Genomic DNA, 56670 nt, shown 5'->3' on the forward strand with positions numbered 1-56670 from the left:
AATTAGGTTTATTGGGGATTCATATTCATAATCTTTTTTAATTTATTTTTTATGAGGTTATCCCAAACTCATGACTCAGATCACGAGTTTGACGGGTTAACTTAGTTGACTCGAGTTTTCTTTTCTTTTTTTAATTGAATTTTTCCTCGATTTTATTCTTCAACATTAAGTTGATTGGAAATCAGGCTTTGTGATTTTTTTCGATATGCTTTCTATGAGATTATTTTCATCTCAAAACAAGTTAACCCTCGTTGACTCAAATTGTTTTTGTGTCCTTTTCTTAATTGATTTTTTTTCAATTTCATCTCTCAACACTGTGTTGATTAAGAATTAAGTTTCATAATTTGTTTCAATTTATTTTTTATTAGGTTATCATAATCTCATGATCTGATTTGTGAATTTAGCAAATTAACCCCAGTTTAATTGATTTTTTTAATTAGATTTATTGGAATTTGAGATTTTTAATTTGTTTTGACTTTTTTATGGGTTATCATGATTCAATATGTTGTTGTCTCAATATTTATTAAGAAAATCTCATCTTAAATATTTATTTTAAGTCAAACTAAGTTTTTACCAGTCATCCAGGTTATTTTCAAACCCGTTAAGGCAACCAAGTCACATTAAATCAATTTCCAAACAGTTTAAAATTTTCCTTTTTACTAGAAATTTTTTTAGCAAAACCTAACCTTTTTATATATTAAAGAATCTTTGATCCAATCCATAATATAGCACGTACCAATGATCTAGTAATTATTAATCATTCATCTTGTAGGGAAAAAAAATAGAGATTTAAATTTGGAGCAAGCAAATTAAAATTCCAATTATGACTATGTCTTCCTGGAAATCATGTGCCACCATATAAAGACATATAGAATAAAGTCTCAGGAAGTACAAGAGACAAAGACAAGCTAGGCCATATTTCAAGTACAAGATATAGTATTAACCATTCTACATTGATCCTAGTTACTAATTGTAACTTGAAATTTTAAAAGTTTTCAAGTCTTGAACTTGTATGAAAAACAAGGTAAATTTCTTTTTTTTTTCATCTAGATTAATTCAATAATCCTTAAATTCCTTTTTAATATCATGCTTGGGGTCAATTTATATCATCATTAATTCTACGAAACTTCATTAAAGTTTCCCTTTAAAATTAACATTCTTAGTATTCAACCTGCAAAAAAACTCTTCTTAATTTAGCACATATGATTTGGTCCAACTGTCTTGGACATTCAACCGATATAATTCAAGGATAGTCTCATGGCTACTCCCATCACATAAATTATCTTATCTCAATTTAGAACATAAGATTTGGTCCAACTATCATAAACAATTAACCGACACAATTCAAGAATAGCCTCATGGCTACTCCCATCACACAAATTATTATCTATCCTTTAATTTAAACATAAAGTATACACAATGAAATTAAAAATTATTGATTAACTGTACTTTAACGAATTTATTCATATGATAAAATACTAGCAATTTGATTACATGACATAATAGGTAATTTTAGTTTATATTTACATATTCATTACCTAAAGTTAAAGACTAAAATAAACAAGTAGAACTACTACTCAGGTCGAGTTTATAAAGATCCTAAAATAAACATATACCGTTGCAAATACACATCATAATTACAAATATTAAGGATTAAATAATACTTCTAAAATTCTATCCTTAAACTTTATTCTAACTAAAATACAATCTTTCTTCTAACAATTAACTTATTTAGGCTTTGCCATCTACAAGAATGACATGCAAATCTAGTTACAACAAGGTACTAATGATCTCAGCCATTCATATAAGAATGTTAATACAATCTCCATGACACTTTCGCTTGCCTTTTCATATCTTTTTATTTCAATAATAAACATACAAATATACATTTAAGGAATTTATAGTTACATAATTTTATAACATTCTAAAAGTGGCATAAAATGTCAAGCACCTTTTTGAAACTTGTAGACGCTCAACTTTTCTCGACTGCTGCCCAACTTATGTAGTCTCCCTTGCATTAATAGGGTCAAAGTTATCATAACTAAGGAATTCATTATAAAAATTTTCTTTTTCTTATTCAATCCACATCTTTAACTCAATTAGAGGAAATTCACATCGTTATGCACATCATGAGAAGTTCAAACTTTGCACCTATTCAAAACACACTCATCCATTTCCATGCAATATATAACCTTAACTTAGACACATAAACCAACAAATAACCCTTGACTTTCCTATATCTATAACCTCTCTACAGTGTTGTATCTCCTATTTTTTGTCATCTTGTATAAGACTACTAAAATGACTTTCTTTACTCTATTTTTTAGGCTGTTTATTTCAACCTTCTTTTGCACCCTAATTTGACCATATAACAACTCATATTCATTCTATCTTCATTTTTAAAATATGTTGTTTAAACATTTGTATTTTATTAACACAACTCATTAGGAAAACAATCACGATACATATTGTTACCTATTTTTTACCCCATAAAAAATCAAGAAAAAATAAATACAAAATACAAAAGGATGCACATGAAGAAAGCCTAGAAGATTGCCTAAGTTAGTGATGAAGGACTAAAATGACAAGTGAAAAAGTTGAAGGACCAATATGTAAAAAATTAACAAAATTAGCAACCCAATCCTGATTGACAAAAGACCATTCGATGAAAATATTTTTATTTGGGGAAAATAAATATAATTTGGATGAGGAAGAATTCAATGAGGATTTTTAAAGGCTTAATCAATTTTATTGAAGACTTGATTGCAAGGAAAATCAATTTTTTGGAGTCAATTTGAGTTTTAATTAAAAGAAATTAAAGTTTGGGGGATTGAAATTAGACTTTGAAAAGTTTAATTAGTCAAATCAGGGGTTTAATGGTAAAAAAATAATTAAAGTTTGATGGGCATTAGGATTTTGATTGAAGAAATTCAAATCCAAAAACCAAATCATAAAAGGCGCAAAACTTCAAGGGCTGAAATTAACCAAATCATGGGTCAAATTGAAGAAAATTAAAAGTTTGATGGTCAATTAAGGGTCCAAATACATACATCGAAAACCAAGGACCAAGATCAAAATGGTGCTAAACTTTAAGGCTGATGATTAAGTTTGATAGGAGTGAAATTCCATGAAACTAAAAGTCTGGAAGACAATTAAGGGTACAGTTAAAAGCAATTAAAAGAACAAAGAATAAAATGAAATCTATCAGATCTCAAATTAAAGACCTTAATTTCTAGGTATTTAACCCAAACGATGTGTCGTTTAGCCTTTGTTCATCTTTTTCCTTAACAGTTCACAATAGTTAGGTTAACATCTTCCAAAAGCTTGTTGTGGAGTTCTAAACCATCATATGGCATGTGGTTTTTTTCAATGGAAGAGGAACATCCTCTCTACAACCATATTTCCATGAAATTAAACGTTTACATCTCAATTCTTCCATAGAAATCTCCAACATCTTATCCCAAATCAGCCATCATTCAATTTTCATATTCTGAGCTGACCGAGTTGGCACCTTCAAACGGGTAATATGGAGCTACAAACCTCCAAATTGAATAAGGTTAGATCCAAACAAAAGATGAGCACCCCCTTTACCAACTTTAGGTGGCCTTCAATGATGATGACATCAGAATTGCTCTAACGAAGCCTTGAAAGTGGTCAACCCAATTAGCCTGACTGAGATACCCATTTACACACAAACACCCATCTTTTTCATGTGTTCACACTTAGAAATTCCTAAAGGGTTCTTATTAAAGGTTGAAAACACTTCTCTCAAGATCAAAGAGTTGAAACACTTCATATTAACCACCATGTTTGATCAAAACCACCTAAATCCAAAATCATCTATCCTATGATAAAACCAACCTAGTTTTGGTTTGTTAGAACCCTGACAAACTCATCTAGAAGCTCTGAATCAACCTATAAAAGGAGAGATAATTTGACAAAAAAAGGGATAAAAAAGGAGAGGGAAGAAATTTGGTTAAGCTTTAAGGGATTTAATACTGAGTTCAAGAGCTCAAAAAAGGTTCAAAGGTTTAGCCTTGTTAGGTTTAGAGATAAGAAGAAAGAAAAGCAGCAGCAAAAATCTACTCTCATTGAAGATTTCAAGCTTGGAATGTATACTTTTGTAAACTTTAAAAGTGGAGTCCATAAGACTTGTTGGATTCAAAATTTCTATTTACTTTATAATGCAATTATTTTTTTAATTTATTGATGTGAAGATTAGTGTCTTGGTATGTTAAGCTTGCATTTAGTTGGATTGAAAACTGCTAAATATAGTAGCAAGGTGTTTAATATTTTTTTGGTTTGTTAAAGCATTTTTCAAGGCTCTTAAGTTTTGTTTTAATCATATGGAGTGTTAAAATATCAATTTTGAACCTCATATTGGTTAATCATGATTATTGTTTTGATTTGGAAATTTTGAAAAATGAAACTTAATGGATGTTTATGATGAATTGATATTTTTGTTAGTTTCTTTTTATTCAACTATGCTTGATATTGATAATGTAATTTATGAGGACCAAAAGCAGTAGGTTTAGAGGCCTAAAAGTCCATTTCTAGTTTGGCAGCTTGTTCTTCAATTTTGTATTTATGTCGGGTAATTTTCTTCGTGTTTTTAAGAAAAAACATTGTCTTAGCCTATAATTTGGATCAATTTTAGTCCATTTATTTGCAGTAAACCATTTGGGAAACTTGATTGGTTAGTAATCTAGGATTTATTTGCATCATAACAAGTTTTTAGGGGTTTTAATCCTAGGGTTACGATTTAGAAACATCTATATTAACCCATAAAACTGCCACAATTACTCATTTATGATGCATATTCTGTACAATATATAATGGACCTCAATGTATGTCTATGGCTGCATAATTTTGTCAAAAAACCATAGTAAAAGGTTGTATCAGTTTAGTTCCTATAAGTAAGAATTGAAGTTTGATTCTCAATTATTAACAAATAATCATCTTCTAACTCCTAACTAGTCATGTGAAATACAATTCCACATTAGACGTCTAGGAGCAAATGTTTGGTTGTTCTATCTATGTAATATTGTTTAATATAATTAGATGTATGTATGGGTCAAAGGTGTTTCAGAGTATAATAGCGGTTTCTTTTCAAAGTGTTTTTCACTGGAAAATATATCAAAATAAATTATATATATGTATTAAAAATTATTTTTGATATCAGTATATCAAAGCAATTCAAAAACATTAAAAAATAATAATTTTAAGCGAAAACAATTCAAATTTTGGCCAACCCCCGTTTGAAACACTATACTAAACAAGGGCTTTATCTAGGTTTCAATAATCGTATTATCAAGTAAACGGGTCTTTTGATTAAAAAGATTAACACATGATGATTATTCTCTTTGCATAACTCAATCAATTATCAACAAATTTAGTGATTGTAAAGGAGTCGTGATGTTTAGTTAAATGAGGATGTTTTTGTTAGGTTTCCTAAAAAAACATATACATAGCAAAAACAATAAATTTAAAATTTTTCAGGAGTCTCAATGATCTTGTTAAATAAATCTAAAGTTGTTTAGGGTTTATGCAAAGATTACCTAAAAATTAGATGTTCTTTTCATCTTTGAATATTTGCTTAAAGGCTAGGTTGTCCCAAACCACAAGTCGTTTAAGTATATGGTCTCTAATAGCAATCCACATGAGCCACCCGTAAGAAATCTCCTAAACCCTTTTAGTAGAAAAGGATTGTTATACCTTAAAGTGCTAACTCTTTTTTTTTTTTTGTTTTTAGGTGTTTACATATTGTATTTTTCTCACCTTTCTCCTAAGAGATATAGCATTCTATTTATAGGGAAGCATAAAAACTCTATAAATAGAAAAAAATCAATTTTCTTCTTAAATAATATTAATCAATCAAGTCCCTACTTGATTTTTCTAGGTCTAGAATTGTAATCTCTTGTATTAATTACATTCTAGTTCTCAATTTTTAAAATTAATTTACAATCAAATGACACTTGATTATCATCTCATTTTAATTTTTGAAAAATGGTTCTTATATGTGTGACCCATTAGGTTCCTTAATAAGTTGGCCCAAATATAAATCATAATCTTAAATAAAATAGGATTAAACAAATTAATGTATTATCAATTCAACAATTGATTAATTTATATTTGAAGATCAAGTATAATATCTATCAATTTGTCATGATCTTTTCAATATTAGAAAAGTCAATAGTGGTTTAACTTAACATTTTAGTGATTAATTTCTCATTGTAATTATTATCCCTTGATCATAAATGTTCTAATTTAAACATTATAATATAGAGTGTGTCTACTTTGTTAAATCATTTTAATTCTCAACATTATAGTCATTGATTCTTTAAATAAAATTTTGAAACTCTTTTCAAAACTCATTACATTCCACTTGGCTAAGGATTTCACAATTAATGTTATTTGAGAACAGATAAAATATTTTTTTTCTAATTTATCTAGGATGATGGATCCTCTCTTGATTACTCAAATATCTTTATACCCAATATTTGTTTATTTGTTATCCTTGATTAAGACAACATGTGGTCAGGATAAAGCATAATACTTTTTTTTATAAGATAACTTAGTGATTTCAAGTCTAAAGATCACTTATACAATTATCACGAGTATTTCCATAGACATAAGTGATCTTTCCATATGGAATATTTTTTATGGATCTATTTAGTATACATGTCATCTGACAAGCACATACATATTAGTTTTAGGTATCCCTCATATCTTAGTTCATAAGAGGAGTTACTTTCTTTCATAAATGACTGAATATAACATGTATTGGTTTTAATAGATCTAATTAATATTTAGTCTTAATAGAACGTTGACCATGAATATTTAGGAATAATGTTTTGATGCAATAAGAATTTCATAATTATAACAACTTTATAATTTTCTTTGCAAAGTATTTTTATCTTATGAATCTTATACTTACTCTAGATTCATTAATTAAATATAAAAAAAAGTTAATAATAAAAAAAATCATTTTGTATAAATAAAATCAATGTTATATATACTACATAACATATTCACTAAGAGTTCTAATACTTGAAGCAGATCTATCTAACTTGATTTTTGTTTTGGATCGAACCTCCTGAACTTGAGTACCATCTTCTGCCATTTTCTACGCCTACAGCTGTATTCATGTATGGCCAAATTAATAATCAATCAAAATTGTTATTCTTAATCGGCGGGGCCTTCGAAATTTTGAGTAAACAAAACCGAGCCCGATTCCTACAGAAAAATCTAACAAATAGCACTGTATCTTCTTCTAAGCCAGAACCTTCTAGATTGACTTGATTGCAAGTGGATTTAATTCCGAGGTTAGGTTCTTACGAGTTTTTTTTTTTTTTTTTTTTAATTTTGATGTGGATTTTTTGTTTTTAACCAAACTGGAAAGATGGGCTTAATTTTCGTGTTTGTGATAAGAGGATGCCACTTGAATATCGAATCCAAAAGAAAGCTCCTGTTAGGAGAGGGTGGTTTTGAGTTCTGTGTCTTAACTATGCAGCCATGGAAGTTTTTCTTGTTTTCAAAAAGAAGACAGAAAAGCCAGACCCTACGGTCATCATCTCCAGCTTATTTATGCCTGGCTTCCCAGTTCCCAAAACTGAAAAATCGTAAATGTATATTAAACAAACAAGCTGCTGTTCTTTAAACCCTTCGAAAAGTCCAAGTCAATGAGTGTTTTGCTACCTGATCAGTGCCAACACACTCCACTTTCTTTTCCTGTCGTTGGTTAGAATGCTGTAACCATTGATTACTGAAACTAACAGTCTGTTTCTATTATATAATTATCATAATCCAATACAAACAACACTGTCCAGGCATACATAATAGCAATGATTAGCGTGACATTTACCTAATAAAGAATCCAATCACACTAATAATGCCTCTAACTGCTGATTTCCTATTCCTCCCTAAAAAAGATACCTTCTGATTTAAACAGATGTCACCTCAACATAGTACGATTCAGTCGGTACTGACCCACCATCTTCTGTGTTTGATTTATATATAATGATGTATGGAATACATAAGTTAAACTAAAAGCAGTTAAGAGCAATGTCAAGCTGAGTGCAAAGCATAGCTCGTGAGAGCTGAAGCATATTGGAGACATCAAGATCTACATGTCACCACTGTCAGAATGCCAAGATTCAGGAGATGTGGTATCAGAGGTTGGGATTCTATACCACTTTCCAAAGCAACCTAGATGATTACAGTTGGAAACTACTAACTTAACTAACCTAGACGGATCTTCAAATTCAAGTTTGCCAACCCTAATCTAGACTGATCATGTGAAATTATCAACTTCTTTGCCACAAAATCTTGTGATGCCTCCCACCTACCTGAACCTACCAGACCACTGATGTTTCCCTTCCCAAGTAGGGAGAGATAGCTGTCTCACTCACAAATCACAGGTCATAAAAAGTGGCTTCTGGATGGACTCTCTTGGAGAACACACTTCCAACCCCTTTGATGATCTGTAAACAAGACAGGCTAGGAGCTGAAGATGGATATTGTTTGCTCTCATTCTGGCGTAAGCCCGAGGCAAAGAACTGTCTTTCAATGTTTTCTTTTTTCTTTTTCTCTTTCCTCTCTCAGTATTTTCACCATCTATCGGTTAATAGATTGACTGAATCCAGATAGAACTATGATATCAACAAATTCTTGGCAAAAGAATGATCAATAACCAATGGCTAAAATAAATTCCAAACACATCAATACGCTATCATTGTAAGCATGCTAATAATAAAGATGTTCCTGTTCCAACATGTTTATAGTTTATTCGGTTATTCAATAATCAATTTCTAGATAAATCAGAAAACATTGGAAATATTGTAAACCAAAGAAAGCAATATACGTAAACTCTTTTGTCTAAGATCTGTAAAAGAATCCAGAAAATACAAGTGAAAAATATTATCAAAGTAGACTGTTGTAGAAGAAACACATGCAAGTGGAGCTAGGTCAACTACCTATCAAGTAAAACCAAAATCAGGGGAACGAGAGAGAACTAAACACAATATGGCATGCATGATTTCATTTGCACTCTAGAAATCAGCGCATAGCATAAATTGATATAACCATACTCCCAGTAAGAAATCACCGGGCACCTGAATAAACGGCCCTATAGCTAGAAAATGTTGATTTATTTAACTTTTACTAGAACGGCAGATGTTAATGTTTACTAGAACTGCAATAAAAGCATTGGACAAAAGAAATTTTAAATTCTACTGAATCTAAAACATAGAAAAAGATTCTATTACATGTAGTAGAGGTAAGATCAAACTTCATACAATTAAGAATACAAAACATGGTATTTTCCTCGCCCTCCTATCCGCCAGCTGAATCATACACCTCTTACAGTTCAAGGGCATCAGATACAAATGGAATAAAATGAAAAGGCCAAGAATAGAAACAAAACAATAATGAAAATCTGCAATTTGTGGATCAAGAGTGAAAACCATGTTTTATGAACTGAGTCCCCTGTTTGATGTGTGGATTTGTCGCGCTGGCATTTCTGCTTTGCAAACCACTACAACCTCAGCAAAGACGGAGAAGAAGAGCTTCAATCAGTCATGGTGTAAGCATGCCACTTAATTAAACTCAGCAGCAATATCAATGCAAGATGAGATAAGAAAAGCACAATTTGCAGTGTGAAATTATCAAAACCCGCCTTAGAAGTAACTCCTCAATCTTATCACAGCCAAACAGCCCCCCTCCTCTCAACATGATACTGAAGATGATTCTCAAACTTACCCAACATAAAGGTCATGTTGTGTTTCATGTTAGGTGATTCAGGTTTTCACATAGTCTATGCCATTGCGCTTCCTTTTGTTAGACTTTGAAAAGAAGCAAATTTGAGCCCAACTCTTTTTCTGCTTTACAGGTTGGGCTTTGATGTCCCTCTTTTCAACAAGTTCGGCCATGTATTGCACAACAGCCTGAGACAACACAGATCAGATAGAGAAGACGAGCTTCAATCAGTCATAGTGTAAGCAAATTAGGCCTTTAAATAGAGATCGGATCCTATGTAACAACCAAATGCAAGAGTAGACATACCTGGGCACCTTTTTCAGCTATATGTCTTGGTGGTACTTCCAAAGGATTTTGTTCTACACGTAAGATACGAAGTCGTGTTAGCATCCTAAAAGAGCCTGGAAGGACACGTATCTGGTTATTGCTAATATCCAGCTCTTCAAGATTCTCAAGGTTCCCGATAGACCTTGGTAGCGATTGCATATCAGCAAAATTGCTTCCTATATTCATCTTGATGAGTGAGATAGCAAAACACAAGCTCTCAGGCACTGACTCAAGCTCATTGAAACTTACATCAAGCTCCTTCAAGCTTAATAGAGATGACATTGTTGTAGGCAACTGTTTGATGTTATTGTACCGAACAGATAGAACCTCCAAAGTCTCTATCTTTCCAACAGCTTCTGGCAGTGCCTTGAGTCTGTTATAGTCTGCACGAAGCTCCTTTAGTGACAAACATTTGCCAATAGTATATGGGATTTCTTCAATATCATTGGTCTCCACATTTAAATTTTTCAGACTAACAAGTGAACCTATCGTATCAGGGAGCGAAGAGAGCCGATTTGAGCTCAGATCAAGCTCCTGAAGTCGTACCAATCTGCCAAAAGTAGCAGGCAGGGACGATAACTGGTTACCCCTAACATCCAGAACAACCAAACTAAGAAGATCCCCAATAGATCCTGGGAGTTCACCAATTCTATTGGCATGCAAATCCAACTTCGTCAATGATGACAAACCTCCAATAGTGTCTGGCAACGCCACAATCCTATTATCAGACAAGTCTAGCGTAACCAAACTCGACAGCTTGCCTATCGAATCCGGTAGCCAATCTACTTGATCCATCAACTTGTTTTGGAGATTAAGCTCCCGTGTTCCTTTTTTAGCAGAAACTTCAATTAAACTCGCAAGCTTAATTAGACTCAACTTCTCACCATCTTGACCTACACAATTAGCAATACAAAATCAACCTTTACATCACAAACATTACGCACCTAGAAATTATCTACCAAAAAAAAAAAAAAAGCAATTCAAACAAAACTACCTGTTCGCAATTACTAGTTGGAAACTAAAATAAGCATAACCCGTTAAAGAATGAACACACAACTTCAAGAAATCAAAGCTTACTTGAACTGATTGAACTAGCTTTTAAAGTAGAGTCCGCAATATGCGGCGTAGAAGAGACACCAATACCATCCGAATAAAACGAAGATTTCGTTTTCTTCACATAACTATCATCCCTAGTAAACAATTCAGCACTCCTCGTCGGCTCTTTCTCTGCATAATACAATCCAGACGATGTAGCCATGGATGATCTATCAATGGAAAAAGAACCCGCAGCAGCGCTCCCTTTAAAAGAACTGCTGCCCCCATTCGTATAATTCGAAGAAAAGTCAAACCCAGAAACAGAAGTGGGAGAAGAAGAAGAAGGCGAAGAAAGACATTTGGAAGCTCTTTGAATAAATTCATCGAACAGGTTATGAACATTTTCAAGATCAAGCAATTTTAATGCCTCCCTCTTTTGGTCTCTGCTTTGAAAAAACGTCAACTGCTTTTGCATTTCTTGCAAGATCATGAACAACTCTTGAGGAAAATCAGGGCTCTTTGTCTGCTTCGAAATCGCTTCCAGTTTCGCTTGTTCTTCTTTGTCGACATTCCGAATCAGTGTCTTTGAAGCTTCTACTTCTTCGATCCCTGGTCTTGTCGGTAAAGATCTATGAATTCTCATAATTCCCTCCACCGCCTGATCAACAGATTTCACATTTGTCATTTCCATTGATGCCGAAAACAAGAAATTAGAGGGGAAAGAATTGTGGATTTTTGGAGAAGAAAAGAGGGGATGGAGGGAGAAGGGTAGTTTAGGTAATTTGGAAAGGGTGGAGTTTTATGCGTCGTCTTGTTAGAAATCCAGCTATGTCCATGCCCTGTGTACTCTGCTGGTTTTGGGGTTTGGCGGATTCTGGTTTTATATATATATTTGCGATTTTGAAAATTATTATTGAAGTTTCTTTTTAATTTATTTATTTGTTTATTTATTGAATACTGATAACGTGAAATTTATTGGATGAGACTTGTTTGGAACCGATGATTTTGATCTGTGGTACTTTGTCCAGAGGATGTTTATGGATATAGCAGATATAACTGAAGCCTATAATTTTATTTTACCAAACTTTTAATATTTTATAAATTATACACTTAATTAATTCAATTATTTGTGGATATTTAGATAAATATATTAGCTGGACTTAGTTATTTGTGGATATTATAGATATACATCAATAAAGTTTATATTGTAAATTTTTATAGATTTGTATTTATAAAGGAACTTATCTTACATTAAATAAATCTTTAAAAATCATGCTAGCAAGAACTTTGAACCTGTTTGGAGGTGGAATTGCGATTTTTTTTAAGTGTTTTTTATTTAAAATGTATCAAAATAATATTTTTTTTATTTTTTAAAAATTATTTTTAATATTAACATATCAAAATGATCTAAAAACACCAAAAAAAATTAGTTCGAAGAAAATAAAAAAAATAAAAAAATTCAAATTTTTTTAAAAATATTTTTAAAATGCAAAAACAAATAGGATCTTTAAATCAAAAACGTTCCTAAATAAATAAAAATGAATATTTAATTTATAAAATATCAAATATAAAAACAAATAAAATATAGGATATGTGAGTTGGGTTAGGTTTATGAGTTTTAAAAACTGTAATATTTATTTATTAGTTTTTTTAATTTACTATTATTGTAATATTTATATTATCAATCTTTTCAAATTAAAACAAAAAATCAAATAATATAAATATTAAAGATGGCCGATATTTTTGTAACACTCATCTCTGCTTTTTGTTTGTCTTATTCTATTTGTTTTATCCCTTATTTTCCCCATATTTCATGCTAGTACATTTCTCATCAAAAATATATCTTCCAATTAGATTTTACATAACACAAGTTAGGTAGTTGGATTTTATCATTAAAGGTTTCTATTTACTTTTAGGCAAGCTATACATGCCTATTTTGTATTTATTCGAGTTTATTATGATGAGGTTGGGAAGAAAAAAGAAGAGCAATTTAATTTAAATTATTTCTGAAAGAATTGAATGTTTAAATGGATTTTGTTGAATTTATCTTGTTGCTTATCAAGGTTGTATATTGATAAATTTTAAAAAAAATATAGTTAGGCATGGTTAGGTGGATTTAAATACATGTTTGGTAAAAATTATGGTTGATGTTTATATGTAACAAAAAACATATATAAAATATTTGGTTAGTTGTATTTAGAAGTGTGATTGCGGTTGCTTTTCAAAGTGTTTTTTTCTTGGAAATGCATCAAAATAATTTTTTTTATTTTTAAAAAATTATTTTTGATATCAATCAATACATCAAATTAATTTTGAAAACACAAAAAATATTAATTTGAATTAAAGAAAAAATAAAAAAAAATTCAAAAATTTTTAAAAGTGCTTTTGAAACGCAAAAACAAACAGCATTAGTTAAAGACATGTAAAAACTGCTTCATAAAAACCGCATTTCAAACTTAATTTTTAGTGGGTCCTGTAATATAAAACATAGTTCAGTATGGTATCAAATATCTTACTGTTTTTTTTTGCACAGTAAACACAAAATTTAAAATTAAACAAACACACCTTGCAAAGTAATTGAATTCATAATGGTTATATAAAATTCAAATTACAATATCACAATATTTAAAACTCTGTATTAACAATTCCTTGATAACAAAGTTGGTGAATTATTACTTTAGATAGTAGTAATTCAATTCATAGCAATTGATCTTTCATGATTATATATAATATATAGGTGAGTGTGGTTGATTTTTAAAAAAATTATTTTAAATTTTAATATATTAAAATAATTTAAAAATAAAAAATTTTAAAATTAAGTTTTTGTTTTACCCCAGAACAAAGCTATTTTTATTAGAACATTCAAGAAAGTGCTTCTATTTTGAGGAGCAACACGACAGTTATAAGTTCAACTTCAATCTAAAAGGAGAAACTGTGCCTCGTTTGGAGCTATAATAAATGACCTTACAGGTGAGGATGGGGTAAAAAGGAAAGGGTCGAAAAGGTAAAAAGGAGGGGCCGTCGTTGACCTTACCAAAAGGAGAAGGTGTGCGGTGGAGTGCAGTGTCCACGTGTCCACCGAGTAATGGTGGACACGTGCGTTCTTCTTTCATTATTTCTCAAATACTAAAAAAATAAAAACCTCTTCCTCTTCCTAACTCACTAGTCACTGTTTAGCGAACGTTGTCAAGAATATTTTTTTTAACCCGAGAATATGTAAACTTAAATAGTAAAACTACACAGTTCCATAATATTATAGTATAATTAAAATAAAAATAGAATAAATAATAAAAAATTTAAACACCTTAAAATATATTAAAAAAAACTAAAAATAATAGGATAAAAGGTTAACCAATTTAGTATAAGTCAAGTCTAATTATATTAATTTTTAAAATTTTAATTTAATTTTACATGGTAAATATAATTTTACAAGTCATGATTTTACAAATTAATTTATAATTTTATTTATAAAAAAAAAAGTGCCCAACTGTAGCGCAGGCATTCCTCCAATGCTACTCACACCATAACCCTTTATGCAAGGCCATTGAACCCTCTGTCGAGTAAATACAAAGCCTGGACTAGGATTGGGTTGCATTTCAAACATATTCATAAGCTTGTATGATTTAGGTTGCGTTAGGAAATACGGTGTAAATTATATTTTTAAAAATTTTAATTTATTTATTTAAATTGAATTTTTTTTATGTTTTTAAATTATTTTTGGTCCTGTTTGTTTTGCTGGAAAGTAGTTTCTTTTTGAAAGTATTTTTTGATATTTGGTAATGTAGTGGAAAAGTTGTTGGAAAACACTTTCCAGTGTTTAGTTATGTTATGGAAAATGAGCTGCAAAATAACTTATTAATATTTTATTTTTTCTCAAGTTTATTAAAATAATGAGGAACAAATCTTACAAATTAAAAACTTGAATGAGAATGAAATTGAAAAAAATATAATTTCATAAATTATCTCAAATAAAATAAATAATAATCAATATATTAGAGATCAAATCTAAAAAATTAAAAAAAAATGAAAGATGAAGAAATTAAAAATAATAATAATCAACATTTCATAAATTATTTTAAATAAAATAAGTAACAATAAAAAGAATGAGGATCAAATTTGATAGATAAAAAATTTTAATAAAAAAATGATAAAGAAAAAGCAAATAGCAATTATAAAAATAAGGACCAAAGTTAATATAAAAATAAAATTTTAAGAGATGAAATTGTAAAATAAATATTCAAAACAAAATATATATTGCAATCAAAAGTTTGAGGATCAAATTTGATATAATCATCAAATAATGACATTTCTAAATTTTTCACAACTTCCGGAAAGTGTTTTCCGTCCAAATTTTTCAAGAAAACACTCTCCTGAAAACTAAGCCAAATTTTCCTTTTACTGGAAAGTGTTTTCCGTTGATCAACTTTCCTAATGACAAACAAACACAGGAAAGTTTAGAAAGTGATTTTCCGGAAACCACTTTCTGAAAAATAAACACAGCTAAAAATGGAAACACTTTCCTGAAAATCAAACCAAATTTTTCTTTGACTTAAAAGTGTTTTTCGTTGACCGAAAAGTGTTTTCTGTATACCAACTTTTCTAATAGCAAACAAACACGAGAAAGTTTGGAAAATAGTTTCTCGGAAACTATTTTCCGAGAAACAAACATGGCCTTGATGTTCTGATGTCAAAAATAATTTATTTTTTTTAATTATTTAAATATATTTTTTAAATAAAAAATACTTTTAACTGTTATAGCTATAACAAATACGGCTATAAATTGGATTTGCACTTCCAAACTCACTTGACCTGCTTCATCTAATCAAATATGGTGAGACTCAATCAAATCAATTTCTAGGATTACTTTTTTTATCCATTCATTGGAATGATCAATGTTGTCTTATAAACTAATTTGTAATAAACATTTTAAAATGAGCTATAATATGTTTTTTTTTTTTTTCATTTTTCCGAGTCCAATAATCCCATCATGTATATATTGATAAACTACAACACACAAAAAACATATAGCTTAATAATGTATATTATTGAGCTTCAAAAAAAAGAAATCAAATTTTAATGATTTTGATTTTCTTAAAACTGCTCCACATCGTGTAATCCAAAATCTAACAAAGTCTTTTAATAAACCATGAAAAGAAAAACTTATAAACCACATGCATTCATGCAAAATTTTGTCTTCGGATATAAAAAATTTTAACAATCAAATTTTAAAAAATATTATTTACACTCGAATCAGTAACGAACTATTCTTGTCTTCGGATAGAAAATAATAATACTATTAGCAAACTTGTGTATCAATTACACAACCAAAACAAGTTGTTTTTTATGGCTTTTTATTGAAGATGAATCTCTAATCCAATAAAAACAAATTCACTGTTTTTATTTTTATTTTTATTTTTATTTTTATTTTTCGGGTTTTCATAAATTATGAGATACAACATCACGTGATAAATTATGAGATACAACCTCACGTGATATGCTTCTTATCTGTCCATGTGAAGTTTGATGACACGGTGGGCGACGATGATGACTGCCGCATCATATGATTCTTGAGGAATGTGGATGCTTCCTCCTGGGCAGTTTGTCACCCAACCTTTCTTTTTTAAAATAAATAAATAAATAAATAAATAAATCTTATTCTTATCTTCTTCCATGTCACTCTCTACCTTGTCTTGTTTTCAAAGTGTCTTAAACATTTTGAGTTCTAATTAGTCAATGGCAAAGGCACGCCGGCCTTTGATTTTTCTTTTTGTTTTTACCGTGAAGCTGCGTTCGTGTGTAGCGAGAATAAATCTAGTTATTTAATCTAAGTTATATACTAGTTGTATAATTGAACAGGGAAAAAAAATGTGAACGCGAAAAAAAAAACATAGGTTTCAGGGAATTGTTTTTTATTCCAGAAATAAAGTTGTTTGAAATAAAAAATCCTCAATTAAGATAATTTTTTCTATTAATATATATTTTTTGTTAATCTTAGCAGACAGAATTTTTATTTAACCCATAAAGATAATTGTTTGGAATTTTTTTTCAATCAAGATAATTTTTTTATTAATGTATACTTTTTAACAAAAATCATTATTGTTGTTAAAATTACCTACAAAATTTTAAAAAATTATCAAAATAATATGCTCGTATTTTATGTGTGATTGAAATCTAAAAACATTATAAATATAATAAAATCATGTTAAAAATATATCTAAAAACAATTAAGAAATAAAAAAAAATTGAATTGAATTTTCATGATCAATTTATTATTAGTATTAGTATTTTTATATCATATACATAATAATTGAAAAAAATTATTAAAATTTAAATACAAATTTATAATAGTATTTAACCATCATGTTAAAACTAAAGAGTAATTGAATTTTATATTTTTTTTTAGTGCAAAAACAAGAAGGATAGAAAAGGGTCGGGCCAAGTTTCTAGCCCTTGTAGCAGGTCAAGTCCACACGAGTTTAGAGATCAGGTCCACTCATCTGACCTTGTCATCCACTTTCATTTTTTTAAAAAAGAAAAATAAACAAACAAAATATCATTTGTTGGAAAATAATGTTGTTAACGGGATTCAAACCTACAACCTCATGGCTTTTTATTGTGTTTTACCAGCTGAGGTATAACTCTAAGTTGTTATGAACTCACTTAAAATAATATATTAAGATACTTCATTGCTAATATAAACAATAAAACACCATAAAAAATCTGTTTGTTTTTAGTGTTGTAATTTAATTAGTTTTTTACCCATGCAATGTTCCAAGCTAATTTTTTTAAATCTATTTTTATTTATTTATTTTATAATTAAAATAGATATTTGTATGAAAAGTTACAAATTAAATTCTAAAGAGAAAAAACTATTAAATGAATTTATTCTTTTCCTATACACGCTTTTTTTAACAAAATATTTTTTTATTAGTAGCATAATTTTTTTTTAAATTAAAAGAAAATGCAATTAAAATAATTTTTTTGTAAAAAAATTAATAATTAAATATAAGTATTATACAAAACATTGCTTATTAAATAAAACAAACTCATCATGATATGAAAAATAAATTTCAATAAAAAATAGAAATCATACCTTAAGATTTTGTATACAATTGAAGGAAAACAATAATTAATATAAGAAAATTATATAAAACATTACAATAAAAAATATTCATGATATAAAAAATTAACATGAGATTCATATATAATAATTAAAAAAATGATTTCTAATATTATAAAAATATTCTATAATTTAATTTAAAAATAAAAGTAAAATTGAATATGATATTTAACATAATAAAATTCCAAACGTAATTTTAATTATTTTATATATAATATTTTTTAATTAAAATTTAATAAATAAAAAAAATTAGAGGGTTATCTAAAACAAGGTTAGGAGTCTAGGCCAGGTGGGCTGACATATAAATAAGCATGAGCAGGTGGGCCTATGGGGGCTATAACATCAAGCCTTTATGTTTAGCCTTTTATTTTTATATTGTTTTTTTGTTTAATCTTTCATATTAAAAAAACAAAGTAGATAGTGTGTTTCCTATTCATAAATATTTTGGCCGTTATAATGCCTAAAATTTCAAGCTCCAATGTTTTGGATAAAGAAAATTCAATTTTCAACTATTTATTTTATTCCAAAAACCTAACAAGAAAGCACCTTAAAAAACTCATTTTGATCTTAAAACACTCTTAAAAATGATCAAAAGATCCAAAATTAAACTAAATCAAAAACATTTTTTAAAATTCAATATATTTTTTTAGAATCCAATTACACCAATACACATACACTCTAGTGAAAATATAATCGATTGATCACTTTTTTTCATTTTATTTTTTGATAACTTTCTCTCTTTTTTTTTTCTCAAGATGAAACGACTAAAATATGAAAAACAATTAAAATTTATGACCTAAACATAAAATTCAAAAACTAAAGGAATGGGAAAATGTGTAATTGGAGAATTCCTGGACATGTATTAACTTTTTTGCAAAAGCTTAGAAAAGCCCTTTTGATTTTTTTTATTTTTATTTTGGTTTTTTATCTTTTAATTGTTCTAGACACTAAAAAGTTAAACCTTGTAAAATAAAATTAACCTCTAATTCAACCCTTTGGTTTTTCTTATTTTTATTTTGATTCTTCATCTTTTAATTGTTCTAAACATAAAAGATTTAAACCTTGTTTAACAAAATTAACCTCTAGTTCAAATATAAGATTTTATCAAAATCCCTCAATTTTCAAGAAAATGCAAATAGAAGGAAATATATATCAAGAAATAAAGTATCAAAAAACATCACATAGAATAATAAAAATGAAAAAAAAAATAAAATAAAATTTGATGATCAAAATAAAAAATTAAAAAAGAATTGTTCATTGAATAGTGAAAATCATATTGGCTTGGGAGACAATAAAACCTTTAACTCTTTTAGTTTGTTAGCGTTAATTAGCATTTATGTTAAATTTAAAGAATTCATAAAGATTTGATTTGTGGAAAATAATTTCAACTTTTTCAAAGACTAGCTAAGAAAAGAAAAGGCATGTATTTACTAATTGATAACAAAATTTCTTTTCAATTTTTGTAAAAATGTATATTATACTGTAGCACTCTGGAAAATTGAAAAATTTTTAAAAGTTATTTTTTCATATTCTCTGCTTCAAAAAAATTGTACTTGGTTTATTTAAGGGGTATTTAACACTAAGGTTGAACATGTTTTTTCTTCAAAATTTAAAATTTTTTACTTTAAATTATTTTTTAGTGTTATTAGATCATTTTGGTGTGTTGATGTTAAAAATATATATTTTTTTAAAAATATTATTTTAATATATTTCTAAATAAAAAACACTTTTAAAAGCAATATTTGCCGCACTTCCAAACACCATTTTAATATCCATTTCCTTTTCCTTTATTATTATTTTTTCTATAATTAATAAGAGAATCAATGATGGAAATAAGTAAACTATGTTGTGAAATTGAACAAAAATTTATATCTTATACTACGCCATAAGTTTCAAATAATGATCAATAAAGATAGAATTCATTAAGAATTATATCAATCTTCTTCGCATTCTAATCATTGTTTTTTTTAAAGATGAGTTGTAATGAAGCAGTCCGATGAAAATCAACAAGCAATATTATATGATTAATTGCATGTGTTGATTGAATCTATTACATAGAAAAGAGCTAAGAAGAGTTAAGAGAATTAAAAAGGTATTTAATGGGTTGATTGATGACATTTGGGTCAAGTAAGCAAGAGATAAATCTATTTAATATGTATCATAGCTTGGCTACAGAGTTTTATGCTAACTGTCACACTTGTGCGGTGTCGTGGTAATCATTCTCTCAAATTAGAATCCTAGAGTATGGATGAAAATAACAAAGAATTCTTATTCTTTATCAGTTAAAAAAGTTTTGGAATCATCACTTAGTATTTTGATCATTAAAAACCCTAAAAAGTCTTTAGAGTCTAAATAAGGGGATTGATTGTGTATAGAGAGGACAATATCATCCCTAATAAACCATACCTAAGGTAAGATGCATTGTTTATTTGTCTGATTATTAAGATAATGTTGTCATTTTTCTAATTGTTAATTTGTCTAATAGTTAAAAGTCAGTTCACTCTAGTAGAGTGGGCCATGATTTTATAGGTTAAGCCTAGCTATTTTAGAGTCTAAACATATTTTTGCATTTGTTTCTTTTAATATCAGAAATATATTTTATGTATAAGTTTATAATTCTGGTATTAAAATAGAAAAAAATAATATTTTTGGTATTTTTGAAATATAAGTCAAGTTCTCATAGATTTAATAAACTTGTTATTAAATCAAAGAATACATGTAAGGATATAAAAAAAAATACCTTTTCTTGAATTTTGGTATTAAAAAATATGCTAAATCATGCCATGTATTTTTATTTTTATTATTATCTATGTTTTATGCAAAACATGATTTTTATTTGAGAGGCTTGACCATATGCAAATATATATATATATATATATATATATATATATATATATATACATTTAGTGTATTTTTAAAAGAAATATTTTTTTTGTTATTTTTGTATATTTTTAAGTAAAATTGGTTCATTTAATGCCGAAAAAAGGTTTTCACTTGTAGATAACAATCCTAAATATTAAATATGAGAAGCTAAAAATATGCAAGAGATAAAAAAATAATGCAAAATGGTACTTTGAATAAAAAATTAGAAATTAAATTAAAAAAATCAAACTTGTTAGAAATTTGATTAAGTCCTTAAACTTAAATAATTCTTCTAATTTTGGTCAAGTTTGGATCTCAATATCAATTTTCTTTTTATTAAGTCTTTCTTCATCCCATCTTGTCAAAATATCCCAATTTGGCTATTGTTTTGGAATCTTGGTTTACTGCGGCTTAAAGGGGTTATATCTTCGTGTCTTGAAAATATTTTTGGATTTTGAATCTTTGATTTTTTTTTGGATAAAGAAAGATGTATTTTTATAAAAAACCAATTTTGAGGATCCAAAATTGGATTATAACATTAATAATCATAACTTTCAATTCAATTGTTAGATTTAGTTGAGAGTTTGCTAAAAGATTTTAAGGACCTTGTTTTCTACAGGATTAAAATTTTATAGCAGTTAGACATCAAAAAAGCTTTATAATATAACCTAGAAGTTGCTATGTAAATTGAGCTTTCTTGTATACAAGACTTTGACTTTGTACTTTATTTCATTCATATTTTTAAGTTAGCTATTTGGTTATTCGTTGAACTTTTCAGAACTTGTTAAGAAGATTATATTAGGTTTTTGATTCAAATAATCAATGGAGTGAAGTTTTCTAATATGATTTTAGCTTTTTTTTTTTTTTTTAAGTATTTGAATTCTTGATTGTTCATTTTAGGGTTTTTTTCCCTCTAGATTAGCATCATAATCTCTCATTAAATTTTAGATTCAATACAAATTATCTTGCTTTTAATTGGGTTACAAGAATGGGATCTTGCATAAAATTAATGTAAGCCAGGATTAAAAAAAAAACAGTTATAGTTTACGAACTAGGCATAAAAAATAGATATTTTGATAGGCATAAAAAACAGTAATATTAACATTTTAAAATAATAAAAAAATATAAAAACTAATTTAAGACTAAAAATTTCAAAAACTTTTATAAAAAGTTTGATAGTAGTTATTATTTTTAAGATATTTTTTACTTAAAAATATATTAAAATAATATTTTTATTTTTAAAAATTATTTTTAATATTAATAAATCAAAATTATTTAAAAATATAAAAATATAAATTTTAAATAAAAAAATTTAAAATTTATCCACCGTCATTTCGAAGTTTCAATTTTTTTTTAAAACACAAAATACAAAACAAACAGCAACTATTTCACAATACCATAAATTTGCTACTCTATTCTTTAGCAGTCGACACACAAAACACAAACTTACAATGAATAGCCAGCTGCCCCGTCATAAATTCATCGCCACCGTTTCCCCGACGACTCGCCGCCGCTCCACCACCATTGATCCAGAACGACAAGGAAAGAAACAGTTAATAACAAGCTAAAAAAAGCAACCTTTAGTAAGTTTTTTTTTTTTGTTGATGGTTTTTTGGTTTGAAAGATGGTAACTTGTTTCTTTTTCTGTTTTTTGTTTTTCTTGATGGGTTTTGTATTTATTTTAATGGTTTTGGCTTGTTTTTGCAGGTTAAGTGGGACTAACAGATGGGTGTTGAATTTGCCCTTTAATATATAGAATATAGAGCAATGCAAGAGCAAGATGAGGTTGAGGAAGCTGTTAGTTTCACTGATTGGGATTTAGCTTATCATGCTAGAGATGCCCCTTTGTCTGTTAAAATGGTAAGCTAGTTTTTGTTTAGCATTTCTGGTTTTGATAGTTTATTATTAGTTTTTTTTACCCAATCAGCTATATATATAAAAAAAATAGGAATGATTTGTTTTATTTTTTAATGACAAATAATTATTTTATTTTTAATGAGTTATTTTGTTTTTATTTGACGTTATTTTTTTTGTTAACATTACCAATCTCTTCATTTTAAAATTTTAACTAAATTTTATTTAATATATTTTAACTAAATTTTATTCAATATATTTTAAGATCCCTCATAAAATTTCAGCTCAATCTAATAGTTGGATTGAAAATTATATTAAATAACATAAAATTGGTCAAATTGTGATTTTTTTATTAAATTTTTGAATTTCTTAAAATTTTTTAAAATTTTAAATTATGCTAAAATATCATATTAAAAGGTTTCACGTAAATTTTTAAAATTTTTTGATATCTCGATTAAAAATTAAAAATTATTTTTATATAAAACTAATAAAAAAATATTAATAAAATTTTTATCTGGACTAGAGCCCATCGAGCTCATACATGCCTCTGCCCTTGGGTGGGGATGCTGGGTGGCTTGTTTTGATGGATTAAACCAATCTAACTTGCCCCCGGGGTTGATCTGTTCCGTTGACTCAAGTCATTTGGAGCTAATGGCTAGGTATTTGAATGCTGTGCCATTAGAAGAGTTTAAAAATAGAGGGGAGCCTGTAGTCATGAGCTGTTTCTGGGCTGTGGTGGGCTTGGGATTCCTTTTCTTGGAGATCTAAGAACCCGTTGTTTAAGTAATTTAGTATTCGATAGAAATGGAATAGTTAGATTGAAAGGGAAGTGTTGAGTTTATAATTGGTTGTGGAATTGTCAGAGACTGAAAGGCTCGTCTGAATGTATCTTGCGTGCTGAACCTATTTTGTATTTCACTTGATTATGCACCTGGTCTCTATTTTTTGGGTTGCTCATTTATTTTTTTTATTTTTCTTACATTTACTTGAAGTTGTAACTTTTAGTTTTGCTTGAAATTGGTCAACCCTGTTTGTTCACTCTTTGATCAAGAGTCCTCAACCCCTAAATAAAAACAAACTAAACTGATATTTTTCAGTTTGGCTTTTATTTTGGTCTTTCTTGAAGAACAGTTTGGTTCCAGTCCTCAAACTTATGAACCGATGAAAGCTTGGTTTGGTTTTGGGATCGACTCTGACCTTACCTAAAACCAACCAGTGAACACCAATAAGGGTCGGAAGATAGTTTTCCTAGCTAGTGGTTCCCAAAATTATACATTTAATAATAATAATAATAATAATAATAATTTACTCACACAGACTTGCTTGGGTTCTTAGCCAATCCATTTGTTCATTCAAGCATATTGTTTTCCAATTATTTCTTGCATCTTTGCTCGCAAGTAATATAAAGCTGAATTCTCCATGCTCAAGGTGATAGGAGCAGTTAACACCAGCTTGCTGGGGTTTTGCATCACATCGATCGTTTTGCTCCTGATAAAGTGGCTTTGCTTTTGGTAGTTTTTTCTCTTTGAATCAAAGCTCTATGTAGTTTCGTACTGTTTGTTTGAATGTTAGTATCCATGAAATTCTCAGTTTAGCATTTACATGTTACGCCAACTTTAATTAACTAAGTATTCATGATTTTATAATATTGTTTGTGCTCACTTTGCAGACAAGTCTAAAGGCTTTATCTGGGTAGTTTCTTATATAAACGATGTTGCCCATGTGTCTCTTCTTCAATCATGATTTTTGGAATGAGCATGTGGAACTGTGTGCGTGATGTGATGGGTGCATTGCTTGAACTTGTAATATACGTGGTATGTGGTCTTGCAATTATTTGCAACTGTATTTCTGTAGTGTGAGGGAACCATCATATATTTTTCTTGGTTTATCATTCTACAGGTTGCTTCAAATGGAAAATATGTTGATCCATGCCTTGATATGCTTGTAAACAATTTTATGCCACCAATGGAATCACATATGCTCAGGAATGCATGTGTACAGGCAATAAAGGAACAAGTTCTTCCTCGTGTGCATACTGGTCTAGAAGTCATTGTTGATTTGGTGCCTATGGTAGCTATAAATTTGTCTACAACAGTTGTCCAAAAGAGGCCTATGTTCTTTAGGAAGGATTTCAACACGGATCATCTAAAATGTCATGTGAGTTCAATTTGTAGTCGTGGTTTGGATTATTTTTCCCTCTTTGGATGTGCTCACGCTATCTCTGAACAGATGTTTAGTTAAGTAGTTGAAAGATATATTAAAGTTCTTCTTTCTAATTACAGTTAACCCATCCTGCAATATCCTATGGATAATATATCCTGAAAAGGGATCCTTTAAATAATTCCTGACGGATCTTGGCTATGATTGTTGTTTAGTATTTGTTCTTGTTATTCATTTGCCCTTTACAGCTGTAGATATATTTGAAGAATATACTAATGTTGGAGGGCGGTGCTATTAGAGAATTTGTTGGGAACAATATGCTCGTGGAAGTGGTGAATATGCTGTCCAATTCTAGAATTGGATATAAGTGGTTGTAATAAGTTGGTTCTTGGAATTTCTCTTATTTTTTGCATCACCCTTAATGTTAAAGAGCTTTCCCTACAGGTTGCGATTGGCTGGGATGAAATGTTAAGGGATGATCTCTGTAAAGGCATCTTTACAATGGAGTTAGAAGATGAGGATGAGGTGGCTGATGACGATGGTCAGGCAAATAATGATGGTGAGGTCTGATCATGATCCAGATTCCACAACTGATCATCGTAGAGTTGTATTAATTTCTGGAACAGACAAATGAAAATATTATTTGTGGGTAGTCCAGTTAACTAAAATACTAAATACATGACCATTTTATTCCTGAGACCTCCTTTGAGTATTTCACCACCTCCTGACTGTGCATGGTTGATGGCTGTCCAGTAAACTGAATGCATGACTATTTCATTCCTGAGAACTCCCTTGAGTGTGAGAATACCTTGACATGTATGGTGGCGCTTGTGTGTATTTTACACTATTAGTGACAAAAAATTTACCTTACTGTGAACCTACTGATAAGCTTTTGTGCATGCATGCTGTTGTTCCTGTCCGCACAATGTGCATTTTTCATGTTGTTTGTGTGTAGATTGAAGAGTTTCAAAAATACTTGGAAACTCTGTACCATTAAGCTATTTGGTGATAGCTTCAAACTAATTGTTTTTAAAAATCATGCTGTCATGGCCTCTACTTCTGTTTCTATTGGTTTTAATTGTGAGATCAATGTTACATATTGATATTCAAGATATAGTCCCAATATGTTACTGTGTAAAGCAATTCTCATTCCATGATGCAGAGTATGTGGTGCTGAATGCGTTTTTTTATTATATATTGGGCAGCACATATGATAGTTACAAATTGAATTTCTACCTTTTTGTCTTGTTGTCCAAAGTGAAACCAATATCTTGTTATTTTCTCAGCTTCCAAGTACATTAATTCTCAATAGTTTAGGTAAAAGTGTTACTGGATAGCTTGATGATACAATTTTTGAGCATCTAGAAGCCTCTGCAGATAAGAAGGCTTTGGGTGAGGTATTTTCTGAAGTTATATTCGTTGAACTTCATATCTTTATTTCATAGGCTTGCATCCAAAATTATTTTTTTCCCTTGATGTTGTAGGTATTTGAAACGCTTTTGTCTTCATTCATGGCAACTATCTTGACACATACAAGTCAAAGTTTGCTCAGGTGAGCAATTGTCTTACTTTCATGTGTATGTGAATGGTTGGGATATGCTAACTGTTACTTTCATAGGCTTGCCTTTTTTTTTTTTTTTTTTTTTTTTTTGGGGGGGGGTGTTGAAGTTCTTTGTAAGAGGGCTGGATGGTCTTTTCAGGGAGTGCTGTCTGTTTATTGTTTTTTAAAGATGGGCTATATGTTTGGCATTGAGGAAGAGCGCTCTTCTTATTTTTTTTATTTGATTTCATATATACAGTTTGTGATTTTCCATGCCTGTGCACTTGATCCGGAATTGCAGTGTGAAATTTGCCCAAACACTTGCAGATATGTTCATTTCTGATTGCAACCCACCGCTTACCAGGTAATATAGCGATTATCTTTTGAGCCACTTGCTGTGTACTCATACTTTCTCTCTTACAAAGATGCAACGCTTCCATGCTCTCCTGTTTACCTTCCACATTAAGTTCCTAAAATTGTATAGAATGTGCATAGTCACATGGAATGTGGCTGTTGTCCTGATTCCTGAGTATCATTTTTTTAATGAATGTTTGCATGTTCGATGCAAGATGAGTGCTAGGGCTTATCTTGCTAGCTATTTGGCTCGTGGGAAGTTTCTATCAGTTTCCTCTCTCGTAAATGTGTTGAAAAGGTTATGAGACATGCTTAACATTCTGTTTTTTTAACTATGAAGATCCAGTTAATATTTTGTTATTTGTGTTGTTGCAACAACTTGATATATTAGAAAAGAAAATCATTTAGGATAACTTATTTAATGTGCTGCTTGGGTTTATGGTGGGGTTTGTGACATGAATCCAAAAGCACCTCAAGCCTTCTTTTATGCATGCCGGGTATACAGTGCTTTGATAAGTTCTGAAGTTGTGACATGACTGATATTTCTTTCATATGATCTATTTTAGCTTTTTGGAAAATTTCATCATGGACCATGTCAACTTTAAATGTGCTTTCAAGATATCCTGTAATTGATTGTCTAATGTGCTTGTGTGTCAGTCCTGTAATTGATTGTCTAATATATGTGTGTGTGTGTGTCTGTCCTGTAATTGATTGTCTAATATGTGTGCGAGCATGAGCAATCTCCTAGATTTTGTGCTTATGGGATACAGGGACATTTCATTCTATTGACATTTTATCACGTCTATTGTCACTTAATGCTTTAGCTACCAAAAACAATGTTAGCACTAACATCTTCACTACTTCCATTGCCATAAGCAGCTTCACACTGACCACTTCCATTTGCCACACTACAGTACTTTCTTTTCTGTAGTTCATTGCTGCTTAGAAGCACAATGACTCCCATTACTGGTCCTCACCTGTTGCTCTAAAACTGCACATGATTGGGGTTTTCAACTTTTTTTTTTCCTTGTACTGTTACTGCAACATCTATTCTGGATACTCTAACAAGAGTTTCCTCAATTATCATATGATACATTCTTCCTGGTGGCAGCAGTTGTGAAACCAATGTATTGATGTTTTTTTTCTTACCACAGGGAATTATGAACGTGCTCTGCTTTCATATGAGATCAATAATGAATGTTCCTGCGCTCAATCACAGCTTCCCCTCATGTCTATAGAATCAATATTGAAGCACAAATTGGGGCCTTTGGAGGTGAGTGATGCGGCCTTAAACATAACCAACACCCCATACCCCAACCAAATTTTGTAATAAAAATAAGAACTCGTCTTACCAGATTCTAAGCTTCTATTGGTTTTGATGGATGAATAGGTGTGCGTACCATCTATTGTTAATGAGTTTCTCAAACAAGCTAAAGCAGCCCATCTGTTCACCATCTCTAAAGCATTCATCTTTGAAGATTTGCTAGAATCAGATCTTTCTAGGGACTTTGATGGGCTGGAGTGGCTGGACATGTTCTTCCCATTTGACCCATGTTAGCTGAAGAAATGTGACAATTTTGAATTCTTGGATCTGACATTGACTTGTCTTTTAAAGGGGATTTTAAAAAAAAGTGAAATCCTCATACCACACATTTTGGAGTTAGGTCACTTCAGCAAGTAAAACGTTTAGAGGTAGGAAAGAACCATTTTTTGGCATAAAAAATAAGATATTGACATTTACACAAGTTGCTGATGCTTCTGTTAGAAGTTTCATTTTGTTTTTCCTTGGAATTCTGTCAGAGGTTTCCTCCGGCTGAATTTCTTATACTGGAACTGACACATGAGTGTCCTCTACTGGTCCAAATGAAGTGGGGTTACTTGAATTTGGGTTAACATTACAAATAGAGGATTTTTTTAGGATGTTTGCCGTTAGCCCGTGGTCAACTTTGAGCCTAAATTTCTGTCTCTTTATTGCATGGGAAAATGAGTCTGTCCTACATGGTTTTCAAGTTTAGAGTGTCTTCTTTCAAGATTATCTAACTATGCATGCATTGGAGTTTTTTCTTTTTGGAGTGGTGAGTGAATTTTTTTTTTATTTTTATGTGAGTAACCTTTGTTGTTGGATTTTCATTACTTCCAGCTACCAGAAACCATGTCAAAACTGCGAACTATGTTGAAGAGGAAGACAACAGTGATGAAGATATTGCTGATGATTTTGGGGTTGTAAACCAAGAGAATATCATGGAAGAAGGGATGGCAAGGAGTTCGACCAAGATATTGATCTCGATGAATTTGACTATGGGATGAACAAGATGTCTATCACACCTAAGAATACATCAGGTTTGAAGTTTGGGGGCTGGACGAATGCCTTCAACTATAAGACCCTCTACAAGTCCAGAGTCCTTATGATAAGCCTAAAAACTTTAAAAAGGAATAATGCTTGCATTCAACAAGTTGATGAAATCGTTATTTTTCTTATTTTTTCCACTTGGCTCACCGAGTTTGGGTCGGGCCAAAGTTTCGATATCTAATCTTTGTCGAGCTTTCCAACATCTTGTAAATTTATCATGTCAGATTATAAATCTTGAAACTGTACTCTGTATGTGCATTGATCGTCAATTTCAAGAAAAGAAGAAAAAAGTCCGAAGAATGCTAGCAGCTTAAATTATCCAAAAACGAAAGAATCAATCTTAATTTAACAGTAATATCAAAACATACATGTTCTTAATGTCAAAAGGCCCATCTAAGATACAAATGTAAGTTTACTTTTCATATGAAAGATAAACTGATGTTCCATATGAAAAGGAGAGCATACTTTACTTTTGCTTATATGTAAATATCCTCAGGCGAAGTACTTCAGTTACTGAAGGGTCCAGTTTATCTCCAGGACATGTCCTATTGATTGCAGTTGTTACTAAAGGGTCCAACGCTTCAACTTGGAGGGAATCTTGCCTCAACCAATGATTGATTAAGAGTTCCATGGGATGCAGAACTTCCAAGCTTTGGTGAAGTTGACAAATTCTCAACTTCGTTCCTTGTCTTTGAATCTCTCTCATGCTCTGTAGTAAACATGGCCAAATCTTAATGTCAGGAAAAGAATGCTTGAGAGTTGCAGCAATAACAATAAAGAAAAGATATAAAGATATTGAATGGGTGTTAAGATTCTAAAACTTGTCTTCTTTTTTCTATTTAAGAGTTGAGCAATATTCTTGAGCTAGGTGCATCCAAGTCCATTTTTTTGTTCCAATCTGATAACTTCCGAGTAATAAATCACTATATATTTCATGAGGATGTAGTGCATTAAATGTATAAAAATGCTACCACCAAGAATGCTACCATCTGAACTAGGTAATGCAACGGTTAGACCACCAGTTCTGTGGTGCTGACCATTGATCTCTGAAAAGAAAAAGGAACCAGAAAGTGACAAGATTTCGAAATATCCTTGCAGCGCAGCCAATACCAGGAAAGTTACAGGATGCGGGATATTTTTTTATTTAAGAGCAAAATACCCGTATGAATCAGACTTCAGAATAACAAATGATGGCTTGTAACAAAAAGGTTATCCTTTTGTATTTCTTTTGGTAATGAGAAAGGGAAAAGGAAAGAAAGAAAGAAAAAAGTGACAAAAATAAAGAAAGTGTAAGTGTATAAAGGGAGTCCAGATTCATAAACATGTGTACTTAAGACAAAATATATGCTCCCAAAAACTTGATATTCTTGAGTCTCTAAACAGGCAAAAGGAATCCCACATAACATATTTTTGAAGCTCACTATCAACCAGAAAGTAAGTCCATGACCCATCATTTTATTATATTAAGAATCATTTCCATTCAATGGAAACAAGTTTTTTGTTTTCTAAATTTTTTAAACAAAAACAAGAAAAAAAAATCGCAAAAGATGCCAAATACCCAATAAAATTACAGAATTTGCAGTGTTCCCATCATGTTTTTCAGGGACTATTAAGGGATCAAGGGAAACAATACACATCATAGGCTAAGAAAAATCATGAGTATCCAATGGCATTGCTTAAGGACCAGTTAAGGCTTGACTAACAATTAACGCATTTTAATATTATTCATTGATATTTATTATGTACTTAGAAAGCATAATAAATACAATCTTTTGATTTTCAGTGCACCATAATGGTGCTTTGATATTCGAGGGAATTATAGTTAATGCAGCTTAAGAACCTCCGACTATAACAATTTAGCAAATAAAAATAAAAATAAAAAATGGGGTTATGAAATCATGATATCTATTTGCTTTTTTTCACCTTTTTATTTTTATATTCATTTATCGTATTTAAATTCATTTGAATTTTATATCCTTTATGCATTTTGATCTTACAAATATTAATATATATTATATTATAAATAGAAGTAGTGCTGAGAAGATGTTTATACAACTATATTTACAAGAAGATATTAAATAATAATACTCTCTCTTTGTTTCCCTAATCTTTATTGTTCTATAATACATTATCAACGTGATTACTTTTTATTTCCATATTGAAGTACATAATCATATTTGATTTGTGGATAAAAAGTAGCAGGTATATTTATCTACTTGATTTTTTGTTTTAGTTATTTAAGTGAATCACTTTTTTTAAAAAAAATTTTTATAAAAAATTTATTCAATACTTGAGCAAATGTTTATTCAATATTTATTATAATGTTTAAACCAAATTTCTAACAATTTTGATTTTTTTCTTGAAGTAACCATGAAAAATCTTGCAAAACTTAAGTTCCTAGCATCGGATATTACGGGTAAGAATTATATATCATGGGTTCTTGATGCCAAAATTCATATGGATGCCATGAGTCATGGAGACACCATCAAAGATGGAAATGAAGCATTTAGTCAAAATAAGAAAATTGCCATGATTTTCGATTGCCATCATCTTCACGAGGAGTTGAAATTTAAGTTTCTCACAATCAAAGATCCCTTTATTCTTTGAAAAACTTGAAAGAAAGATATGACCATCAAAGGACATTTATTCTTCTAAAAGCTCGTTATGATTTGATATATTTACGATTGTAGGATTTTAAATCGGTAAGTGATTATAACTTTTCAATGTTTAATATCAATTCTAAATTGAAAGTATATGGAGATAATATCATCAATGGAGATACGTTAAAAAAAAACATTATTTACTTTTCATGCATCGAATGTGTTCTTGTAGCAACAATACAGAGAACGAGGTTTTAAAAAAAAAATACTCTAAACTAATTTCATATCTCCTAGTGGTTAAACAAAATAATAAGCTTTTGATGAAAAATCATGAATCATGACTGATTGGTTCAACTCCATTCTCTAAAGTGAATGCAACGAGATATAATAATAATTATGCTCATGGTTATGCTTGTAGTAGAGGTAGTGGACATGGACATGGGCGAAGACGAATTAATTTTCACAATTATAATGGTCATGGTTCTAATAAACCTTATTGGAATAAGGAGAAACAAGAAAAGGGATATATAGCGGAGATACCAAGAAGATAGAAAATATTTGTTATAGATGTTGAATGAATGAACGTTGGTCACGTGCCTGATTAGTACTTAAAAGTGTATATTTATCAAGGTTTTATATCATCATTTTGCACTTGAAGTATCAATAACTCCTTAACTAAAGCATGCTTTTATAATAACAAGTCTAATACTATAAAATACCCTAATATATGGTAAATGTTCATCTTAAATGCAGGCCTATCACATAAATCAAAGGATTGATTGATGAATTCAACTACTGAAATTTGTGAAGATAAAGAGAGGGTGAAACTTAGAAAAGAGAGTTGGTGCAGTCCAAATTGGAACACTGTTCGGTAATTGGGTTATATCTCGGGTTCTAGATGTCTAAATGACCTCAAATTGTTACACAGATTCAGTAAGACATAGGCCTATAACTTTCATGTTTTCATCAAGATCTAAGAAGGCCGTTTTCAAGTCCAAATTATAGCAACAATGGAGAAGTCCAAATTTGTCCTGCAGCCCGAACACTGTTCAGTGTTTGGCCTATATCTGGAGTTCTAGAAGTCCAAATGACCTCCATTTTTTTTTCTAGAAAGCTGAGTCAATTTCCTACAACTTTCATGTTTTTCAGAGGACCCAGTTCGGATGGTAGAATTTTTGTTTTATTCAGACAAGAAGATAAGGATTTTCACCAAGTCAAAAGTTGGCCACCCACTTAACAATTAGTCATCAAATCAATAATTCCGAATTTTGGCCTATAAAAGGAGGCATTTGCCATGCATTTAGGAGCTTGGTTGTTCAGATCAAGTTCATGCTCTTTATTTCTCTCTTTATATTTTTTTTGTAATTTTTAAGTTTTGCTTTCATTAATATCATGTTTATGCTTTTCATTTCCTTTCCTTTACTTAGTTAACTTGTATTTTCTTTATGTTATTGTTTTGTTTATTTATGTTTCTCTTCTTCATTATGTTTAGCTAAGTTTATTATGTCAAGGTGAAAAGGTTACACTAATGGTGTAAGAATAAATATAGTGTAAACTCAACATGGACCATAATGTTTAATATTAACATGTCTTATCTTTTTATCTTACTAATTCTTAATACCTTGCTTGTTAAATGGTTAATCTAGATTTGTGTTGTATAACACTTGGTACAACAAATGCTTGTCACTCTCATAGCCCAACTGTATGGTATTACCTACACCTGAGCTATGAAAGGAACTTGATTTGTTGTTAACATCAGTTAACATCATGAATTCCTGACAATATTTAAAAGTTTGGTGTTATGTAAATAAGATAATTAATATGATCATGTTAATAATTTATAATGAGCTATTAATGACAAATCATCTGATTGGAACCTCCTTCGTGTGTGGTTTTCAAATTGAGTAATAAGAGTTTATACTATACTTGTTTGAAATACCATTGGTGGATCCTCTAACCTTGACATTTGTTTTTATCATTGTTTAATCTTTACATTAATCTTCCATCTCAAAGTTCTCATTAATTTCTTCCTCTTCTTTTTTTACCACCACCACCACTGCTACTATTATTATTACTATTACTATTATTACTATTACTATTATTATTATTATTATTATTATTATTATTATTATTATTATTTACATTCTGTTTATATTATATAATATATCTCTTTGATCTTTTCATAAACTCAGTATATAGGCTGGAAACCTGTGACCCGATCTTTTAGATCATTCTCAGGTTTAACAACGCCACGTACTGAGTATTACTACTACTACTACTACTACTACTACTACTACTACTACTACTACTACTACTATTGTTATTATTGTTGTTATTATTGTTGTTGCTGTCTTGTTGTTTATAATTTATACAATTAACCTTTCTGTGGTTCGACCCCGGTTTTGCCGGATTATTTATTACTTCGACACTCCTGTACTTGAGAGAAGATATCAATCTTTTGGTCGTGTCAGGGCCCAACTGCACATTCACCATAAACCCATAGGTTTGTTAAATGTTAATGGTTTTTATGATAAGTTGTTGTCTTTTCTTGATCATGTTGTGGAACAGGAATTTCTAACATCTTCAGCACGACAAATCATAATCTCTGCTGCTACTGCTGAACAATTGATTAACCAATTACAATCTTTCATCCCTGTACTTAATCCCTCAATGAGTCGCATAAATTGGTCAACTAAGAAAAGCCGTAAAAAGCTTAGATTGGATTTGAGCCTTTATTTGTAAAAACTTTGTGTCTTTTGGTTTTATTATTATGTTTTGTTGTTTCTTATATTTATTTAAGTGTGTTTCAGGTTTGTCAGTGTTCGTTATTTCAGGTGATGTCTTCTATACTCTATCTTTCTACCTTAAGACATTGAGGACAATGTCTCATTTTGGTTGGGGGGAAAGGGTAGTAGTTGATATTTAAAAAAAAACAAACCTGTGTTTTCTATTTCATAAACTATTTGCAAAACTGTTGTTACTAGGATGGCAGAGTAAAAGGAGTTATTTTGTTAAAGTGACTCTTGAGACGCATCTTAGTAAATATTCTTAATAGGGTCTATCAGAATACTTCTTGAAATATTCAGGTTTACAAACTCTCGTATTGGTAGCACTTGATTATGCTCATATGCTCATTTAACAAGTATTTTTAAATCTTCATTTTCACACACACACTTTAACATATGATTGTGGGTTGCACATCGGATCATTACATTATTTATGTTCTTTTGTTAAAAGTAACAACTAAGAGAAACAGATAGTATATAATTTGCAAAAAAAAAAAAAAAAAAAAAGAGAAAAAAAAAACAATGATAATAAAAAGGTAGATAAGTTTGGTTTCGTAGTCTCCCTAACTTAAGCAATTAAGTCTGAAGGGGTGTTTTAACACTTAATACCCTAAAGTCAACTGACTTGGGAGCTATTGGCCCAACGCTTGTTACATGGGTTGAGGACAAAAGCTTAAGGAAATCAAACATTGCATTATCTACGTATCAGTATCTGCAACCCGAGTTGCTAAGCTCGTAGGGGTGTCTCAACACCTAATGCCCTAAGACCAACTGGTCTGGGAGTCATTAGCCTAAAACTCGTTACATGGGTTAAAGATGCATTGTGTTTCAAGTTGTATGTGTATATAAATAAATAAATAAATAAATAACGAAAAAGAAAAAAAAAATAATCCCAACCTAAGGAAGTTAGCCTTAAACATTAGAACAAAAATTTGTTTTTCTTCCAAGTAAAGCCCCATAACTATATGTTGATATTTTGAGCACAAAAGAAAGGTTTAGTAATATATTGTTTAAGAGGTATTGAGCAGATATATGAATTTAATGAGAGTTTATTTATCTGGATAAATTAAAGTAAGTTGAATGATGAATGCCTTGCTTTATGGAATTTGCAAATTGTTTTTCTATTTTAACGCTTTGATTACTAGGGACTAGTAATAAGCTGGTTGGGGGGTGATTAGTACTTAAAAATGCATATTTATCAAGGTTTTATATCATCATTTTGCATTTAAAGTATCAATAACTCCTTAACTAAAGCATGTTTTATAATAACAAGTCTAATACTATAAAATGCCCTAATATATGGTAAATGTTCATCTTAAATGCAGGCCTATCACATAAATCAAAGAATTGATTGATGAATTCAACTACTGAAATTTGTGAAGATAAAGAGAGGGTGAAACTTAGAAAAGAGATGTTGGTGTGGTTCAAATTGGAACATTCTTCAGTAATTGGGTCATATCTCGAGTTCTAGATGTTCAAATGACCTCATATTTCTACACAAATTCAGTAAGACATAGGCCTACAACTTTCATGTTTTCATCAAGATCTAAGAAGGCCATTTTCAAGTCCAAATTATAGCAACAATGGAGAAGTACGAATCTGTCCTACAGCCCAAACACTGTTCAGTGTTTGGCCCATATCTGGAGTTCTAGAAGTCCAAATGACCTCCATTTTTTTCCTAGAAAGCTAAGTTAATTTCCTAAAACTTTCATGATTTCCAGAGGACCTATTTCGGATGGTAACATTTTTGTTTTATTCAGACAAGAAGATAAAGATTTTCACCAAGTCAAAAGTTGGCCACCCACTCAACAATTAGTCATCAAATCAATAATTTCAAATTTTGGTCTATAAAAGGAGGCATTTGCCATGCATTTGGGGGCTTGGTTGTTCAGATCAAGTTCATGCTCTTTATTTCTCTCTTTATATTTTTTTTGTAATTTTTAAGTTTTGCTTTCATTAATATCTTGTTTATGCCTTTCATTTCCTTTCCTTAGTTAACTTGTATTTTCTTTATGTTCTTGTTTTGTTTATTTATATTTCTCTTCTGCATTATGTTTAGCTAAGTTTATTATGTCAAGGTGAAAAAGTTACACTAATGGTGTAAAAATAAGTATAGTGTAAACTCAACATGGACCTTAATGTTTAATATTAACATGTCCTACCTTTTTATCTTACTAATTCTTAATACCTTGCTTGTTAAATGATTAATCTAGATTTGTGTTGTATAACACTTGGTACAACAAATGCTTGGCACTCTCATAGCCCAACCGTATGGTATTACCTACACCTGAGCTATGAAAGGAACTTGATTTGTTGTTAACATCAGTTAACATCATGAATTCCTGACAATATTTAAAAGTTTGGTGTTATGTAAATAAGATAATTAATATGATCATGTTAATAATTTATAATGAGCTATTAATGACAAATCATCCGATTGGAACCTTCTTCGTGTGTGGTTTCCAAATTGAGTAATAAGAGTTTATACTATACTTGTTTGAAATACCATTGGTGGATACTCTAACCTTGACATTTATTTTTATCATTGTTTAATCCTTACATTAATCTTTCATCTTAAAGTTCTCATTAATTTCTTCATCTTCTTCTTTTATTATTATTATTATTACTACTAGTGCTGCTGCTGCTGCTATTATTACTATTACTATTAGTATTATTATTTACATTATGTTTATATTATATAATATATATCTTTGATCTTTTCATAAACTTAGTATATAGGCTGGAAACCTGTGACCCGATCTTTTAGATCATTCTCAGGTATAACAACGCCACATACTGAGTATTATTACTATTACTATTACTATTACTATTATTGTTATTGTTGTTGTTGTTGTTGTTGTTGTTGTTGTTGTTGTCTTGTTATTTATAATTTATACAATTAACCTCTCTGTGGTTCGACCCCGGTCTTGCCGAGTTATTTATTACTTCGACACTCCTGCACTTGGGAGAAGACATCAATCATTTAGTCGTGTCAGTGCCTGTCATACATCCAAACATCTTATTGATTTGTATCAGTCCATATAAAAGAAAAAAAGAGACATAGAAATAATTTTTGCTCACCCACATCAAGATAGTAATGATATTTATTTTTATCCCTGGATATGACATACCTTGATGTTACCATTTTCTTTAAACAAACTGACGAGAAAATTGGTATTTCATATAATGATAATAATCAGTTTTAAATATAAGAATGCCAGTATTTAAAATTTTGTTAATTTTTTAGGTGTGTTTCTTTTATGCTAGTATATTTCAATGTATTTTTGGTTTGTTCCTTTCATGTTGGCTTATTTAAGAAAGGATTATGTTATAATAATTGTCATATGCATATTTAAGATATATGTCTTCTTATGAACTTATTATATATTTATTTCTTTTCATGAAGAAAACATAGACTTGCATCATACTATAAATGAGTCCAATATCAGTTGTGAAGATATATGCTTAGTAGATAGTGTAACGATGCACACCTTTCTCAAACATAAACAATATTTTTCAAATCTAAAAATGATGAAAGAAAAAGTGAATGCAATTATAACATTAAACATATTTGATTGAAGGCACTATAGGAGATAATATAATGGTTCCTAGGATAACAAGATTTATAATTGATAATGTTTTGTTCTTAACCAAATCAAGGAGAAATATGCAAAGTTTCAAAGATATACATCGTAACAGATACCATATTGAGATTGTCAATGACAATGATATATAATATCTTCATATCGTATCAAATGTCTCTGCTAAAAATCAAATATTAAAAAACTTACATGTTTTATCTTCAAGTTTGTACTATACAAATACTAGTACAATTGAAATGTAAAAACCCATAAAATTTCAAATATTTTCTACATATTACTCATTTGTAATTGATAGAAATTGGGGTATTTTTTTAAAATTTCATGGTCCTTTATATAAAGTCTAACATAAACATTTCTTAACTTATATTCTTAACTTCTTAGAACTGTGTATTGCACAATACCATTTATCATTTCAACAACCAAGCATTTTTAAGTATTTATATAAACTACATATATATAAGATATGATAGTACTATAAAAGAAAAGATACATATTCATTATGTTCATGATATGAAGTTTACAAACACATTAAAATTTACATATCATAAATTTAGATATCTACACCGTGAAGTTTTATGAAATATAAGTTGTTTGTTCTTGCTACTACTTAGATCCTTATATTTTTTTACAAGGTAAATACTATTAGATTGCTAGATACCCTGGTCATAAGATGATCTTTTTATAAATTAACTTGATGTAAGTGCATAAACATTAATTATGGTACAAAAGAGTAATAAAGCATATAATCACGGTTAAGATTAATATTTAACAAAGTAAATTCACATTAATCACTTTCTACCAAGTCTATCTTAAATACATTTCTTCATATCTTCATTCAACATTAATTCTCATTACTTTATTTCAATCTATGTCCAACAATCAACCAATGTTATATATTATGACTTAGGAATTAACATATGGAGAATCTTTCATTATAAAGATGGTTCATCTCTGACTATAATCAATTAATACAATTTCTTAGACAAATTTTTTTATCAATAATAATATGTTATAATTGTCCTTTCATTATATCGATAAATACTATCAATCGAGGCTATTCTTAGTATTTACTTCTAGTTGTCATAGCATGGATAACACTATTAGCCAAAGCTAATCTCATCATTTGTTTTTGGTTATCCAACATAGATACCATTAGGCAAAACTAATCTTATCATTTTTTTTTTTTTTTTATCAAATGTAAGAAATTTTATGGATCAAAATGAAACAAAGCTATAAACCAGCAAGTCATAATATATAGGCATATATAAATGAGCAACCAGGGAACAATCTCCCTTATACAAAATACAGTACAATACAAATAAAACCATATCATGTTAGACCAACGTTGCAGAAAACAACAAACAAAGAAACAAAGCCTAAATAGATAGACAACCATTAACTATAAACCGTCTGCAAGGTGAGCAGTATCAGCCAGAACCACTGAAGAGAACTAATAGCAGAACAAAATTCACCAGCTTTTACACCAACTACATGAACCACACAGCAACAAGGCAACAAAAAGCAACCAGACAAGGATCCCAGCCAGAAAATATGGAGTCCAACAACAAGAATTAACACTAGCACCATACCATCAACACAACAATATTAAAACCATAGCATCACCAAGACAAAACCAAAAGCCTAACCAGCACTGTTGGGACCATCCCAAAACAACAGAGGCAAAAAAGATCAAAAACACCATCATCTACATGGTTTGGATCCACCACCAGTAGGACCAACACCAGTAGAAACCAATTCCAACAGCCAGCTTCAAGAAGCCTAGCACACCAAGGTGCTTCAATTCATTCAACTCAATTAACAGCCTGGAAGGACTATATCAACCAGTATCCATTGCAGCAAGACAAACCCCATATGAAGGATTAAGTTACTCTCGCAATAATAAGATGGAAAGATTTTATTAAGATGAAGTTCAACTTGCACTTCATAGGCCAGAGCACAATGAGACACAAAAGCCATGACTCCCTAACTGGTAAAAAAAACTCCATCAAGAAAGGGAAGACCTATGAGGTTTATCCCTGTCATAATCAATATGTACGACCACCTTTAGTTGAGATCGACCAGGCTTCCTACTTTTGAACCCAGCAGTGGTATCAACCATTAGTGCTTTTCCTTTATGATTTCCAGATAATAACAGAGAAGTGACATGCATAAGCTGGCTCCGACTTCGCATCATGTACTGTCTCTGACTTGTGATAGTGCTCTTCCCTTTGTTAAATCTATTGCCTCTGATTGGGGGGGTCATCTAGGACATACACAACATCAGTGGGAACAAAAGGGATAATATTTTGAGCAAGTTTAGCTTTTTTCCTCCAACTAATGGCTTCACTGTCACTACCATAGCCGCAATAGCCACACAGAATGACCGAGGGTGGAGGAGCTTGACTAGAAGACCTAAGAGACAAGTAAATTGGACTTGTGACTACTATATGGAAGGGGAATGATCTCCATATCAGAATTTGAAAGGATAAAGACTCTTCTTCTCTTCTAATAGGAAACGACCTCCAGAATGACTGAGGTTGGAGTTAGCACCCCATGACCACCTGATAAGGAAGAGCGAGACCTCTCTACTACCTTTTGACAAACCTTATTAGCAGGAAGGTTAGTTATAGGGATGTCTTCAAGAACATCCTCAGCTTGGACTTGGATTGTGTAGATCTCATAAATTTTTATTTGAATAGAAGACCTAACCCTTTGTCTTTTCTCTAATGGTTGATTTTCTTCAAAAGAGGAGTCGCCATTACGAGAGGGCATAGACACGTGACTAGGCATAGACAGGGCAGACCCATTGAATTCGGATCTATCAATCCCAGGTAAAGACCCTGCACAAAGAAACAATTAAGAAATGAAATGTATTGGAATAAAAAAAAACATGTGAAAACAAAGTTACTTGAAACACCGTATAACTCTTTAATGATATAATAATGTCATATTTAGCATGAAGGTTATCTAACCTGGTGCAAACCCTTTCCTCCTCTAGGCCCAAGAAAGGCTTTTCATTTACACCCATTATAAGGTGTCCTTCAATATTAGGTATAACCCTAGATTGGTTATACCCATCTTGAGGTCTGGCTAAGCTAGTATACCTCACTATTTTCTTTTGCTCCCTTCATTTTTTTGATCAAAATGACCTTTTCCTCATGATATTTTTCATTGATCTATTTTGCCTATTAATGAAAGTAAAAAAAAAAACTAAGGGATTGAAGCCCTCTTCAATGCTACTGATTAAGGTATAACAATGCCTAAATACTCTAACTGTAGGCTCCTCATTCAAAATCCTCGATAATTTTTCAAATAAAGATAAAATGGTCCATCCATTGGAATGAATCTAAGCAGGATTGTGGTTGTAATACCTCGGAACATCCCTTACAAATCCCTATAAAGAGAATGAGTATCCAAAATCATATAGACATATAGGGGCTCTAATAATAATATCACCCCCACCATATTTGTTGGTGACCTGAGAGATACAGTCACCAAGTTCTGGAACAACCACCCTATAATCTCCTGGCTGACTAGCATTAGCTAGGGATACTTGGTCCCAAGTCATTTAACTTTATGTGTCATCCATAGTTGTCCTAGGCAGTCTTAGTTGTCCCCTCAAGTTTGAAACCTCTTAGGAAACATCCTTATCCCTTCTTCTAGCAGAAAAAAGGTTAAGTACCCTCCCTCTCATATTTAGGGCCAATTCTTACAGCCAGAGATGTACGATGAGTGGTTTCAATTTCAGGTCTAAAACTAAAATCACCTTCAGGAGATATGTTTCCTTTTTCTTTTCTAAAAGTCATGATGGTAGAAGGAAGAAAAAATTGAAGAAGGTTTTACGAAAATACAAGGAAAGAAGATTTGGTTTACCTAGATAATGAACTCCTTTGTACTATCAAATTTCCTTCTTGTAAAATATTGGAAATTTCTAAGCCAAGAAATACTAGAAAAAAGATTTAAAAAAGTATAAGAAAAAAGAAAAATAGGAATGCAAGACAGATAACATCTTATATATGACCTCAAGAAAGCCAAAAACCTGCAATATTTATTGTTCATCGTTGAGTGGTCTTCCAAAAAACCTTTTCCTTTACTTTAGAAGTCTTTTTAATCTACAATGCCTTAACCCTCTCTTTTCAAATGACGACAAGATATTTACTGACTGATTGTCACCCTCAAAATCTCTTAAGCCTCTAATGCAAAATTAAACATTAAAGACTTGAGGACAACTGATGAGTTAACTTTTTTGTTAAGATTTTTATAAAAATCTTAATCATCTTAAATAAAATGGGTCTTGCGAACATGCCAGACCCAAAATACTTCAGCTTGCTAGTTAATCAAGTTTAAGGTAACGTGGGTTTGATGAATATGCTAGACCTAAATAATTTGGACTTGACAATCAGCCAAGCCCAAGATAACATGGGTTTGATGAATATATCAGGCTCAAGGTATTTGACCTTGATAGTCCGCCAAACCCAAGATAAAATGCCGTTTTAGGTTTTTGTTTTAAATTTAATTTAATTGCTTGTTAATAACGACCCTACTTACCGTTGGCCTGTATGATCCGCACAAAAAGGCACATCGCATACCTTGTCCACTGTACTAAACAACACGTCGTCCATATATCATGTAACTTAAGAACTCAGCATTCAAAATTTTGTAAAAAAAAAAGCAAAAAAAATATGGACTGCAACCAAAAGTACAGTTGCAGAACAGCAAAAGAAACCCTAGAATGGATAGACGCAATCCTCAATTTCATTAAACCCTACGCTTTCTTAACCAACGCACATGTTACCAATTTCTTCACCCACAAGTTATGGCAATCCATCGATCCTGTCTGGCTCCATTGCTTGCGTAACGAACCTGTCCAAAATCTCCTCCTAATTCCTTGTGGTATAATCCAGGTAACTAAATAATTTTTAGATTATGTATAATGATGTTGTGTTAATTATCTTATTATGTGAATAGGAGCATTGGCCTGCTTCGCTGAAGGAATTTGTTTTAGATTTGAAGTCTCTCGCGTTTCCTCGCAAGCAAGCGCATTTAAACAAGGTAGGTTTGTTTTACTTTTTGTTTACTTGATATTTCTTTTCTTTTTTTATTGTAATAAATAATAATTGCTGATTATTATTATTATTATTATTATTATTATTATTATTATTATTATTATTATTTATTGCAGCTATTCCCGGGAGTGAATGTGGTTTCGCTTAATACTGTACTTGCACAAGGCATGAATTTCAAGAAAAAACATGAAGTAAGTAGGTGATCGACGCTCGGTTTTGAATTTCTTCTTCTTCTTCTTCTTCTTTTTTTTAATTTTTTATGTTATAGTTGCATGTTGTAGAGAATATGTTATCATTTTATATAATTACTGCGTGTTGTTATCTTCGTGAGAAAGCAGGTTTATATGGGTAATGCTTTTTTATTTTTATTTTTTGAGTAGGTGGAAGTTCTTTCTGCGGTTGTTAGTTCTGTTGCGAATAGTGTGGGAGCTCAAACAATAGTTGATGTTGGTGCTGGCCAGGTTTGCCTCTTTCTTTGATCTATCGCATTGCTTCAACATAAACTGATTGTTAATTTGAATTAATTCTGTGTGGTCTTACTAACTAATAATCTTTTCTTTTCATGTGCTGTGAAACCAAAACTTTGTTGCTATTTACTTGTACAAATTCTACATCTCTGATTGAGCTTTTGTTTTAGGGTTATCTTGCCCAAGTTCTTTCCTTCCAGTACCAGCATTCTGTAGTTGCTATCGATGCCTGTTCTCATCATGGAACTGTCACAGAGAAACGTGCAGAACGGATCAAGAAGCATTATGCAGCTCAAATACGAAAACATTAGTAAATTATGCATTTATTCGTACATTTGCTGCAATTTCCTACTCTTTAAGGAAGTAGTTATCGTATTTTAGGAAACCATGGAGAAATTGTTTAGATGGTGTCTGTTGTTAGTTGATGGAAGTTGTTAATATGGGATTGCCTGCTTAAGTGCTTGATGTGACTTCTTTACTTATTCTATGCCTTGCATGAATTGCTACGTGTTATACCACTAATATATTTCCATTACCATGATCATGTGTCTATTTTTGTTACCAATCCCTTTTACTTCCTTCTGTTAGTCCAGGAATTGGGACTCTAAATGTGCCGAAGACAATTACATGCCGTGTCATGTCCATTGACATGTTGAAAGCATTGACTAGCATGTCACCACATATAGATAATGTTAAGCGGCCAGAATTGATTGGGCAAGTTGCAGATGATAAGGCCTCATTGGTACTTGCTGGGTTACATGCATGTGGCGATCTTTCAGTAACTATGCTGAAGTGAGTGCTTTTTAGCTTTGTAAATTATCTCTTTCCATTTTGCATGTAATTGAAAATGTTATTTCAATGCTTAATATGCTAGGCAAAGCTACAAATACATGCATATGTATTGAAGATACGGAACACTAGCAGCTATATTTTAATTCTCCCTGACCATGTGTATTAATATTTGGATTATTTGCCATATTTCAACAAATTGCTTCATTGTGGTCATTTGCATAAACCATTCTTTTTATTGCTCTGGCCTTTGGCCTCTGTATTCGGTATTGTTGTTTCATCATCCATTGATAATTTTTAAAGTGCATATCTTTATTGGACCAGGACCTTTTTAGAGTGCAAAGATGTTAAAGCAGTTGTTAGCATTGGATGCTGTTATAACCTGCTTTCTGAAGGATGTCTTGACATAGCTGGTTCACAATGTGGTTTTCCTGTGAGTTGTGGTGTTAAATCTGCTGGCATATCACTTGGGAAAAATTCACGTGATCTTGCATGTCAGGTGCTCGGATATCTTGCTTTTCTTAAGTGCATTAGTTTTATGAAGCAATATCATAGAAATATCAAGTACCTGTTTCAGCACGTATGCTATTGTCTGAGTAAATATTAATAACTTTTGTTGAGTTCTAATGTCTTCTGTGGTGCTTCTTTCATAACTCCACTGTCTATCTAAAGATGCACTCCATGACCCAGCTTAATTTTGTTTAGAGTGCAGAGAGATGGAGGAGTCTTGAACAAGATGCAGGTCTTCATAATTTTGAGTTGCATGCTTTCCGTGCTGCTTTTCAGATGGTAAGCGATGCTTACAACCATCTTATAGTGAGATTGGATTTGCTTTAGACTTGCCTTCTCACCCTATGTCACTCTCAGTATCATTGTTATGCTGTATATGAAAACTTTTATAATTGAAGGCCTGAATTATTTGTCCTTAGTGTATTTAATATTAGATAAATAGATTGTTCTATATTTTTTGCATCATCCATATGCTATTGATACCATTTGTTTCTTTTGAAGGTTCTTTGTAAATATTATCCTGAAATCATAACATCAAGTCCCTCAATTGGCCGTCAAGGGAAGGCGTTGCGACGCCAACAGCAAAGGAGGATCCTGCAGTCTTCAAATAATTGTGAAGAAAGTAAACATTCATCAATGCCTGAGACAATTTCTCATATGCAAGAACTCTACCTAAATCCACGCATGTCAAAATCTAAAACAGGTACATAAGTAATCAATGTATTCTTGAAAGTTATATAGCCTTGAGATTGCAGTTGATTCTCCCCTTCTTCGGTAGTACAGAGAAATTGAAGGAGAGTGGGGATAGAGAAAAAAAAATATCACTTTGGGAACTCAAGGCATTCTTTGAGTGTATCCCAAACTATTAAAAAGACCCCTTTAATGGAAAAACAGTTCAGCAATGAACAAGATACTGATAATTTTCTGTTGGAATGTGTTTTGCAGATGACTATTCAGGCTCAGCATTGCATTCTCATGAATTATCCTGCAATGGAGGTACCAGATACAATGAAACTGCAGCTGCAAGCAAATATTTGCTATTCGAGAAATTTGCTCAGTCTGGATTATCTCGCCTTGGTCTCCAGTCTTTGCAGGAGACACATTTCCATGAAATATGGAAGGAAGCTGAGCCATTTGCTGTATGGTAACCTCAACTTGCTTTTGTGGTGATTCATATATTATATATGAGTATCTCAATGATTTCTTTTTCACCTTTAGGGAAAGATGAATAAGGCATATTTTTAGATGTTCTGTTATAATACTGATTAATACACTAATTCAAAACAGGAGCTTATAGGACCATATTGGTCTCTGCGAGCTGCTTTAGGACCCCTTTTGGAAACTCTTCTTCTGCTTGATAGATTATTGTTCCTCCAAGAGCAAGGCAGTTCTCTGGAAGCAATCATGTTACCTATCTTTGATCCTGCATTATCCCCAAGGAATGTGGCCATAATTGCCAAAAGAATTTGATACAATTTTCAGCTCAAGCAGAGAAATGGTAATAATAATGACTCTTTATGTCCTATCCCTACTGATATATCTGCAAATCTGACCATGGCTTTTCAATTTGTTTTGGTTTTTAAATAAGATTCTTTCAAGTTATTATGATATATGAAATATGGAGCAATTATAGATCTCACTTGAGTGGGACCATAATGGGGACTAGCCTTTATGGAAAGCCAATTTTTTTGTTTTTTCGTCAAAACATTTAGGTTGATGTCCATGATATTGATGTTTGTTCTTCATACAAAATGCACCTCAAAATTTGATGCACTTTCCCATGTCAGAAAAATGAAAAACATATTTGTGGAAAGGAAAGTGATCATTTTCAGTATGCTACCAATATATTCGGGGTGGTTGTATGGAATCTAGGAGTGCTCATCGTGGTACCCATTGATAATTATAAGCCATGATGCCATATACTAATATTTAATAAAAATGATGTATGGGAGCACATGTTTTACAGACATTCGACTAATATCTGTTGTGATGTTCATATGTAGTAGCATCATCCTGAAGTATATCGGTGTTTGAAATAGTGTATGTGAGTATCGCTATTATTTTTGCACTCTATTAATAAAGGTTATGTTTCTGTCATTTACTTGTGTGATTCTTGTAGTCCATTCATTGTGAAAGAAGGCATCATGCTTTGTAGAATTTAAAACAGTGGTCAGAAACCTTCTCATTGAATGTCTGTCTGTTCTCTGCTCTAAAGATGGTCGCATCCTATTTTTGTTGGTCCTATTTAGTCCTTGTGCGTCCAAGAATCCCAATCATGGGACTATATCCAGCTTCGTACAAATTGAATAGTACAACATCATGATTATATCATGTTGTAAGTTTTTCTAATCCAATGGAAATCGTGAAATGATAATCTGTCTGCTTGGTAAAAGATAACACACAAACACTTGTATACAAGTTTCTGACCAGAAGCAGCGCATATGGTCACTGCATCTGCTAAACCTGTTGCTCTTATGGTTTCCGTGGAAATCAAATATTTATTTCAATTTCGTTTCTGAATTGAGCATCCATGAAGCGATACTCATGGCATTTAAAGTTTGGCAACGAAATGCAGGCTGTACGTAATTTGATGGATTTGCTTTATTGAATCCCTGCATTTCTCAAGTCATGTTTTTTTCTCCTGTGATTTTTGGGTGGGGAGTGGAGAGGAAAGTAACTGAAAGAGAAGATACATGTTTCTTCATGGAACTTCCAAATGGTACGGTGGTGAAGAGTCTTAGAACTGTATGATTTTCACCCTGGTATGTGATTAGGCAATCATTCTATTTGAGATCCTTCTTTCTGTGTTTCGACCTGCATATAGAAACAATTTATGGAGTTGGCTTGAAATTAGTCAGAGAGATCGGTTGATTGGAGGCCTGAAAGGTCCTTGGAAGGACCGCTAAATTATTCATTAGCAATTCGGATGCTCTACTCTTAACAGTTCCCTTTAGATGTCTCTGTCAACTGGCTGGGAATGAAATGGACATTTGTTTGCATTCATTTTGTTACTTATCAAATAGCCGAAGAAATTGAAAAAAATTGTTAACGCAAATGTGGCATCTTTTAGATAGTAGTAGTTTGTTTAGCAGCTAGTCTGACTTCACACGATGCATGTAATCTTCGTGTGGATGGAAGCTATTCATTGCTCATAAAAGTCAATGGTTATCGTTCCAATTTTCCAAGTGCTATAACATGAGATCAAATATGTTCAGGTTTGATATTGGAGGACTGCAAGTCTTGGAGAAATTCTTTTGACGGTTGCTATTGATGCGACTGTGTAATTACGTTGTCCATGGCTTTGCACGATATGTTTGTTGTATACGTTTAGATTCTATATGCGTATGTTATTTACTTGGATAAACATGATTGAATATTCCTTGTGGATTCTTTGTAGGAATGGGTGGTGGGGCGCGCGCGCGCGCCTGTGATGATTTGTCGACTAGCTAAAACGCTGTGATTGGTCACATCAGATATCCTTGCTTAAAGAAGCATCTAATGGAGCCTCCCACTCGTGCTGGGACACGTGTGTTCACATGCTGTGGGTTGAATGGTTTTTGTCATTTTAGACACCTGGTTTGTTCTTGTTCATTTCCATTATTGGGTGGTTAGCTGTGACTGCAGTCGACATGTTGAATTTCAAAGGTAATATTACTGTCACTGAATACAAACAAACGTTGGGATACAGCGACTAGCAGTCCTCCTTTTGTTCCTTCTCACTGTTGTTGTCAGCATCAAAACTAGTGAAAGGTGCCGTTACTGGTTAAGTGGCTTGAATTTTGACCTTTGCCACAGATGAGGTTCATTCGAATTTCGTACTTTAGTGGATTGCTAGCTAGGATCGTGCCACCACGAACTGTTTGAAGCTATAATATCTGGTCAAACCCTTGCTACAGTACAAAGAGGGGGTGGTAACTTTAATGTCATTTTCCCCACTTTCTGAACCGCTCTTCCACTTACCTGCTCTGTATTTCTACCTTGTCGTGGCAGCGACACTAAAGGAGGGGGGGCCGGGGGCTCCTAGAGATTCAAACATGATTCTCCAACGACAAATCACGGCGAAGAAAGGAAAGCTGAGTTCCTTTGTGGGAGGTGCCATCTAAATAAATATCAAGGTGACAGATAATAAACCATGGAGAGGAATTTTGCTTTTCCAAAGCCATTAGAATCGTTCAATATTGCTTCGCCAACACACTGTATAATGTCAGGGCTCTCTGATTGTTGGGAGATGCTGAGAGTTGGAGAGAGCACACAATCACACGCTCAAAGAGGAAAAGCTCTGCCAGGGTTTGAGAACGTTTGTGTTTACATACCGGTGATGAACTGACTTATTTTCCATCATCATCTACAAGACTAAAATGTTAAGATCATGGATGAATTGCTACACGTCATAGACCAAGTTAATACGCCCGCTTCACTACAAAAAATAAAAAGTACATCTACATTACGTGATTGGCGGGGGTGTATTCGGTATAATCTTTCTTCTTCTTTTTTCCCAGTATTTCAATTGTATGTAATTATCCGTCGTGTGGTCATATAATATCTGGAGATCCTAGTTTAAATAATCTACAGTCTAGTTTTTCCTAACATGTAGTAAGTGGATTTACTCCCTCCATTACCATTTCAGGCTTGAATCCAATAGGAAAAATTAAGACTTCTCGTAGAAGCGTGCGCAAGACCGGACTGTATCTCTAAATCTTCACGTGTGAAGGCAGCTCCAACAATACTTTCACTATTAAAACTAAAAAAGAAAAAGAAAAAAGAGGGCAATACGCAGTGGAGGACTTGGAAAAGGGATTTCTCATGAGTGTATTAATTTAGTTTTGGATAACTACGTAGTGAATTAATTAGTCTCGATAGCAAAAGTTGGCATGAGAATACCCACCTGGTTTTTGTTTTTGTTTTTTTTTTAAAAAAAAAAAAAAGGAAAGAAGAGGAGGAATTTCTACGTTGATTTTGCTTTCAATTAGTGGCCGAATAAATTGAGTTAGACAGCATGGATTGAAAAATTAGTGATCGTTTTCTTTTCATGGATTTTTTCCCCATGGGAAATCTGTTTGGTCAATCTCCAATAACAAGCAAGATGAACTCAAACTCTTGCAGAATTGAGGAAACAGTATGGATTAGAACAAGAGGAGTCTGATGCCAAGGGGAACAGGAGGCCCCTTGAACAAGGATTAATCGTGGTGTGGTCATCTCCGTCATCATCATATATAATCCTTTTGGCTGGTTGTGGTGCTAACTTTATGATGATGAGCACCAATATCAAATTCCAAATAGTTAGAAATCGAAGACCATAGACCAAGGACCATCCCATTTTAGTGTGCTCCCATCAGCAGGTATTCATTGATTGGCCTATCTTATGTCATCTTATTATTACACCTAAGCATAAATCCTAACCTTCCTTTTTTATGCGGCATCATAATTAAGTTGACTTTACCTCTAATTTTGTTTAATTTGTACCTTTATATATATACAACACTACTTGGCCTTCTTGCCAGAGGAGATCTCATATTCTATCTCCTTGCTCTGTTCACATTGTTGCTAGCAATATAAATAGAGTCTTCCCTGTTACCTTGCCTTATCTGTTGAGAGCAAGAGAAAGATGAGCAACATAAGCTTTGTGGAGGCTAAACTGCCACCAGGGTTTAGGTTCCATCCAAGAGATGAAGAGCTTGTATGTGATTACTTGATGAAGAAGGCTTCTCACTGCGACTGCCTTCTCATGATAGAGGTCGACCTCAACAAGTGTGAGCCTTGGGATATTCCTGGTGAGTCTCTTAATACATACCTCATCATTACCATCAACATCTTCTCATGCTTACAATCAGTACTATGCTTTTCACCTTAATCATATATATTATGCTTAGATGGCATGCATGACTGTAAACTATGCATATATATATATATATATGGACGCTGCAGGCACGCACTGAAAAGAGGTAAATTGTGATGTGAAGAACACTGGTGATATGATTATCTAAATCACCAGATGAGTACTAGGCTAGCTCTTCCCATGAGCTGTGAAGCCAGCCTACCTTCCTTTTAGGCTTCATCTACCTCTTTTTAATTAAGTTCTGTCGGACAAATTAAGTTCTTGTAATTCCGGGGTGAACCTGTTTATGTTCTTTTAGGTGTTTTTTTAAAACTATTCTTTTCTGTTTTTAGATGAATTTAATGTGTTAATGTTAAAAAAAAATTAAAATATTTTTAAATAAATTTTTTTTAAAAAAATCAACCTAATCTACCATTCGAAGCACACCACATTATCCCATGCATGCGGAGATGAAAAGGTTGAAATGGTTGTCATACATGCATACACATACATTCGCGTACACGTATGTGCATCATAGATTTATTTTTCTTTAGGCAAAATTAATCTTAATGGGCACATAGGTCTTTATGATTGTCTTATTCAGAAGGGGAGTTAGGATTGCTTCTCTCTTTATTACTGGTTCTTGGCACCCGTCCATTTCAATGGGAGTTTTAATAAATTTTGAATTTTTATTATTTTTTAAAAAATATTTTTGAATTGTTTTGATACACTAATATTAAAAATAAATTTTATAAAATAAAAAAAATATTATTCTAATACATTTTTAAATAAAAAAATATTTTAAAAAAAATTACTATCATTATATATCCCAAACAATCCAAACCTGCAACCTTCATAAAAATCCACTATAATTTGTTTAAAGTCCGTGTGCGTTGTTGTGCGTGTGGTGTGGATAAGTTTTTAAGAACTGGAATATGAATAGCAGTATTTTGTATTAGAGCATACATGTCACGCAAGGGATTATTAGAAATAATATTTTGTGGTTTCTTCCACCGTCTTTTAGGTGGAAGTCCTCAACCAACTTAGTGGAAGTGTCTTTTAGGAAAGAAAACCACTATTCTCCCAGCAAAGTTTTCAAATTCATAAAAAAAAAAAAAAAAAAAAAAATTATGAAAGTGATTGAAATAGCTAAGCAAAAACCTAAAGTCATATAATATAATACCTTATTGTCCAAACCTAATTATATAATGGCCACAGCACACTTCACTTCAAAAGGAAAATGGCATTTTAACCTCGTAATTCTTACCAAATCCAATATGGCTTGTCACCGTCATTGAATATTGAAGCCCTCTCTCCCTCCCTTCTGTTTTTCAACATCCATCAATTATTTATTCAACTCAAATTTGTAGATCACACGTGTCACCTGCGTAAGCAAGGAACCTTTGTTTTTGTCAACTTGTAAATCTTACCTTCAATAATTCTCATTACCAGAGATGGACATCGACCTCTCAACCACACTGCTGTTATTGGATTGCAGTCATCTACCATTTTCTAGCCACATGTTATGAGTCACTTTTGGTGCCTTATCTCTTCACCACTCGTATAATACACCTTTGATCGAGTCATGGCCGCATAAATTCAAAACCCGGTCACCAATATGGCCTTGGATCTTAGAACCGCATGCTTCACCGCCCAATTCAATGTTAGATCGGTGATGTTGTATGTCTTCAAAGAAACCTAATGTTTGACCTAACTGGTAACCAAAGGCTTGCACTTAAGGCCTGCCGGCCCTTGATTATGGTAAACCCATCAAGATTATTTGGTTTAACATGGAGCTGACCAAGGGGTGCCTTATTTCACTTTTCTCTTGCTTTGAGCTGACCTTAATCATCACACACATTTATATATAATCTTGCTGTTTATTTCAGATAATTGGATAACATGTAAATATCTTATAGTCTAATGATTTGTGTGTGGAGATTTGGTAGAAACGGCATGCGTGGGAGGCAAGGAATGGTACTTTTACAGCCAAAGAGATCGTAAATATGCAACTGGACTAAGAACTAATCGAGCAACAGCATCTGGATATTGGAAGGCCACCGGGAAGGACAGACATATCCTACGTAAGGGAACCCTTGTTGGCATGAGAAAGACCTTGGTGTTCTACCAAGGTAGGGCACCTAAAGGGAAAAAAACCGATTGGGTAATGCATGAGTTTCGGCTTGAAGGCCCACTCGGTCCGCCCAAAACTTCTTTAGAGAAGGTGGGTTTAAAATATTCACTCCATGATGAATTCAATGATTTTCTTTTTACATATACATATATATGTGTGTGTGTGTGTATATATATATATATATATACATGCATGTTTTCCTTAGGTTTTTGCAAGAATCATGGTGCCAGCCCCGTGTCTTTTATTTACAATTTTTTTTTCTTTCCGCATGTTAAATCCTTTGACTTCATCTAGTATATATGCTTCTTTTTTTTTTTTCAAGAAAAAGCCAAACTTGCCATTGGTAATTTACCCTGTAGCTAGTCTAATGGTATCTTTCTCCTTTTTTTTTTTTTTTTTTTTTTTTTTTTGAGGAAAACAATATTGGTTTGATCCATGATTATGTAAAATATTTAGAAATAAAATTAAACAATTCTTTACAAATACTAGGATGTGAATGAATCTGTTTAGGCAATCAGAACTAAACTTTGCACGGCTTATGACCAGCAATGTCAAGACACGTCAAATTTTACATGGACAAAAGCTTGAAAGTAGTTTAATTGAACTCGTAAACATTTATCATATAGAATAAAAAAAAAAGGCCAAATTAATTTGTTGAACTAGTCATGGCAAGTATGCTAATATAAAATTACATTAGTAGCTGCTAAGATGTGTATTTTATAATCATCCATGCATGCCTATATATATAATCAACTGTAATGCATTACATCATGACCAACATCTCTCTTTTTTCTTGGCACATGCAGGAAGATTGGGTTTTATGTCGAGTGTTCTATAAAAACACCAGAGAAGTTGTGGCCAAACCTAGCATAAGAAGCTGCTATGATGACATAGGCTCTTCATCTTTGCCTGCATTGATGGATTCATACATCACTTTTGACCAAACTCAACCCAATTTAGATGAGCACGAGCAAGTGCCCTGCTTCTCCATTTTCTCCCAAATCCAAACCAACCAAAATTTCCCGTACATAACTCAAATGGAAGTACCAAATTTACCCACAAAGGGTACATGCCCATTTGGGCAAGTACCTGTGAATATTACCACTCCTTCAGACTCTTTTTCTTGTGACACAAAGGTACTAAAAGCTGTTTTGAATCACCTCAACATGATGGAAAGCAATGCCAACATTAAAGGGTCACCAAGCTTAGGAGAAGGTAGTTCAGAAAGCTACTTATCTGATGTGGGCATGCCCAACTTATGGAATCATTATTGATTTTTAGGTCTTAAATATAGGATTTAAAGAGGGTCTCTCTTCTCCCACTATTAAAAAAAAAAAAAGAAAAAAGAACACCCTTCAGCAGCCTTTACAAGACCATATTTTGCTGAAAAGCAACTTCTAGTTGTCAGTAATTCACTAGTCTTCCCACATTATATATGTTATCATTTCTTGTATTGGAATGCATTTTACTGTGGGAGATGTAATTAACTTTCTTATTATAGACTCTGAAGTTTATAGGGCAATTTGAAATGAACAATGTAAAACTTTCGTTGATAACTATATATGGGTATATATATAGGGGTTAAATATTAATTTCTGGTGTTCTGAATTTTAATTTGATTATTGAGTCTAATTACATAAATTATTCTAAAAACAATTAGAATAATAACTGGTTGGATGAGAAGGGCCGAGGAATTATTATCTATGCTTCATATTTTGGGATGTAACTACCACAAAACTTTTGTCGGAGAAATAACATTCCTGCCAAGTTTCAAATTCGATTCCTTTCCTTACTAATTCGAGGCAAAAATATACGTATGAGCTACGTGTTTAAAGGGGACTTCAATCAATTCCTCTAGTATATTTCTTAATTAATATCATACACAATCTTAAAAATTTTCTATTAGTAAGCAAATTAGTTAGCATACCCTAGTCATATCTACTCTGGAATAAAATAATCCCTGCATCACTTATGCCTACATGTAATTATATATTATATAACATATATAGATGCATATAGAGAATGTAATAACACCTGGAACTTGGGGTGCTTTCTCTTCCTATATTTTTCATTTCTTTCTCAAGTTTTGTTGTTGTCTAATGTTTCATGAGCGCTAATGGTTTGATGATACGAAACTCATAATCATGTGGTCTACAATCTATAATGAAATTGAAAATCATCCTAAGAAAACTGAATATCAGGTTTGAAACCCCGACCAAAAGGTAACCTTATACTTAAGAACCAAATATATTGGAATAAAAACTTGGATTCAAAGACAACCTTGTATCTAAGAACTTAAAGTATATGAATGATGCCACAAAGTTAGTTAATCTTCAATAAGTCGGTGTATGATCTTTTTCTCTACAAAGAAATATTGTTTGCAACATGCAAAACAAAAGAAAAATCATAATTATTCAAATCATCGTAGCTACCGAAACTTGTAGCCATAAAAGTAATATATATTCCCTTCTAAATAACCCTAATGAACCCTTTTGGGTTGCAAACGAAGATGTCATATCTAGTAATTAATTAACACAAGTCTAATACTGAAACAAACTCTAAAACAATGTCTAATAGGCTAAAACAAACCCGATTTAGAATAAAGTCCAAAGCTAATAATATTCAACATTAAAATACATAAATAAAAAAATCATAAAACAAAGTCTTACTTGAAATCCGCATGCATGACTGAAACTCCCCTTTTGTTTTACCTAGAAGCTTTATCGAAACTTTATACTTCAAATTAGCCGGGAAACTTTGTTTTAAAACAAGGAAAAGAGCAACAAAAAAATCACAAGCTTCCTGCCACCACATACATTCTATAATGAATATGGAATCTTTTCAAACTATAGATACCAGTCGCTACCATAAATGTTTCATTGTTTGATATGAAATCTTTATAGAATATGTAAGTTAATAGTTGTCACACATGTTTTTAAGAGCAATAAAGAATCCTTGTACATAATACATAAGGAAAAAATGTTTTTTTTTTTAATTTTTGCACATTCCTAACAAATTTCAGTCCTAACTTCAAACAAGTCATTCTCTTATGTTTGAATTATAATATCATCATAATTGTTTTAGCTCTAGATATAATCCAAATAGTAGATGAAGGTCCGGACAAACAAATTTGAAAATATTTGTCTAGTAATTTTGACCCTATGAAATTATCTATTCCTATTTATTTGTTTGTTTACTAAGACGTTGTTGTGTTTTTCTAACCGTTGATTTGTTTATTGGTTAAAAGTTGATCTACCCTGGTAGAGTGGACCATTACTTTATGGGTTAAGCCTCACCATTCTAGAGTCCAAATATATTTTTGCATTTTTTTTCTTTAATATGAATACATCTTATGTAAACGTTTCACAATCCTTGGTATTAAAATAAACAAATTAATTTTTTTGTGTTTTTTTAATGTAGGTCAAGTTTTCATGGATTTAATAAACATACTATTAAATCCAAAGATATATGCAAGGATATAAACAAAACTTCATATTTTCTTGAGTTCTTGGTATTTAAAAATTGCTAAATCATGCCATGTAT

At 31.5% G+C, this 56670-nt stretch overlaps 3 protein-coding genes and 1 pseudogene across 7 annotated transcripts; 3 read left to right on the forward strand and 1 right to left on the reverse strand.

The window, feature by feature from the left end:
- Positions 1–9207: 9207 nt before the first annotated feature.
- LOC118045574 (plant intracellular Ras-group-related LRR protein 4) lies at positions 9208–12051 on the reverse strand. Of its 2 annotated transcripts, XM_035054239.2 has the most exons (4): positions 11161–12051; positions 10063–10976; positions 9760–9944; positions 9208–9535 (listed from the first exon to the last, which is right to left on the reverse strand). In XM_035054239.2, the coding sequence occupies exons 1-3, from the start codon at positions 11807–11809 to the stop codon at positions 9798–9800; spliced, it is 1710 nt and encodes a 569-aa protein (XP_034910130.1). In that variant the 5' UTR covers positions 11810–12051; the 3' UTR covers positions 9208–9535; positions 9760–9797. The 2 variants fall into 2 exon arrangements, with proteins under 2 accessions (XP_034910130.1, XP_034910129.1); XM_035054238.2 differs by having other exon boundaries at positions 9208–9944; positions 11161–12050.
- A 10435-nt stretch (positions 12052–22486) lies between these two features.
- LOC118045590 (uncharacterized) lies at positions 22487–28391 on the forward strand (annotated as a pseudogene).
- A 14576-nt stretch (positions 28392–42967) lies between these two features.
- Positions 42968–49124, forward strand: LOC118045575 (uncharacterized). 3 transcript variants are annotated; one of them, XM_073410389.1, is made up of 12 exons: positions 42969–43250; positions 43315–43398; positions 43529–43603; positions 43793–43873; positions 44050–44189; positions 44468–44671; positions 44972–45167; positions 45374–45457; positions 45680–45881; positions 46124–46317; positions 46466–46676; positions 48576–49124. In XM_073410389.1, the coding sequence occupies exons 1-11, from the start codon at positions 43029–43031 to the stop codon at positions 46646–46648; spliced, it is 1665 nt and encodes a 554-aa protein (XP_073266490.1). In that variant the 5' UTR covers positions 42969–43028; the 3' UTR covers positions 46649–46676; positions 48576–49124. The 3 variants fall into 3 exon arrangements, with proteins under 3 accessions (XP_073266491.1, XP_073266490.1, XP_034910131.1); XM_035054240.2 differs by having other exon boundaries at positions 42970–43250; positions 44993–45167; XM_073410390.1 differs by lacking the exon at positions 48576–49124 and having other exon boundaries at positions 42968–43250; positions 46124–46322; positions 46466–46653.
- A 1544-nt stretch (positions 49125–50668) lies between these two features.
- On the forward strand, positions 50669–54719 carry LOC118045576 (NAC domain-containing protein 21/22). Of its 2 annotated transcripts, none has more exons than XM_035054241.2 (3): positions 50669–50949; positions 52934–53217; positions 53934–54719. In XM_035054241.2, exons 1-3 carry the CDS (start codon positions 50784–50786, stop codon positions 54399–54401), a joined length of 918 nt encoding a protein of 305 aa, XP_034910132.1. In that variant the 5' UTR covers positions 50669–50783; the 3' UTR covers positions 54402–54719. The 2 variants fall into 2 exon arrangements, with proteins under 2 accessions (XP_034910132.1, XP_034910133.1); XM_035054242.2 differs by having other exon boundaries at positions 50671–50949; positions 52943–53217.
- Positions 54720–56670: the final 1951 nt, after the last annotated feature.

Source organism: Populus alba, chromosome 7 (genome assembly GCF_005239225.2).
Source record: "Populus alba chromosome 7, ASM523922v2, whole genome shotgun sequence".
NCBI classification, from domain to species: domain Eukaryota; kingdom Viridiplantae; phylum Streptophyta; class Magnoliopsida; order Malpighiales; family Salicaceae; genus Populus; species Populus alba.

Coding starts and splice junctions, on each gene's coding strand:
- LOC118045574 (XM_035054239.2), bottom strand. CDS start 11,809: ATGGAAATGACAAATGTGAAATCTGTTGATCAGGCGGTGGAGGGAATT. Junction 10,977..11,160: donor AGCTAGTTCAATCAGTTCAA/GTAAGCTTTGAT, acceptor CTAATTGTGTAG/GTCAAGATGGTGAGAAGTTG. Junction 9,945..10,062: donor TAGCTGAAAAAGGTGCCCAG/GTATGTCTACTC, acceptor GTGTTGTCTCAG/GCTGTTGTGCAATACATGGC.
- LOC118045575 (XM_073410389.1), top strand. CDS start 43,029: ATGGACTGCAACCAAAAGTACAGTTGCAGAACAGCAAAAGAAACCCTA. Junction 44,190..44,467: donor GCTCAAATACGAAAACATTA/GTAAATTATGCA, acceptor TCCTTCTGTTAG/TCCAGGAATTGGGACTCTAA. Junction 44,672..44,971: donor CTTTCAGTAACTATGCTGAA/GTGAGTGCTTTT, acceptor TAATTTTTAAAG/TGCATATCTTTATTGGACCA.
- LOC118045576 (XM_035054241.2), top strand. CDS start 50,784: ATGAGCAACATAAGCTTTGTGGAGGCTAAACTGCCACCAGGGTTTAGG. Junction 50,950..52,933: donor TGAGCCTTGGGATATTCCTG/GTGAGTCTCTTA, acceptor TTGTGTGTGGAG/ATTTGGTAGAAACGGCATGC. Junction 53,218..53,933: donor CCAAAACTTCTTTAGAGAAG/GTGGGTTTAAAA, acceptor TGGCACATGCAG/GAAGATTGGGTTTTATGTCG.